This window comes from Homo sapiens, chromosome 6 (genome assembly GCF_000001405.40).
Source record: "Homo sapiens chromosome 6, GRCh38.p14 Primary Assembly".
NCBI classification, from domain to species: domain Eukaryota; kingdom Metazoa; phylum Chordata; class Mammalia; order Primates; family Hominidae; genus Homo; species Homo sapiens.
The window spans coordinates 32,959,343-33,011,981 of record NC_000006.12 but is presented as its reverse complement, the minus strand read 5'-3'; the positions used below and the strand labels follow the sequence as shown (position 1 = coordinate 33,011,981).

The 52,639-nt window shown below is 44.6% G+C and overlaps 2 protein-coding genes and 1 long non-coding RNA gene across 10 annotated transcripts, besides 24 other annotated features; 2 read left to right on the top strand and 1 right to left on the bottom strand.

Annotated features, from left to right (window-relative positions):
- Nucleotides 738-1,581: a meiotic recombination region, noted in NCBI's record as "increased recombination frequency within the HapMap CEU population". NCBI's record gives the evidence for it as "EXISTENCE:nucleotide sequencing assay evidence [ECO:0000219][PMID:20981099]".
- Nucleotides 738-1,907: a meiotic recombination region, noted in NCBI's record as "increased recombination frequency within the HapMap YRI population". NCBI's record gives the evidence for it as "EXISTENCE:nucleotide sequencing assay evidence [ECO:0000219][PMID:20981099]".
- Nucleotides 738-3,309: a biological region, named in NCBI's record as "meiotic recombination hotspot DNA1".
- Nucleotides 1,082-1,094: a nucleotide motif, noted in NCBI's record as "nucleotide motif; similarity to the predicted 16-mer PRDM9 C-type binding motif, CCNCNNTNNNCNTNNC".
- Nucleotides 1,310-3,209: a meiotic recombination region, noted in NCBI's record as "crossovers mapped in sperm cells of males of European ancestry". NCBI's record gives the evidence for it as "EXISTENCE:DNA detection assay evidence [ECO:0005519][PMID:11586303]".
- Nucleotides 1,995-2,510: an enhancer, noted in NCBI's record as "H3K4me1 hESC enhancer chr6:32977249-32977764 (GRCh37/hg19 assembly coordinates)". NCBI's record gives its function as "activates a minimal SCP1, AML or CMV promoter by ChIP-STARR-seq in naive H9 embryonic stem cells {active_cell/tissue: H9 hESC(naive)}" and the evidence as "EXISTENCE:reporter gene assay evidence [ECO:0000049][PMID:30033119]".
- Nucleotides 2,391-7,800, top strand: HLA-DOA (major histocompatibility complex, class II, DO alpha). Its single transcript, NM_002119.4, has 5 exons — nt 2,391-2,527; nt 3,721-3,969; nt 4,390-4,671; nt 4,767-4,902; nt 5,141-7,800. Exons 1-5 carry the CDS (start codon nt 2,446-2,448, stop codon nt 5,142-5,144), a joined length of 753 nt encoding a protein of 250 aa, NP_002110.1. The 5' UTR covers nt 2,391-2,445; the 3' UTR covers nt 5,145-7,800.
- Nucleotides 5,610-6,909: a meiotic recombination region, noted in NCBI's record as "crossovers mapped in sperm cells of males of European ancestry". NCBI's record gives the evidence for it as "EXISTENCE:DNA detection assay evidence [ECO:0005519][PMID:11586303]".
- Nucleotides 5,610-9,309: a biological region, named in NCBI's record as "meiotic recombination hotspot DNA2".
- Nucleotides 6,159-9,309: a meiotic recombination region, noted in NCBI's record as "this region was identified as a recombination hotspot within the HapMap YRI population". NCBI's record gives the evidence for it as "EXISTENCE:nucleotide sequencing assay evidence [ECO:0000219][PMID:20981099]".
- Nucleotides 6,477-8,051: a meiotic recombination region, noted in NCBI's record as "this region was identified as a recombination hotspot within the HapMap CEU population". NCBI's record gives the evidence for it as "EXISTENCE:nucleotide sequencing assay evidence [ECO:0000219][PMID:20981099]".
- Nucleotides 6,877-6,892: a nucleotide motif, noted in NCBI's record as "nucleotide motif; similarity to the predicted 16-mer PRDM9 C-type binding motif, CCNCNNTNNNCNTNNC".
- Nucleotides 8,306-8,318: a nucleotide motif, noted in NCBI's record as "nucleotide motif; similarity to the predicted 13-mer PRDM9 A binding motif (LD hotspot motif), CCNCCNTNNCCNC".
- Nucleotides 8,497-8,517: a nucleotide motif, noted in NCBI's record as "nucleotide motif; similarity to the predicted 16-mer PRDM9 C-type binding motif, CCNCNNTNNNCNTNNC".
- Nucleotides 13,122-15,563: a meiotic recombination region, noted in NCBI's record as "meiotic double-strand break mapped by DNA meiotic recombinase 1 chromatin immunoprecipitation followed by single-stranded DNA enrichment and sequencing in the germ cells of some male individuals with the PRDM9 A/A, PDRM9 A/B and PRDM9 A/C genotypes". NCBI's record gives the evidence for it as "EXISTENCE:chromatin immunoprecipitation-seq evidence [ECO:0000229][PMID:25395542]".
- Nucleotides 13,122-16,743: a biological region, named in NCBI's record as "meiotic recombination hotspot DNA3".
- Nucleotides 13,440-13,455: a nucleotide motif, noted in NCBI's record as "nucleotide motif; similarity to the predicted 16-mer PRDM9 C-type binding motif, CCNCNNTNNNCNTNNC".
- Nucleotides 13,660-14,859: a meiotic recombination region, noted in NCBI's record as "crossovers mapped in sperm cells of males of European ancestry". NCBI's record gives the evidence for it as "EXISTENCE:DNA detection assay evidence [ECO:0005519][PMID:11586303]".
- Nucleotides 13,816-16,480: a meiotic recombination region, noted in NCBI's record as "this region was identified as a recombination hotspot within the HapMap CEU population". NCBI's record gives the evidence for it as "EXISTENCE:nucleotide sequencing assay evidence [ECO:0000219][PMID:20981099]".
- Nucleotides 13,816-16,743: a meiotic recombination region, noted in NCBI's record as "this region was identified as a recombination hotspot within the HapMap YRI population". NCBI's record gives the evidence for it as "EXISTENCE:nucleotide sequencing assay evidence [ECO:0000219][PMID:20981099]".
- Nucleotides 14,305-14,317: a nucleotide motif, noted in NCBI's record as "nucleotide motif; similarity to the predicted 13-mer PRDM9 A binding motif (LD hotspot motif), CCNCCNTNNCCNC".
- Nucleotides 30,477-43,388, bottom strand: BRD2 (bromodomain containing 2). Of its 7 annotated transcripts, NM_001291986.2 has the most exons (14): nt 40,785-41,052; nt 39,055-40,387; nt 37,217-37,520; nt 36,870-36,961; nt 36,461-36,598; nt 35,813-35,951; nt 35,518-35,732; nt 35,046-35,420; nt 34,412-34,540; nt 33,977-34,225; nt 33,594-33,856; nt 31,850-32,154; nt 31,518-31,640; nt 30,481-31,400 (listed from the first exon to the last, which is right to left on the bottom strand). In NM_001291986.2, the coding sequence occupies exons 5-14, from the start codon at nt 36,569-36,571 to the stop codon at nt 31,264-31,266; spliced, it is 2,046 nt and encodes a 681-aa protein (NP_001278915.1). In that variant the 5' UTR covers nt 36,572-36,598; nt 36,870-36,961; nt 37,217-37,520; nt 39,055-40,387; nt 40,785-41,052; the 3' UTR covers nt 30,481-31,263. The 7 variants fall into 7 exon arrangements, with proteins under 7 accessions (NP_001186384.1, NP_001278915.1, NP_005095.1 ...); NM_001199455.1 differs by lacking the exons at nt 36,870-36,961; nt 40,785-41,052 and adding an exon at nt 32,788-32,892 and having other exon boundaries at nt 30,477-31,400; NM_005104.4 differs by lacking the exons at nt 36,870-36,961; nt 40,785-41,052 and adding an exon at nt 42,926-43,388.
- Nucleotides 39,197-39,805: an enhancer, noted in NCBI's record as "NANOG-H3K27ac-H3K4me1 hESC enhancer chr6:32939954-32940562 (GRCh37/hg19 assembly coordinates)". NCBI's record gives its function as "activates a minimal SCP1, AML or CMV promoter by ChIP-STARR-seq in primed H9 embryonic stem cells {active_cell/tissue: H9 hESC(primed)}" and the evidence as "EXISTENCE:reporter gene assay evidence [ECO:0000049][PMID:30033119]".
- Nucleotides 41,274-42,473: an enhancer, noted in NCBI's record as "MED14-independent group 3 enhancer chr6:32937286-32938485 (GRCh37/hg19 assembly coordinates)". NCBI's record gives its function as "activates an origin of replication core promoter dependent on BRD2, BRD4, P300/CBP and CDK7 cofactors, and independent of MED14, by STARR-seq in HCT116 cells {active_cell/tissue: HCT116}" and the evidence as "EXISTENCE:reporter gene assay evidence [ECO:0000049][PMID:35650434]".
- Nucleotides 41,617-42,155: an enhancer, noted in NCBI's record as "NANOG-H3K27ac-H3K4me1 hESC enhancer chr6:32937604-32938142 (GRCh37/hg19 assembly coordinates)". NCBI's record gives its function as "activates a minimal SCP1, AML or CMV promoter by ChIP-STARR-seq in primed H9 embryonic stem cells {active_cell/tissue: H9 hESC(primed)}" and the evidence as "EXISTENCE:reporter gene assay evidence [ECO:0000049][PMID:30033119]".
- Nucleotides 43,461-48,689, top strand: LOC124901302 (uncharacterized). Of its 2 annotated transcripts, NR_190904.1 has the most exons (3): nt 43,461-43,837; nt 46,271-46,342; nt 47,869-48,689. It is a non-coding gene; the product is annotated as an uncharacterized LOC124901302 (long non-coding RNA). The 2 variants fall into 2 exon arrangements; NR_190903.1 differs by lacking the exon at nt 46,271-46,342.
- Nucleotides 43,772-44,311: an enhancer, noted in NCBI's record as "H3K27ac hESC enhancer chr6:32935448-32935987 (GRCh37/hg19 assembly coordinates)". NCBI's record gives its function as "activates a minimal SCP1, AML or CMV promoter by ChIP-STARR-seq in naive H9 embryonic stem cells {active_cell/tissue: H9 hESC(naive)}" and the evidence as "EXISTENCE:reporter gene assay evidence [ECO:0000049][PMID:30033119]".
- Nucleotides 48,690-52,639: the final 3,950 nt, after the last annotated feature.

Genomic DNA, 52,639 nt, shown 5'->3' with positions numbered 1-52,639 from the left:
AGAGATGCAAAGTGGAGCTTAGCCACCTTGAGGCATGTTTTGGAAAAGAGCTACAGAGTGCCCAACCTGCCTTGAACTACACGTGGCTAAAAAATAAACCTGTGTTTTGTTAAACCACTGAGGCTTCAGTGTTTGTCTCTTGCAGAAACAAGTTTGCTCACTTTGACTACCATATGAATTGAACATAGGTTAGAAGACAGAGATCGTCAGATTGAATCAGAAGCAAAAATCTATATTTATGACATTTCAAGGGCTACATCTAAAGCATAAGTACAAAGGAAGAGTAAAAACAAAAGAGTAGAAAAAGATACAGTGAACAAATACCCAAAGACAGCTGTAGAACTTATTACTATCAGACAAGACAGAGTAGGACAGAAAGATTCTCAGGACAAATTGGGAAAAGGCTCAGTTCACCAAGACTGTAATAATTCCCAAGAGTAAACACCTTAATAACCTAAATGCAGAGAGGGCAAAAGTTGATTTAAAAATTAGAAACAAGTTGAAAAACCTACAGTCACAGTTAGAGATTTAAATATACCATTCATAGGCCAGGAATTGTGGGGCATGCCTATAGTCCCAGCTACTCTGGGAGGCTGAGGCAGGAGGATCGCTTAAGCCCAGCTGTTTGAGGCTGCAGCGAGCCATGATTACTTCACTGCCCTCCAGCCTGAGCAACAGAGCAAGGCCCTGTCTCTAAAAAATAAATAAATAAATGCACCACTCTTAGTTATGTATAGGCCAGTCCAAAGATAAAGAAAACCGTAATAAATTAGAATGACAAAATCCACATGCTTGATCCAATAAACATGTACATGTATAAAATTCTGCATCACATTTATTAGAGCCCATGTGAAATATTTACAGAAGTTCACCACACTCCAAGCCATAGAGGATTATCATGTAATTAAATTATAAGTTAATAACAAAAAACATACTTTAAAAAATCTATGTATGTTTTCAAATAAAAAAAACACCCGATACTCGACTGTTATTAACCAAAGAAGCAACATTCTTTATCATGAGTTTTTCATGGCTTTCCCGTCTTTCATCTCATGGCTCCAGCTCCCACCTCACTTGGGGGGAGGTGAAGGTGGCAAGGGTCCTAACCAGGGCAGGACCAAAGCAGTGAAGACACTGTTCATTCATGCGCAGGTGTCTCCTAGGCGCCTATGATGTGCTAGGCATTACGTAGACACTGTGGACTAGAAACGAAAAAACTAAGATTAGGGCTCCCCATAAACCGGGCCATGCAAATCAATTACTAGCTGTCATTTGATTAATTTGAAGTCAGAAGCTGTGTCTGCCCCACTTAAAATAGGCATCCCTTATTCATTGAGGAAAGAGCATTGGAGCAGGTTTTACCAGTCCACAGACTACCCGAGAACCACCTGGGGAGCATGCTGAAAACACAGGTTCCCTGGCCCTGCCTTGGAAAGGCTAATCTAACCCATTAAGTAAAGAGGAAACTCAGGAACACGTATTATAACGAACCCCCCAGGTGATTCTCATTTGGAACCAGAGACCCGCATGATTTCCTAGCTCCCTCCAAGTTGAAAATCATCGATTTCATGGTCTTTGACACATGGCCTAATTTGGTTAGATTTCTCTTTACACAGACGTTAGCTTTACGTTGTTGTTGTTTTGTTTTGTTTTGTTTTTTAAATATATATACTGGACTAAATTCTCCCAGTGCCTCTTATTAGCCGAGCCCAACCAGAAGCCAAAGGCAAGGGTGATGCCGTCCTCCAGCCTGTGTCAGCCTGGAGGAGGTGCCCGGGTCCTGGAGGGACCAACAGAGAGGACCAGCACCTCTGCCCTCCTCGGGGAGTCCACGGGAGCTCTTTACACTTTGCTTTAGACCAAACAACTCCAACAATTACACATTTTTTCTTACACAATGAAATTAAATAATAATAAAAGAAAAATAAAATAACATTTTTGAAAGTGATTTAAAGTTTTAAGAGGTTTTTATTCCATTGTGTAGCCAATGTTTTCCTTTTAAAGATTATTGGTAAAGTTTATTTTACTTTCTAACTCAAAATTTGTCCACGGAAACTTCTTGGGAAAGTAGGATTCCCTGCATCGCAGATGGACATAGAGAGAGGATTTGTTGGAGCTCAGCTGCGCGGTGCTCTGACGGCCTTTTCTCTCTCTTCAGGGGGTCCCTTCTTGGAGGACGTGGTAATAGTTGGTCCAAGCCCCTCCCATCCTCCAAAACTTCCTCTGGCCTCTCCTGGGGGCCCAGTGAATCCTTCCACCTTCTCACCCCGGCTCTTTCCCTCTTTACCCAGCAACAGATACATTCACTCAGAGAATTTCTGTGATTGGCTGAAGACAGCAGGGGTCGCCCCCATCCTCGAATCTGTTTTCTTCTTCTTTACCTCCGCCTTGTTCCTGTCCTCACCACACGGACTGAGACTGATTTGATTAAAGCACCAGAGTGTAATGGCCCTCAGAGCAGGGCTGGTCCTGGGGTTCCACACCCTGATGACCCTCCTGAGCCCGCAGGAGGCAGGGGCCACCAAGGGTGAGTGCGAGGGCGAGGAGGGTGCGGCGGGGAGCAGAGATTTACGGAGTTGGGTTACATGAGGAGGTGGCATGGAGGATGCTTGTTCCTCTCGCTCTCTGGTTTATGGGCAACTTCCTTCACCAAGAGACACCCAATCCCCCTCATCTCTGTCACATCCACTCTGGACCTAAATGAAGATGCAGCTCGGTCAGCTGCGCAGGTGCCCCAGTCAGCCTTTGCTGACGTTCAGATTTCTCCTCATTCCTTCCTCCTTCCTGAGACCCAAACCTCCACCCAACAGATGCCAGCAAGCACCCTGATTTCTCTACCACCCCTGGCCGGGAATGTGCCCGATCAAGTCCAGTTCTGTTGCAGTATTTATGCCCATGCCGGTAGTTAACTATTTACCTGTCTTTGTTCTTCGGGAGACATGAGCTGGGGTGCGGGTCTACAGATGGTTCATCTTTTTTTTCTTTTATTTCCCTGGCCCCCCATTGTGCTGGGTGCATGCTAGTTCCTCAATAACTGTTGCTCAAACAACTTCATAGAGTTCTACAAGAATTAAAACTTAATCCCTAACTTCCAGAAAACTAGACAACAGTTATGGAAGAGCCACACTCAGTCATAATGCTCTGAGATGGAGGAATTGGGACATGAACCTTGACTTCTGACTCCTCGTCCAGTGCTCTTTGTAATGCCTTGAGTTGCCTCTCCCTATCCCCTTGGTCTCTGGGTCACTAACCTTAATTCTTACCCCTGCCAGCCGTGGCCTGTTTCCCCTCACACCCACCTGCACTGCATCTCTGTGCAAAGCTCCATACTCTCCTGTCCTTAATCATTCCTCCTCATCCCACCCCCACAGTCCCACCAGCTCACAACACAGGGCCTGACAACACAGCCAGGGCAGATGACCACAGCCAAGATTTAAATTCTGGAACCCCAAGCATGATTTTAGGCAGTCCCTCCTCTTCCCATCCTGATATGCCAGACTGCACTGTCTCTGTGCCGACTGCAGTGTGCTGGGATGAGCCTCTTTCTTCCTGTTCTCTCTCCCTTTCTCTCTCCCAGGGCCAGCCCAGTGTCAGAACAGGACTCTGTCCCCACACAGAACCCAGGACGGGGCCCAGGCTCAGGGACTCAACAATCACATATTGTGGATGAGACAGACACATTTTTTTCTCTCTCCTTGACCCTGAACTCGCCAAACACAGCTGACCACATGGGCTCCTACGGACCCGCCTTCTACCAGTCTTACGGCGCCTCGGGCCAGTTCACCCATGAATTTGATGAGGAACAGCTGTTCTCTGTGGACCTGAAGAAAAGCGAGGCCGTGTGGCGTCTGCCTGAGTTTGGTGACTTTGCCCGCTTTGACCCGCAGGGCGGGCTGGCCGGCATCGCCGCAATCAAAGCCCATCTGGACATCCTGGTGGAGCGCTCCAACCGCAGCAGAGCCATCAACGGTACCGGCCCTCCCTCTGCCCACCCAGTCAGGCGGGAAGGTCCAGAGAAACTTCCTCCCAGTTCCTAGGCTCCCATCACTCTGGGGCGCGCTCTCAGCGCCCGCGCCTGTCATGCCCTGTTCCTTTCTTTCCCAGGAGGCTCCAGGTCTTCCCAGACCCCTTTGGCACCCCTCTCCTTGAGGAATGACACCTCTCACCCGGACTCCCGCCCAGGGACCAGTCAAATATAGGAGCTCCTGGCGTCCCCACTCCCTCCCCAGTCTCCTCTCCCTCTGTTTTCCTCCTCTCCTGCCCCAGTGGATACCCCAGAGCATCCCCTGCCCACAGATGGCTACAAAGGGGGAACGTCCCTTAATCCCAGTCCTAGTAAGGCCCTGGGGTGAGGGATGAGCCTGTGGACTCAGGGCCTGTTCCTCCTAGTGCCTCCACGGGTGACCGTGCTCCCCAAGTCTCGGGTGGAGCTGGGCCAGCCCAACATCCTCATCTGCATCGTGGACAACATCTTCCCCCCTGTGATCAATATCACCTGGCTGCGCAACGGCCAAACTGTCACTGAGGGAGTGGCCCAGACCAGCTTCTATTCCCAGCCTGACCATTTGTTCCGCAAGTTCCACTACCTGCCCTTCGTGCCCTCAGCCGAGGACGTCTATGACTGCCAGGTGGAGCACTGGGGCCTGGATGCGCCACTCCTCAGGCATTGGGGTACGGAGCCCCCTCCCCATGCACCCTCCTGGCCCCAGGTTTCCTTTACTCTAGAATCCTTTCATATACCACCAACTCCTTCCTTTCTCTCCTAGAGCTCCAGGTGCCTATTCCACCACCAGATGCCATGGAGACCCTGGTCTGTGCCCTGGGCCTGGCCATCGGCCTGGTGGGCTTCCTCGTGGGCACCGTCCTCATCATCATGGGCACATATGTGTCCAGTGTCCCCAGGTGCAGAGGCCCCGGGAGTCTGGGGGGTGGGGGAGGAAAGTGGATGACTCTGAACAGGACGTGGGTGGAGAATCAGAGATTCTGTTGTGGGGAAAGAAGTCAGAAAAGAAATGGGCAGGGAGAAAAGAAGCAGAGGTGGGGTGAGAGAGTGAGGTTTTGGGGGAGGTGGGCACTCAGAGATAGGATCCCAGCATATTGAAATTGAGCAACCTCGATCGTATGTTTTCTGCTATTTTAGGTAATGATCCTTCTGAGAGAAATGACTTGTGGGAGACACCCTGCAGATCCTCATGGGTTTGTGACAGCCCCTGCGTGCTCAGTGCCCTTTAAGTGCATCCCGCTGTGCTGACTTTGAGTGGGATCAACATCTGTCCTACGGGTCCCCTCTTTTTTGGCCCCAGTATTCATGGCAGGGTTTGTTGGACACCTACTAGCTTCCCTTCCCATTCAACACACACACACATTCTTGCTCTACCCAAAGCTCTGGCTGGCAGCACTAAATGCTTTGGTGGTGTTTGCACTGTGTCCTTTCCAGGCCTTGGCCAGTTCTTCCAGGGGTGAGGCATGTGGTGCTGGGGATTGGCAGCCATCCTGGGGCCCACACAGGTGTGTCTTGCTCCATTTGGCCCATTGTGTGTTACTTTGTGAATGAGCCATTTCACATGGACTTCATGAAATTTGCCTCCTGAGTTCAGGTTTACCCTGAAAGGGATGCAGATTATCCTGTTCCTCACGACCCCCTCAGCTAACAACAGTTCTGAAGGGTGCTGGGACAGGACAGGCTCATGGGGACTCCACTCCTGCCTGGGTTTACTCTGTATGAAGAGGCCACTGGTATCCTGCCATGATGTTATCTCCTTTTTCTACTTTTCCCTAGAGTCCCATGCATGATAAAGAGAGGCCCAAGGCTTGGATAAGGTGGCCACTTCCCTCAGTGGAGTCAGTCATGTTAGGTAGGAGGTGGTAGAGTCGGTCTGCGAGGTATCTCGTAAGAGGGGAGGTCCACCTAGACACACTCTAAATATGTGGCCTAGAAGATTTTGGTCTACTTTTCTGTGAACAGAATTTAAAACATACAAAGAGATAAATCACCATACCACATAGTTTATGTCAGGACCAAAATGAGCAATACAGATTACGGTTTTCAAACCAGAATGCACATAAGAACTGCTTGGGATCCTTTTAAAAGTACAGGCATTGGCCTGGTGCAGTGGCTCATTCCTGTAATCCCAGCACTTTGGGAGGCCAAGGGGACAGGACTGCTTGAGGCCAAGAGGTGGAAACCATCTTGGGCTACATAGAGAGACCCCATCTCTACAAAGAAAGATTTAAAAATTAACCAGGCATGGTGGCTCGCACCTGTATTCCCAGCCACTGGGGAGGCTGAGGCCGGAGGAGTGCTTGAGCCCAGGAGTTCAAGGCTGCAGTGAGCCAAGATTGCGCCACTGCACTCCAGCCTAGGTGACAGAGTGAGACCCTGTCTCTAAATAAATAAATAAATAAAATATAAAAATAACAGTCATCACCCAGACCTACTGAATTAGAATCTCGGGAGTGCAGGGGGCAGCAACAGGGAGGCTGTCTTTTCTGAGATGGGGTCTCACTCTGTCACCAGGCTGGAGTGCCATGGCATGATCTCAGCTCACTGCAACCTCCACCTCCTGAGTTCAAGCCATTCTCCTGCCTCAGCCTCCTGAGTAGCTGGGACTACAGGTGTGCGCCACTACACTCAGCTAATTTTTGTATTTTAAGTAGAGACGGGGTTTCATCATGTTGGCCAGGATGGCCTCCATCTCTTGACCTCGTGATCCACCCACCTTCCCTCCCAAAGTACTGGAATTACAGGCATTAGCCACTGTGCCCAGCCGAGGCTGTCATTTTTAACCGGCTCTGGATGACTCTGATGCAGCCATCCTGGACCTTGGCTGTGGTCTGGTAACTGGAACCCAGTGACGTAATCAGGTGCCATCGGGGGTCATGGGAAAGGGGGATCCCCAAGGTCTGAGGTGGACTAGGAAGGCTTTCTGAAGAACCTGGGTCTGTTAGGGCATCAGCCAATCAAGGTACAAGTAAATAGAGGCAAAATGAGGGTTTGAACTGTGAGCAGTTGGTCCTGGAAAAGAAAGAAACCAAGAGATTATGGGGACTCAATGGGCTTCTTAAGAGAGAATAAGTTGAAATCAATGACCAGAAGACCCTGATGGAAGTGGAGGAGAATCATCTCAGGCAAACTTTTTGTGTGCCAGTAACAGAAACCCTCTTTGTGTGATCACATGCAAAGTATAGGATATTTGCAATATAGCCATGGGGAGGAGTGCAGGGCCCAAGGGTAGATTTTAGCCAGGCCTCCCAGGAACAGAACTCGGATCCGAAAAGCCCAGAGAAGCTAGAGCTGCCCCTCCAACACTCTCGGATCCACATGGTCTGTGTTCTCTAGACCCCCCTGCATGTTAGCGGTGTTCTCTCTCTGTGGACTGACTGTCCTTCTCAGTGAACATGTCCACCCGACAGCTCCTGAGTTTATATCATCTCAACCCTCACAACCCACAGAGGCTGTGTCTCCTAGTCACAGCTTTAAATTACTGGAAAAATAAATGACTGGCCAAACTTGGAGCAGGTGTCCATCCCAGCCCTGTGTAGTTAGAGCAGGAATCAAGATCTCAACACAAATGTGGCTGCCAAGCACTCAGCCCCGGGGCGAGGGGTCAAGTTCTTCTCAGAGAAAGAGGAATAAGTTGGTTCTCAGAAGACATCACAAGATACGTGTGTACCCAACAATCTCTGATCTCTGCTGATCTTTTGCTTAGACGTTAACTTGATGCATCATTGGAAAGGTGTTTCTCTCATCTCTGTCCTAAGGCTTGATAAAGTCATTAAAATTGTGTTCTTTTGACTAAAGAAATATGCTTTTTTTTTACTGTTGCATATACTACCCTGAAGTCACTGGAACTTCTAGGAGTAATTCCAGAGCTTTTAGATTTATGCACCTGCGTGTATACTCACATTTGTTTCTAGTCTCAAGGTACGTAGTCTTTTATTTTAAAAAACAAGTTGTCCTCCTGCATTCTTGATCTTTCACTCTCTTTTAGAACAGACATCCAGTAGTCTCCTGTCCTTTGTATCCAAACTCTCCCTTTTTGCAGGGTCACCCTACAAATCATAAGCATGTCATCTCTCCTATATAACAAGAACATCAAATCCTCTGTCTGTCCTTGACCCAGTCTCCCTTCCACCCAAGCTCCTGGTCACGCTCTCTGAGAGTGTCTACGTGGACTGCCTCCAGATCCCCTCTTCCCATCCACTCTCTTTCGGTTTTAATTTTTAACCAAATTATGTTATAGTTTAAAGAGTCAAATATTTCTACAATATTTGCTACAGAAATACCAGTTTCCAGCCCCATCTCCCACCATATCCTCACCCTTACAGAAAATAACTTTCAATTGTTCTAATATGTTTTGTTGGTATTAACCTCCCATCTCTAAATAACATGTTTGTGTTGCTACATCTAGATTTTTCAGCTTTAGGCTTTATCTCTTTACCTCCTGCTGTGGAAGAGGGGGATTTAGATTTTTTTCATCCTCAAAGAACATCATGCCCCCTTTCCCATGCCCTTTCTTTTAATGTGACTATATTGTAATTTTTACAATATAGTAAAAGTTACTGTGTTTACTATGTTTCTATCAATATGACCATGTAATGGCAAACCATAGAGCAAGCCATGCTCACTCTTCCTTTTCTAGACGACTTCGTTTTCTCTGGAGTATATAGTTGTCCTGTTTTCCTTTGTGTGGCTGTATTTGTACTTATTATTAATGAATCACAAAATTCCTCACAGTACAATCAAACACATCAGGTATTCTGTCAATTTTATCACCAGATATAACTCTCCCAGAACCTTCTGTCTGCTCCATTCTTAACTCCTTGCCCTTGATGATACAGCGGTCACTCTGAGATCACTCTTCGCCATCCTCGTCAGGATTTACCTATCCTCCGAGTTGGATCTTCTGCTTCTTGTATCCAGTCATTGCCCTTTTGTGGTCTGCCTTATTTTAATGAGGCACCTCTTCTTTCCACTTCCTGAGAAACAGTGCATATGAGGAAAACTTTTTATGCTTCGTATGTCGGAAAATATATTTATTCTACTCTCACACTTGAATAATAGCTTCCACGGTTATAAAATTCAAGATTGGAAATCATTTCCATCAGAATTTTTAAGGCATTTCTCTATAATCCCTTAGCTTCCTGCGTTATTGTTGATAATCCAAAAGATATTGTGTCATGAAACTTTGTACGTAATCGTTGTTGTTTTTTTCTCTCAGAAGCTTATAGGATATCTGCTTTTTCCCTTCCTCCTTTAAATTCTTATAGGTGCTCCATTACCTACAAGATGAAGACCCTTCTCAAACCGTCCTCAGGGTATTTCTTTTTCTTTTTTTCTTTCCTTTTTTTTTTTTTTTTGAGGTAGAGTCTCACTCTGTTACCCAAGCTGGAGTGCAGTGGTGCAATCTCAGCTCACTGCAACCTCTGTCTCCCAGGTTCAAGCAATTCTCCTGCCTCACCCTCCTGAGTAGCTGGAATTACAGGCACCCCCCACCATGCCCGGCTAATTTTATTATTTTTAGTAGAGACCGGGTTTCACCATGTTGGCCAGGCTGGTCTCGAACTTCTGACCTCAGGTGCTCCGCCTGCCTTGGCCTCCCAAAGTGCTGGGATTACAGGCATGAGCCACCGCACCTGGCCTATTTTAACCATATAATAGCTCCTCCTGAAAATGATCAATGCTTAAGTCACAGAAAACTGTTGTCGCATGTTTACTCCTCCCTGCCTTTGCACAAACTATTCTCTGTGCTGGACCTGCCTTCCTCCACCAACCAGTCAAAATTCTACCTGTCCTTCCAGGGTCCAGATTAAATGTCACCTCTTCTGTGAAGCATTTTCAATCCCAGCCCCCAATATGCTGGCCACCCTGTCCCTGCAGTGCATACCACATTCCGCCCTGTGTCAGTTGACTGTGTATGAATTTGCCTTTGCCACTAACTGCTCCTCTAAAGCAAGAGAAGGCTGTGTCTTATAGTTCCAACACCCAGAACATAATGGGCATTGAAACACTGTAGAATTCTATTTAATTCAATTTTGTTTGCTTCAAATCCAGCCTGGTCCGACTGTCTGCAGCTGGTTTTAATAACATTGGCTACCGTTTACCCAACACATGCAATGTGCCTGGCCTTAATGCTTTTCACGTGTAGTGGATTTGAATCTTGGTCCAAAAGATTAATAAGATAGTGCACAGAGTGCAAAAAATAGTAAATGTCTTTAAATAATCGAAAATCTGATTCAAAACCTGCTCTTTAAAAAATCTTAAATCTGATTCAAAACCCCTGCCATGAGGCTGGTTTTAAGTTCAATCTGTCTTTATTGGGGCTTCTGGTCTCTTACAGTTGTTCCAAGGGTCTGCGCCCTGACACAGTGCTGAGGCCTTGGAGAAGCCCCTGTTGTCTTCTCCAGTCCAGACTGTTTACTCCAAGCATGCCTAGGGCTTAACCTGTATGCTCTTTTCCAAGTGGAAGCTCTGCTGCTTCTGCACTAGGCTTGGGGCAGGGGAATCTTTAGTGAGGAGTGATCCCCAGTGCCTGGGAGCAGGACTGCAAAGATGCACCATACGGCCAACTTCCCCGTCCCTGGGAGGCCTCCCCACCTGCCTTGGCTGCTGCAAGGAAGCAGGGCTCTTTCAGACCCACAGGCCACTGTGCCTTCCTCAGTTTGGGAGAACCTTCCCCCTTTGCCTGTCAAAGGCATTCCCCTCTCTCTCTCTGGCACAATGTCTGGGACACCTGGCATAATGTCAAGTGAGCTTCAGATTTTGGGAAATCCAAAGCCAGAAGAGGAAAGGCCTTGGCGGTGACATGTGCTATTGTCTTGTGTGACAAACCTAAATACAAACAAAGGAAAAAGAAAAGCATCATTCTGCCATACATGAATTATTTCATTTCTTCCTTATGACCAATCTGCAAGTTAAGTATAATGATTTCATTTTATAAAGAAGGAAGCTAGGATTCAAATTACCTAACTTGCCCAAGGTCAAACAGCTAGGAGGTGGTTGGAAGGTCTGTGTGATGCTAGAGCCCATGTTCTTTCCACTGCACTGTCCTACTCAGCAGCGAATGGAGACCAGCTTGTGAGACATGAGGCAGGATGAACAGGGTCAGACATCAGCATTACTAGGAAATGTGTAGGAGGAGGTATTCCCAACTTTGGGAACAAACTTCTTCTGAGGCTTCAGCAGCAACAGGCTGCAGGGAATGAGGTGAGCTTGAAGAATGACTGGGGATGGAATTACTGAAGAGATTTTCTTCTCCCTCCTGGATCAGTCGAAGCACTCCCCCAGTTCAGACTTTCTTTCTTGCTTAGTCTAAATTCCCTCCTGGTCAACAAGACTCTATATGATCTGGCGCTGCATGTGTCTTCATCTTTACTTCCCTCTACTCTTCCTTCTTTCATTAAGCAATAGCCACACTATCTTCCCCAGAATTCTCCTTAACATTAATGCCTCCAATTCATCACCCATTCACAACTCGTGTGGCACCAATTCAGAGAAGCTTCATTGACCAACTTTGCTAAATAAACCACCTATCTCCAATCTCTCCCTATCATGTTACCCTATTTATCTCTACACACAGATGCCTTTCAATGAATGATGTCCCACTTCTCAGGCTTTCCTTTCTCTCTGACTTCAGAAAAGCTTCCAGACAAGTGATCGTGCACGCAGAGGAGCGACTTCACTTCCTCTCCTCTCCTCCTTGTGGTTTAGGAGGTTGCTACCTATGACTTGTAATTTGGCTCCATCTTGTGGTTTGCATCCACCCCACCTGGAGCCTCCAAATCTGAGTAAGCCTAAGGTCTCCCAAGGTGGACTCCCCGGCACTTCCGTCCACTGGAAACGTTCTGCTGCCTCCTCCCTAGAGTCCCAACACCGCTCTTGAGACCTGGTCAGGTTCCCAGTTGCCCTTTATTCCTTTCCTCGGGCCTTCAGTATATGGATCTGCTTCAGGTACAAGTTCTTACTGTAATGCCTGAAACATGGTGGTTACTCAATAAATGTTTAAAGCCCCAGCTGACTAAAACAAAATGTAGTCACCCTGCTCTCAAATTCCCTGATGACATGTCCGCATAAAGAAAAATAAATTAAAATTTGTTTTTCTGATATTAACAAGTATTGTTTTGTTAATACTATTATCTTTCATAATAGTATTGACTATTATTATTGAGCACTTCCAATGTGCCAAACACTAGTCTAACCAACTGATATTTGTCAAATCCAGTATCTCCACATTCACTAAGAAGCACACCAGATATTTCCTAAATTGTTGCATGAAACCGAAGTGTTTAGGAGAGTGTTAATAACCTAACCAAAAACAAATCAATAGAAGTAATATTTTTCTGTTAAAACATATTTTAATACATGTAAGGAAATGCCAAACTTAAATATGTATCTTTTTGTTTTTTGTTTTTTTTGAGACAGAGTCTTGCTCTGTTGCCCAGGCTGGAGTGCAGTGGTGCCATCTCAGCTCACTGCAACCTCCGCCTGCTGGGTTCAAGTGATTCTCCTGCCTCAGCCTACCGAGCAGCTGGGACTACAGGCATTCACCACCGCACCCAGCTAATTTTTGTATTTTTAGTAGAGATAGGGTTTCACCATATTGGCCAGGCTGGTCTCGAACTCCTGACCTTGTGATCCGTCCGCCTTGGCCTCCCAAAGTGAAGTATGTATCTTTATTATATAGTAATCTGCCTTTTAAAAATGATATGTCATTATTTGTAACAATTGAAAATTATTGGAAACATGCCTAGTAAGAGTACAATAGTTGAAAAAATTATAGTACATCTGCACAATGGAGTAATGCAAAGCTGTTAAAAAGAATGAGGAGATAGAAAAAATAAGTTCCAATGTTTGATAGCAGACTGGGGTGACTGTAGCCAGCAACAATATATATATATATATATATATATATATATATATATATATATATATATATATATAGTATATTTCAAAGTAGCTAGAAGAGAGGACTTGAGATGTTGCCAACACATAGAAATGATAAATGCTCAAGGTGAAGGATACCCCAAATACCTGACTTGATCATTAGTCTCATTGTATGCATGTAACAGATACTCACATGTACCTCATAAATAAAATATGTAAAATATCATGTATCAATTAAAGGAAAAAGTCTAACGAAAAGGAATGAGAAAGATCTCTTTGAACTAATACGGAGGAATCTCTAGGTTAGAGTGGAAAATTCACAGTGCAATACAATGATTAAACTATGTACTGCCTTTGGGGTAAGAAAGAGGAAAGATACATATTTTTTCAAAAAGGTGGATTGGGTCAGATGTGGTGGCTTGTGCCTATAATCCCCACACTTTGGGAGGATGAAGTGGGAGGATCACTTGAGGTCAGGAATTTAACACCAGCCTGGCCAACATAGCAAGACTCTGTCTCTACATAAAATAAAAAAATTAGCCAGGCATGGTGGTACCCCCTGTAGTCCTAACTACTCAGGACGCTGAAGCAAGAGGATCATTTGAGCCTAGGAGTTCGAGGCTATAGTGAGTTATGATGGTGCCACTGCACTCCAGCTTGGGCAACAGAGTGAGACCATGTCTCCAAAGGGGGAAAAAAGCTGCATTGGAAGGATAAACAAGAAATTAATAAAAATGGCTACTTTTAGGAAGGAAGGGAGAATAGAAGTGAGAAGTGAATATTGACCTTTGAAACGTATAAATAATTTACAATGTTAATAAAAAATTGACAAAAACCTCTAAAATTTAAAACAAATAGAACTGAACCACACAGAAAAAATAAGTATCCCAAGTGATATTAAAAGATACTACTGTATGTTCTTGGTGGAATACACTTACTCTCTCTCTTCTCTCTCTATTTTTTGTTGTTGTTGTTGTTTGTTGTTTGTTGTTTTTTTAGACAGGGTCTTGCTCTGTTGCCAGCCAAGGCTGGAGTGCTGGAGTGCGCTGGTGTGATTATAGCTCAGTGCACCCTCAAATTCCTGGGCTCACGTGATCCTCCCACCTCGGTCTCCCAAGTACAGTAGCTGGGACTTCAGGAACATGCCACCATACCCAGTTAATTAAAATACATGTTTTAAATAGAAATGGGGTCTCATTATGTTGCCCCAGCTGACTTAATAGAATATATTCTAAGGACAAAAAGAACTATCAGAACTTTGAACATCATTCAGTTGTTTTATGGTTAAGTAATATTTGTATCCTTATTTGAAACTATACTATATATAAAATAAAGCAAATCAGTGATTATGTTAATATAATTAAGAACTAAGATTTTTAGGCCGGGGGCAGTGGCTCATCCCTGTAATCCCAACATTTTGGGAGGCCAAGGCGGGCGGATCACAAGGTCAGGCATTCAAGACCAGCCTGGCCAACACAGTGAAACCCCGTATCCACTGAAAACACACAAAAAATCAGCTGGGTGTGGTGGCGGGCGCCTGTTATCCCAGGTACTCGGGCGGCTGAGGCAGGAGAATTGTTTGAACCTGGGAGGCAGAGGTTGAGGTCAGCGGAGATTGCACCATTGCACTCCAGCCTGGGCAACAGGGAGAGACTCCATCTCAAAGAAAAAAAAAAAAAAAAAAAAGAACTAAGATTTTCATGTATAAAAAGCAAGTAAAAGTAGCTGAATTAAAATAATAATATTAGAAAAAATATTTGAACTAGAACTGTCAATTTTAACTAATGATTTACTAACATATATGTCCCTGCTCTAGCAAATGAAAGAGCCTAATAGTAGCCCTGTAGCAATGAGCATCCTCAATGCACAGATTGTAGTGTGTAAATATCATTTCCCACTCAAAGGAAATAGAGCTTCTTGGAGAAGTGACCAGTTCCAGGCCTGAGTTATGGAAAATACAAAGCAAGTGTGAGTATCTCATTGTTTTCATAAAACAAGGCACTGTTCAAAGACTAATAGAGTCATGTCAAAAAAACAGGTCAGCCAGTTTGAAGGAGCTTCCATTGGCCAAAACTGGAACAACTCAGACATCAAAAAGATGACTATAATATAATTAAACACATTGAGTATATAAAAATCCATGGGTTCCTATTAATAGTCGAATACAGATTTTAAAAAGTAAGCAACAACAACCCATTGATATTACCACTGGATGTGATCTTCCAATTCATAACACAGGAAATTGGTGCTTAAAGAAAACAAGTATATATCCTGACATTTCACAAGGAAATGTTCCACTGATGAAAAAAGGTCTACCCTTCAGAGTACCAGTGAATAAATGTTGGGAAAAATAACAGAATTAGAAAACCAGCATTTTGTAAGCCTAATGTGATCATTGATTCAGGGAAGGCATCATATATGTTAAAACCATTAGGAGAATAGACAGTGAGGAACAAGAGAGTCACATCATGCCAAAGTATCATGGTCATAGATTATTTGCTATTGTCAAATGGGAGAAATACCTTTACAGAGGTGATGGCTGTCATCACCTCGACTGAGTGATCAAGTTTAGCCTCACCAATAATAGGACAAGACATTAAGCATATGCTTCCTAATAAGATGAAATGCAAAGTACACAGCAATACCTATGAAGAATTATTGTCAAAAATCTTTCATCTAAATCTAGTCAAGCCTTTGTTTCAAAAAGTTCTAGTCTATAAAAAAAATACATTGGATAGAGGAATAAGTCAAATGAAACCACAAAGAACCAATCACACAAATTCAAAATGTGAGAGATTCTACTGGCCTTGTCTCTCTAAAAAGATGCTGTTTAAAAAATGGGTGGAATAGTGGGAATTAAGAGACATTACAATCAAATTTAGTGAATGATTCTTGGCAATATCTTTGAGGAAAAACAGATATAAAAGCACTTTTCAGACAAATGGGGAAATTTGAATATGAACTGGTAATCGATGATATTAGAGAGCTGTTTTCAGTTTTGTTTAGTATGATTACAGTACCACGGTTATGTATCAAGTCATCTTTATGCTAAAGTATTTAGGGATGAAATGCTAGATCTCTAATTTACTTCAGAATGAATTCAGAATACACACACAGTTCAAACAAACACAGCAAAATCTTGACAGTTGTTGAATCTATATGATGGGTATTTGTCTTAGTCCATTTTGTGTTGCCATAACAGAATACCACAGACTAGGTAATTTACCAAAAAAAAAAAAAAAAAAAAAAAAAAAGAAAAGAAAGAAATTTGTTTCTCACAGTTCTGGAGGCTGGGAAGCCTAATGTCAGGTGCCAACATCTGGCAAGGGCTTTCTTGCTGTGATGAAGAAAAAAGGCAGAAGAAAAAAGGAGGAGAGAAAGGATGAAGGAGAGGAAAGGAGTCAAACTCATCCTTTCATCAGGAATTCACTCCTGAGATGAGATAACTAATCCACTCTAGAGATGATGGCATTAAGCCCTTTATGAGGGCTCTGCCCATCTCTTTAAGAGATGACCTAATCGTATTTTAAAGGTCCCACTTCTCAACGTTGTTGCATTGGGGATTAAGTTTCCAATGTTTTATATATAACAACTTTTTGTTATGTATAAAATAAAGCAAATCAGTGATTATGTTCATGTAATTCAGAACTGAGATTTTTAATGTATGAAAAGCAAGTAAACGTAGTTGAATTAAAACAATAATATTAAATTTGAACTAGAAAAATATTTTGAACTAGAAATGTCAGTTTTAACTAATGATTTACTAATATATATGTCCTAGCTCTAGCAAAAGGAAGAGCCTAGTAACTTTGGGAGACACATTCAAACCATAGCAGCTTTCAAGTATTATTTTATTTTTTCCAAGTTTTCTGCAGGTTTGGAAATTTTCACAATTAAAGAGGTGTGTGTGTGTGTGTGTGTGTGTGTGTGTGTGTGTGTAATGCTTTATTATACTTGAAAATAGCAGGAAATTAAAGGAGAGAGCACTAGATTCCTGAACTCACAAGTTGATGTATGTCACCAATTGAATAACTTTTTTTTTTTTTTGAGACAGAGTCTCGCTCTGTTGCCCAGGCTGGAGTGCAATGGTGCAATCTCAGCTCACTGCACCCTCCACCTCCTGGGTTCAGGTGATTCTCCTGCCTCAGTCTCCCGAGTAGCTGGGATTACAGGCGCCCACGACCACGCCCAACTAATTTTTGTATTTTTAGTAGAGGCAGGGTTTCACCAGGTTGGCCAGGCTGGTCTCGATCTCCTGACCTCAGGTGATCCACCCACCTCAGCCTCCTAAAGTGCTGGGATTACAGGCATGAGCCACCGCTCCCAGCCTGTTCTGTAATATTTTATAATTTAAATAAATAATGTAAATGGGTTGTTCTTTTGTTTTAATTAAAATAAAATAAACATGATGTAATGCCTTTAAATTTTTGTTCCACTACATGGCTATTAAATACAGACATAAAATTTGACCATTTCCCCAGCAGATTTCTCATCCATAGGCTCAAAACCAACTCATTTTATTTTGGGAGCCCTACAATTACTTTATCAATATTATATCATTTGAAAAAAATGATCTGTAGTCAAAAGTTACTGTAACATTGTCTATAGACATCCCAGGAACACCAAGAATAAGTTCACCTAGAAAAATGTCATATAATTTTGTTTTTATAAGACATTAAAATGTTATATAAAAAATTATAAAACATTAAAATGTTATATAAAATTATAAAACATAAAAATGTTATGTAAAAAATTATTTTCCCCATATTTGAGATTTTATTGCCAATCCCAATCAGAAAACAGAAAAGAGGAATAAAAAATAGTAAAAATGGGCCGGGCGCAGTGGTTCACGCCTGTAATCCCAGCACTTTGGGAGGCCGAGGCGGGCGGATCACGAGGTCAGGAGATCGAGACCATCCTGGCTAACACGGTGAAACCCCGTCTCTATTAAAAATACAAAAAATTAGCCGGGCGTGGTGGCGGGCGCCTGTAGTCTCAGCTACTCGGGAGGCTGAGGCAGGAGAATGGCGTGAACCCGAGAGGCGGAGCTTGCAGTGAGCTGAGATCCCGCCACTGCACTCCAGCCTGGGCGACAAAGCGAGACTCCATTTCAAAAAAAAAAAAAAAAAAAAAAACCAAAAAAAAAAAAAGTAAAAATGAAGAAGGTACTAAGTTTCCAAAATCTTAAAAAGTCTTTATAGTTTTTAAATCTCCTTCTTATGTAGTCAACGCAAGCCCAGACGCACGCCTACCCTTACCCCCAGCTTTCCTCTCACCATCCATCTCCTACAATCCAGTTCCCTCAGGCCTCTCTTCCTTCACAAAGGTCCCAGTGTCTAAGCCAAGCCTGAAGGTATGGTTAGGATGAATGGTAGGTATGAATAGTTACCATTTAGAAATTACGCAGTCTAAAGCGAATATTAATAGTTCAACTTAGCCTGGTTTCTCTTCGTGCAGCAAAAGCCATCACTGGAATTTCCTTTACTTATATTTATGGAATGAAGTCGTTCGTTTCTTATTTGTGTCTTCACACTTCTTAATAGTTCTCCAGCTAAGCTAAATTAATTGGGCTTGGTGAAAAAAATAAAATTTTCTACAGTATGCAGGAATCTTGTGTAGAAGCTGCATTTAAGAACATAGAAGAAAATGGAGACATTACAACTGACACTATAGAAATACAAAAGATCATCTAAGAATACTATAAACACCTCTACGCACACAAACTATAAAATCTAGAGGAAATGAATGAATTCCTGGAAGCATTCCTCTAAGCTTGAATCAGGAAGAAATAGAAATCCTGAACAAACCTAGAGGAAATGAATGAACTCCTGGAAGCATACAACCCTCTAAGCTTGAATCAGGAACAAATAGAAATCCTGAACAAACCAGTAACAAGTACTGATATTGAATCAGTAATAAAAAATCTTTTAAAAAAAAAAAAAGGCCCAGGACCAGATTCACAGCTGAATTCTACCAGATGTTCAAAGAAGAACTGGTACCAATCCTATTGAAACTATTCCAAAAGATTAAGAAAGAGAGAATCCTCCCCAACTCATTCTGTGAAGCCAGTGTTACCTGATGCCAAAGCCAGGAAAGAACACAACAAAAAGGAAAACTACAGAACAATATTCCTGATGAACATAGATGCAAAAATCTTCAACAGAATATTAACAAACCAAATCCATCAGCACATCAAAATGATAAATCACCATGATCAAGTGGGTTTCATCATAGGGAGGCAAGGATGGTTCAACATATGCAAGTCAATAAATGTGATTCACCACATAAACAGAATTTAAAACGAAGTCATATGATCATTTCAATCAATGCATAAAAAGCATTTGGTAAAATCCAGTATCCCTTTATAATAAAAAATTTCAACAAACTAGGCATAGAAGGAACAAACCTCAAAATTATAAAAGTCAGATATGATAAACACACAGCCAATATCATACTGAATGGATGAAAGTTGAAAGCCGGCCGGGCACAGTGGCTCACGCCTATAATGCCAGCAGTTTGGGAGGCCAAGGTGGGCAATTCACCTGAGGTCAGGAGTTCGACACCAGTCTGGTCAACAATAGTGAAACCTCATCTCTACTAAAAAAAAAAAAAAAAAAAAAAAAATTAGCTAGGCATGGTGGGACTGCATGCCTGTAGTCCCAGCTACTTGGGAGGCTGAGGCAGGAGAATTGCTTGAACCTCGGAGGCAGGGGTTGCAGGGAGCTGAGGTCGCACCACTGCACTCCAGTCTGGGTGACAGAGTGAGACTCCGTCTCACACACACAAAAAAACAAAAACTGTCCAGGGGAACTTGTCCAGTCCCCCTAAGAACTGGACAAGACAAAGATGTCCACCTTCACCACTCCTATTCATCATAGTACTGGAAGTCCTAGCCAGAGAAAACAGACAAGGGAAAGCACACCCAAATTGGAAAAGAGGAAGTCAAATTATCTCTGTTTGCCAATAACATAATCTTATACCTAGAAAACGCTAAAGACTCCTCCAAAAGACTCTTAGATTTGATAAATGAATTCAGTAAAGTCTCAGGTTACAAAATCAACATACACAAATCAATAACACAGCTCTATACCAATAACGACCAACCTGACAATCAAATCAAGAACTCAATCTCACTTGCAATAGCTACAAAAAAAATTGTAAATGTCTAGGAATATACTTAACCAAGGAGGTGAAAGATCTCCCTAATGAGAACTACAAAACACTGATGAAAGAAATCATAGATGACACAAACAAATGGAAAACCATGCCATGCTCATAGATTGGAAGAATCAATATGAAAAATGACCATACTGCCCAAAGCAATCTACAGGTTTAATGCAATTCCTATCAAAATATCAGCATCATTTTTCACAGAATTAGAAAAAGCAATCCTAAAATTCATATGGAACAACAACAAAAAAAGCCTGGATAGCCAAAGCAATCCTAAACAAAAAGAATAAATCTGGAGGCATCACATTACCCAACTTCAAATTACACTACAAGGCTAGAGTAACCAAAACAGCATGGTACCGGTATAAAAGTACACAGTAGATCAATGGAACAGAATAGAGAACCCAGAAATAAAACCAAATACCTACAACCAACTAATCTTCAACGAAGCAGACAAAACAATACACTGAAGAAAGGACACCCTATTCAATAGATAGTGCTGGGAAAATTGGATTGACACAGGTACAAGAACGAAACTAGGGCCGAGCGTGGTGGCTCACGCCTGTAATCCCAGCATTTTGGGAGGCTGAGGTGGGTGGATCATGAGGTCAGGAGTTTGAGATCAGCCTGGCCAACATAGTGAAACCCTGTCTCTACTAAAAAATACAAGATTTTGCCAGGAGTGGTGGCGTGCACCTGTAGTCCTGGCTACTTGGGAGGCTGAGGCAGGAGAATCACTTGAACCCAGGAGGTGGAGGTTGCAGTGAGCCGAGACCGTACCATTGCACTCTAGCCTGGGTGACAAACAAGACTCCATCTCAAAAAAAAATAAAAATAAAAATAATAAAACGAAACCAGATCCCTGTTTCTCAACATATACGAAAATTAACTCAAGATAGATTAACGACTTAAATCTAAGACCTGTGATCATAAAAATTCTGGAAGAAACCTTGGAAAAACTCTTATGAATATTGGCCTAGGCAAAGAATTTATGAATAGGACCTCAAAAACAAATCCAACAGAAGCAAAAATAAATAAATAGGACCTACCTAATTAAACTAAAAAGCTTCTGCACAGCAGAGGAAATAATCAAGAGTTAAACAGACAACCACAGAATGAGAGAAAATATTTGCAAATATCTGACAAAGGACTAATATCCAGAATCTAGAAGGAGCTCAAACAAATGAGAGAAAAAAAAAACCAAATAAATAATCCCATTAAAAAGTGAGCAAACGACATTGACAGACATTTCTCAAAAGAAGATATACAAATGTCCAGAAACATATGTAAAAATGTTCAACATCACTATCATCAGGGAAATGCAATTTTTTTTTTTTTTTTTTGAGACAGAGTTTCGCTCTTGTTGCCCAGGCTGGAGCGCAGTGGTGCGATCTTGGCTCACTGCAGCCTCCGCCTCCTGGGTTCAAGTGGTTCTCCTGCCTCAGCCTCCCGAGTAGCTGGGATTACAGGCATGCGCCACCATGCCCAGCTAATTTTGTATTTTTAGTAGAGATGGGGTTTCTCCATGTTGGTCAGGCTGGTCTTGAACTCCCACCTCAGCCTCCCAAAGTGCTGGGATTACAGGCGTGAGCCATCGCGCCCAGCCTGGAAATGCAAATTAAAACCACAATGAGATACTACCTTATCCCAGCCAGTATCATTGATATTAAAAAGTCAAAAAGCAATAGATGTTGGCAAGGATGCAGTGAAAAGGGATAGCTTATACATTGCTGGTGGGAATGTAAATTAGTACAACCTCTGTGGAAAACACTATGGAGATTTCTCAAAGAACTAAAAGTAGTTCTACCATTTGATCTAGCAGTCCCACTCCTGGGTATCTACCCAAAAGAAAAGAAGTCATTATATCAAAAAGACATAGAATTCACAATTGCAGAGGTATGGAATCAACCTAAGTGCCCATAAACTGATGAGTGGATAAGAAAATGTGATGTGTATATACCATGAAATCGTACTCATCCATAAAAAAGAATGAAATAATATATTTTCCAGCAACTTGGATGGAACTGGACCATTTTCCTAAGTGAAGTAACTCAGGAACAGAAAACCAAGTGCTACGTGTTCTCATTGTTAAAGAAAAAAAACCTTAGACGAATGAAATTCAACAGAGTTTAATTGAGCAAAGAACAATTTGTGAATTGGGGAGCCTTCTGAGCCAGAGTAGGCTGAGAGACTCCAGAACAGCCAAGTGGTGGAATATTTATGAACAGAAAAAGTAAAGTGATGTACAGAAAACAGACATGAGGTACAGAAACAGCAGGATTGGTTGAAGCTTGGCATTTGTCTTATTTGAACACAGTTTGAACAGTTGATCACCTTTGATTGGCCAAAACTCAGTGATTGGCACTAGAGTAGGTTTCAGTCTGATTACACATCAAGTTAGGTTTCAGTTTACTATGTATGGAGAAACCTTTAGGCTGAACTTAAAACATGTAAGGAAGCAGCTTTAGGCTAAACCTAATTTAACACTCACTTGTAAGTAGGAGCTAAGCTATGGGTATGCAAAGCCATACAGAGTAGTATAACGGACATTGGAGACACAGAAGTGGGGAGTGGGGTGAAGGATGAAAAATTATTTACTGAGTACAATATACACTATTGGGTAATGGGTACACTAAAAGCCCAGACTTCACCACTATACAATTCATCCATGTAAATAAAAGCCACCTGTACTCCTAAAGCTATCGAAATAAAAATAATAAAAATAAAATTCTAGGCTCGGCCTGGTGGGTCATGCCTGTAATCCCAGCACTTTGGGAGGCTGAGATGGGCGGATCGCTTGAGGCCAGGAGTTTGAGACCAGCCTGGCCAACATGGCGAAAACCCGTCTCTACTAAAAATACAAAAATTAGTCCAGCATGGTGGCAGGTGCCTGTAATCCCAGCTACTTGGGAGGCTGAAGCAGGAGAATTGCTTGAACCCAGGAGGTGGAGGTTGCAGTGAGCCGAGATCGTGCCACTGCACTCCAGCCTAGGCGACAGAGCAAGACTGTGTCTCAAAATAAATAAATAAATAAATAAATAAATAAATAAATAAATAAAGTTCTAAAAAGATTGAGGTGTGTGTGTGACTGTGTGTATGTGTGTGCATGCATGTGTGTGTGTGTTCATCTCTAGCCTCATTCTTTAGCTCAGGTTGGTGGAGTTAACAATATCTGGAAGTTTTTGCTAAGTTTTACTTCTGAATTCCTTGTTTGCTTATATCTAGAATATAACTAGAAATGTTTGGTATGTAAAGATATAAACTTTGAAATTAGCCTTATCTTGTCTCACTAGCTCTGTGATCTTATGCACATTAACTTAGAGTTTCCTCCTCTCTAAAATAAAAATAATAACATATGTGTGGTAGGAACGTCATGTGGACCAAAAAAGATGACTATGAAAAGTGCCCATCAATATACACCTGGCAGATAGCAACGGCTCAGTGAGTGTCAGTTCCCTTTCCTTGGCTTTCTCCTTCTCTCTCAGTTTCCCCAGACTCAGAGGAAAAGAAGATTCTTTCTGTTTTGTTTTCTACCTGACTCTGAAGTTCAGGACAGATGCTTTTGATACCCCCTGCAGTAACATCAGCCACCTTCCTCCCAATCACAGAACTGCTTTCTGAGGTAGCTTTTCAACCCCAAGCTGCTCCCTCAGTTGCTCATCATTCTCTCCTTCCCTCAATTTTTGTCTCTTGCCTTACTCCCTGGCCAAATGATTGGTTAAATAGTTGTGGGGCTCTGTAGGGTCTATTTGCAAGACCAAAGGCAGTGATAGAAGGACATGAGATCACTGGGAATCAGCCTGAATAGCAGAGATGGATTTAAGAACAGTAAATCAGTGGGTTGTGTTATTGTGGTTGGAAACAGGTCCAGAACAGAATGCAGAATTTTAAGAGGAAGTCTAAGCACAGTGTCATAGCCAGTTTCAACACCAGGTCACAGACCAGACATCAGGGAATTGGGGGCCAAGTAAGGAAAGTTCCTTACAGAAGGCAGGGTGTGCAACCTGAAGCTTGACATAGCAATCAAAGGGCACAGAGATTGGGCAGTGCCAGTGCTTTCTTAAATCAAGAATACAGAATAATATGTCATGGTAACCATGGATCTGGAAGAACAAGCATCATTTTATTTTGCATCAGAGAGAATGAAGTTTCACTCTGACAGGGATGCAGGACTGCTTGGCCCTTGTAACTATCATTTTGTAACTTTTCAGCTTCCACTTACCTGGGGTTACTTAAGAGTTAAAAGAGTATAAGTAAACTTAGAAAACCTTGAGAACTGCTTTAAAACAATTATTTTTGGGTGGGGCATGGTGGCTCATGCCTGTAATCCCAGCATTTGGGGAGGCAGTTGCGGGTGGATCGGATCACTTGAGATCAGAAGTTCGAGACCAGACTGGCCAACATGGGGAAACCCCATCTCTACTAAACATACAAAAATTATCTGGGTGCGGTGGTGCACACCTGTAGTCTCCAGCTACTTGGGAGGCTGAGGCACGAGAACTGCTTGAACCTGGGAGGCAGAGGTTGCAATGAGCCAAGATTGTGCCACTGTACTCAAGCCTGGGCTACAGAGCAAGACTCTGTCTTTAAAAACATTATTTTTGAGAGAGAGGAGAAAATCGGTAGATGAAACTGCAAAATGTCTCTTTTTTTTTTTTTTTTTGCAGGAACTCTGGGTGAGAAACAAAACCATGCAGGAAGACAAGGTAATAACTGTCTTTCTTGGAAGAACTGTCATTGTCTCTACAACCTGCCTTCATAGAGAAGCCAGTTCCAACACATCTTCTGCAGGGGCAGAAGAGGGGAAAGTATTCATCAATTAACCAGTGTTACCTTCTCATAGTCTCAGCAATTAGAATAGCAACTGACTCCATGAGGTCTGACAGTGGCAGCTAATAGAAGAACTGCTCTTTTTTTGTTTGTCAAACACCAGCAAAAATGCTTATCGCTGGAGAATAAATCCCTTTTCTCCTTCAATCTCAAATCAAACATTAGCTTGTCTGACAAAATGAGCAATGTCCTCATTTGGCAAAGAGATGAAAGAAATATTTTATTATGTAGAAATATTCACTTACTGTACAAGGACACAAAAATACTTGAAGTTTGGGGTTGGTTGGAAAGCTTGGCAAGGATGATGAGTTCCTCTTACTCACATGAGAGGTTATTCTTATTTTGACCTCCTTAGTTGAGGTGAGGCCTCACTGCAAGTGACAGGTCTGATGATAACCCAGGAAGGGAGGTCTTCACTGGTGTGGTGGGGATAGGGCAGGGCATGAAGGGAGAGGTGAGTGATGGGCCCTGAAACAACACAGTATAGCTGAAAGACATGGACTAGTGACAGAGTCGTGTGAGAGTCCAGGCTGATGAGGGGCACTGAGAGAAGGGACAGAGGAAGGCTCAACAGACCTCAATGGCTGAACAGGGAGTTGGGGGAGAATAAGGGGAAGAAACTAGGCAGCTATAGAACTGTTACTAAATGTCTGTTTCCTCATGTATAAAATGGTGATGAGTACCTACCTCTTAGGATTATTATGAAGACTAAATTGCAAAAGTGCTCATAAGTGTCTGGTACATAGTAAACTCTATATAAGTGCTTGTTCCTTATAGCAGGGGTCCCCCAACCTCTGGGCCACTGAACACTACCAGTCCGTGGCCTGGTAGGAACTGGGGTGCACAGCAGGAGGTGAGCAGCGAGCAAGCTCTGCCTCTTGTCAGATCAGCAGCGGCATTAGATTCTCACAGGACTGCAAACCCTATTGTGAACTGAGCATGCGAGGGAAGGTTGCAAACTCCTTTTGAGAATCTAATGCCTGGTGATCTGAAGTAGAACAGTTTGATCTGGAAACCATTCTCCCCGCCTCCATCCATAGAAAAGTTGTCTTCCACAAAACCAGTCCTTGGTGCCAAAAAAGCTGGGGACTGCTGACTTAGAGAACTCACTGCGAGGGACATGTTTGGGGAAAAAGGTAGAATCTTTTCTAAAAATGTGTGCACAAGCTTATGGGACCTTGCCATTAGGCATTGCATTAGGCACTTGGAACTTTGACTCAAGGTTTGATATGGGGGCAGTTTCCCCCATGCTGTTCTCGTGATAGTGAGTTCTCACGAGATCTTATGGTTTTATAAGGGGCTTCCCCACTTCACTTTGGCACTCATTCTCCTGCCACCCTGTGAAGAGGTGTCTTCCGCCATGATTGTAAGTTTCCTGAGGCCTCCCCAGCCATGCAGAACTGTGAGTCAATTAAACCTCTTTCCTTTATAAATCACCTAGTCTCAGGTATTTCCTCATAGCCATGTGAGAATGGACTAATACAAGGTCTAAACAGAGACACAGATTTTATGGGTGGGAGGTGCCTCCAGAGGAATGGGTAAACTTGCTTAAAAATACTGTGCAAATAAAAAGAGGACAAAGAAAGGTGTCATAACGGACAATATATTATGGGAGGCAGAGGCAGAGACTTTAAAGAAGCAGACTAAGAAATGGCTGTCTGAAAAGTATGAGAGCTAGGAACAAGTGGTGTCAAGTCAAAGAAGTCAGGAGATGCAGGGTGCGGTGGCTCATGCCTGTAATCCCAGCTACTCAGGAGGCTGAGGCAAGAGCATTACTTGAGCCCAGAAGGTCGAAGCTACAGTGAGCTATGATCACACCACTGCACTCCAGCCTGGGTGACAGAAATCCTCTTTCTTAAAAATAAATAAATAAATCAATATAAAATAAAATGCTAGGGAAGCCCCATGGGATGCTTCAGAGGTAAAGGGAGATAAGGACTAAAAAGGCCTAATCTCCTTCTTTTGTGACCCTCTGGGTCATAAAAATGAAGGCTCACATTTTAAGAGTTGAAGTTTAGGAAAGTAAGAAGGGAAGAACCACCTAACCTCGGGGGCAGGACACAAAAATGACAATAGATTCAGGAGGCAATCGTGGGTAACACGCCCAACAGGTGGCGCCAAATACCTTCAGTGGCAGTCTACAAGAGCCTCAGAACCCCTGCCCCTTCGGCAAGCCATGCTGGAGGGAGCTCCATTCAAATCTGCCAGTCAGCCAGGTGGCACTCCTTTAGTCAACAAAATATCAAGCTTCCACTATTGGAAAGCTCTGTGCTAGGGACTCTGAGAGCTGTATGTCTGCAAGTGCACGTGTGCTCTGCTGTTCCTTTAACGTGTGGAGACAAGAACCTTTTGAGAATAAGTCCCATCTATTTTAACTCCTACATAGCTCTCAAATCTATCTACATTTCTTCATCTACATTGCTGCCTTTCTCTTCTACACCACTATTCTCACTGGCTGGGATTAACTGCTGCAATTGCTTTCTAAACTATCCACTCTCAACACCCCACCAACCCTAACATGATTGTCCCTAGTGCAATTTCCTTAAAGCATGTCTATCTCCTAGCTCCCTACTGGCCCACAGCACTGGAAGTCTAGTGCAGTAGTTATAAATGTGGACCCTGAAGCCAGATCGCCTGGTTTCAAAACCCACCTCCAGTGCTCACTGACAATGTGGTGATGTTGGGCAAATTGACTAATCTCTCTGTGCCTCATTTCTTTATCTGTTAAATGCAGACAAGATGTACCTCACAGGATTATAGTGAGGACCAAATGAGTTTACAGGGTAAGTTTTTATTTAGCACAGTGCATGGGACACAGTAAGTGCTCAATAAATGTTAGCTATTAGTCTTTGAGATGTAAATTCAAAGCATCTCAAAGCACTCACCTTCATCCTTGCTGCTTCAGCATCACCTAGTTACCTTCTCAGTTGCTGTTTCTTCTGCTGGCAATGTTCACTACTCCCTGCTCCCACCCATCCACCCCTTACAAACAGGAAGGAACTCATCGTTCTGAGATATCTGAATAGCTCTCAGCTTAGACCAGAGAACCCTCTTTTCTAAATTCTTGCTAGACCTCTGCACATTGTCCTGTTAGAATTACTTATTTTTGTTAAAAATCGTGTGACTAGTTGTCTAATGCTGCCCCTTTCCCCGATCCTAGAATATAAATTGAGAGCAAGAAGCTGTCGTCTCATTCAGTGCTGGAGACCAGCTAGTGGGATTTTGTGAGTATCTTTAGGGTGATGACCCAGGAAAAAATGAAATCATGGTGACAACACATTAGTTCCATGCTACCATTCCCACATCTCCTTCCCAGCTCTCCATTACAGCCACTCTCTAATTGCTCAGGAAAATCTTCCTCCAGTCTTGCACTAAGCCCCAGAGTAACACCAGTCACCTCTGGTCCTTGTCCTGGGAGTCCTTCATGCTGGTCACTCATGGAAGCAGGGCCTTCCAATCAAGGTAGTCCCGAGTGAACCTAAGAGCAGGACTTTGGGGAAGGTTACAGGCAGGCTGGAACTGGGGTCCACATATGGGTGCACAATAAGGATGGTCTGTGAAGACCAAGTCATGCCTATATCTTGGATTCAATCAGTATAATTACCACACCATGATGGTTAATAATTGCACCCTATTCGTGCTAAGCAAACTCCATGATAAGACCTTGTCTTATCTTCACCTTATACCCTCTGGCTTGGCAACGTCCAGGTCTACAGGCCTAACAGTTTGCTGAAAAGGCAATCAAGGGAACTCAATAAATGTGTGACTGAGTAAATAAGACCGACTCTCACCTTCCCCCACAACCCAACAAAAGGCTTCCTATGGACGCAATAAAAGGCAGTAAATGGCAGCATGAGGGGAGAGGGAAAAAGCAGCAGCAATAGAACCCATGATTCCAAGAGCTGAGAGGAGCATAGGGGGAAATAATGCCCACAGGACTCCACTAGTCCTTTGAGTTGTGCTGGAGACTGCTATTTTGGAATAAAGTCCTTTGGCAACCAAGATGGAACTCAACCAAACTCCTGAAACAATTACAATCCCTAAGTGAGACAGGCTTGAAATAAGTTCAAACTAAAGTCAATTAAGAGACTAGTCCAATTGGTTTAAGGCAGGTCTGAAGCCCCTGTGTCAGCCAGCCCTTCTCTCTCTTAAAGCATTTAGGGCGGTCTGGGTTCCATTTACAGGGAATTAAGTACTCAGGGGCCTCCAATGTCAGGTTGAAACTTTTATTTTTCCGAACTACAGAAAACAAACCTTAAAAGTACATGAGCAGAAGGGGCTGCAGTCAGACAAAATATTCTATATTTTGTCCCAAAACTAATCCAACTAAATCCTTCAATTCCCTCTGAAATGAGATGTAATCCTTGACATAGACATGCACTTAGCTTAAATCTATTTACTCCGATTTTCAGAACTTTAATTTGTATCTCATCACCTATTGCCCAACGCGTGTCTATTAAGTACTTACGAATCCTCAACATCTGTTATTCTCAAAAGGGAACCAGAGCTCAAAGGGAGCTCAAGAGCTTTCACTGGTGCACACAAGTTAGCAAGAAAGCCCAAACAAGGGTTTGTTTCCCTCTAAGTGCTTGGCAAACAGTAGCAGGTGGTTCACAAACCTAATTTTTTATTACCATCTCCCGAGCTTTTGAAAATTGTTGCTCAAGCCCCAGTTTAGCCGGAATTCCTAAAGAGGGCTGAGCATCACTAGTAAAATTTATTGCTTCCTACATTTAGTTTGTGGTGTTGCCCTACACTTAGTTTGTGGTGTCATTTACAGCAAAATAAACCATTTGCTTTACTACATTCCTGATTCTAATTTCCACGTCTCTATCCAGGTTTCCTACTATGGTACACTATACTAAGCAAATGTCTCACTTTTCCAGTATTAAAGCCCCAAATTCCAGAATGCACACATCCCAACCCCCTAAACTTTTTATACAACCCTTCTCTCCCCTTAGCAAGACAAGGGGGTATGCAGAAAGCACAGTTTTGTGATTTAATCGTTGGAATACTCTTTAGTATTCTACTAATAAACTATCTGTAAATTTGTGTGTGACCATGGCAGCAAAATTTAACAATGTTTAACAATGTAGTAGGCCCAATTACTTTTTTTTTTGAGACGGAGTGTCTACCACCCAGGCTGGAGTGCAGTGGCGCGATCTCGGCTCACTGAACCCCGCCTCCCGAGTTCACGCCATTCTGCTGCCTCAGCCTCCCGAGTAGCTGGGACTACAGGTACCCGCCACCTCGCCCAGCTAATTTTTTTTTAGTAGACAGGGTTTCACCATGGTCTCGATCTCCTGACCTCGTGATCTGCCCGCCTCGGCCTCCCAAAGTGCTGGGATTACAGGCCAATTTCCTTTTAAAAGGCAATAAACTCAATGCATAAAGTACTTATGTTCGGCTACCTCCCACCCTTTTCTCATATTTTAAGTCTGCTCAGGAGAAAATTCACACATCCAGTGCCACAGGGAAAAACCTAAAGCCTACCTCAAAATTTTGAGTTCTTGGTTAAAGCATGAATGAGCCACAGTACTATTTTTCATTTAAACAAGAGCAAATTGTAGACCTAAAGATTACTTCTAAGGACTCAATTTACAAAAGTCATATTTACTTTATTAAAAACACAGCAAAAGCCTACTGGTTTAAAAATTAAGACAATCCAATTATAGGTTAGCTATTGCCTTTTCTCACTGCAGTAATATTTCCCTCAAAATTATCAAGACAATTCTTATGATGTTCCTTTTGAAACACTACAAAAGCAAATATTAAGGTAACTCAAAACTTGAATAATATTTTCTTTATTTACAAGTTAGAATCAACAAAGACAGTCCAGGGGACCAAATGGGGAGATGACTGAAACCCCCAGGGCCCCAAATGGAGCGGAAGGAAAAAGGGAAAACAGAGTAGAAAAAAAAAAATCAACGTAAAAAAAGAGCTCCCCCTTCTTCCCTCCCCATGGAGGCTGAGGGGACCACGGCCCCACCCTCCCCCCAGCCTTACCTAGCTTAAAATAAATTAGAACAAACAATCTCAAAACAGGGCCCTTAGAAGTGAATAGGGCAGCTGTGGCCTCAGGTAACTCCAGATCAGGGCTTTGCACACTCCCACCCTTGCCCTGCCCCATTTTGAATGGGGGCTCTGTGTCCAAGAGATCACTCCCCAATGGGGCTGGGAATTCAATGTTGTTTTGTCCATGTCCCTCCTTCAGTAAATGTCCCTGCATCCCTCCCCCACTGCAGAGCCAGCTCTCCTAGAGGGGGGCGGGGGGGGGTGAGATGAAGAAGTGTCACAGCAAAGGGGGAAGGGGCAGGTGGGGCAGGGTGGTCTAGGGGTCCGGTCCTGCGGAGCCTTCCTGCCCCATCTGGCCTGACCCCTTAGCCTGAGTCTGAATCACTGGTGTCTGAAGACGACGACGAGGAAGAGGAGGAGCTGGAATCTGAGCTGGAGCTGGAAGCGCTAAGGCGTGACACTGCTACTTGCTGTGCAGAGGATGACTCTGTTTTCTCATTCGCTGCAGAACAAATTCGAAAGTTAAAGACGTTCAAGTCTGAATCTTCATTTGTCAATAAAAGACAGTCAAGAAGGCAGGATGGAGTCAATCTGTAGTGGCATGAAAGTATATACTCACCTTTCTTGGGGGGCTTTTTAGTAGAATTGAGCTGTCCGCTGACATCTTGTAACCGCTTTTCTAATTCCCGCTTTTTCTCCAAAGCCAGTTCCTCCTTTGTCTTTCCCACAGGCTTCTTAATGGCTAATGAAAGAAATTTATCAGGATACATTAAGATTGCCCCAAGCATCTTATTATGGGCCCCTAAGGTTCCCAAGTTCCCTTCTTGAACGTCAGCTGCCAACCAACACATCCCATTATCCTGGGAGCTGACAATCCTGAATGCAAACAGACCCCACCATCTTTCCTCAACTGTCCTCAGAACCATGAGATGAACCTCATTTCATACGTACTGTAGGGCTTCCGGGGTTTCTTACGTAGGCAGGAAAGGACATAGCGCTCAAGCTCTCTAAGTGTGGATGGCTTGAGTGTTTCAAAATCAATCTCAATCTCTTCTGGGTTTGAATCACGTAAAGAGGGCTCCCTGGCTTGGATTATATGCACAACTCGGCCCAGCTTCTCCCCAGGTAATTTGTTGATGTCCAGGCTCAGCTGCCGCTTCTCATCGTAACTCATGGGCCTGCTCTCTTCCTCCTCCTCTGAATCATAACCTGTAGGCAGGGCAGGTGGGGCTGTCTTTGTGGCCTTTTTGGGGAGCCTAAGGGCAAAAAGAGTTGTCAGCAAAAGAAGCTTCATTAACCTCTTCCAGTATGTTCCCACTGTTATAATTCAGTGATCCTATTTCCTGCCCAGAGTGGAGCTTCTGTTTTTCCATTCAATGGCCAAGTAAGAGGTGGGCTACTGGGACACTGTATAGTGAAACAGAGCATTTTGCTCGACTGTAAGTAGGCAATAACATGTCTTTAAAAAGACAATGTACGTACATACCTTAATGAAAAAATATTACTAAAAATGTGACACACAAACATGTTGGAAAAACTGTTGAAAGACTTGCTCCACACAGGGTTGTCACAAATCTTCAACTAAAAAAAAAAGTAGTATCTAAAAAAAACTCCGTAAAGTGAAGCACAATAAAACAAGGTATACCTGTTTAGGTATACTGACATGGGTCTTTCTGCTCCCTTAAACACTACCAAACTACACCATGGGCCAGCTGCAGTGGCTCAGATTTGTAATCCCAGCACTTTGGGAGGCCAAGGCGGGCAGATCACTTGAGGTCAGGAGTTCAAGACCAGCCTGCCCAACATGGCGAAACCCCGTCTCCACTAAAACTACATAAACTAGCTGCGCACTAAAAATACAAAAATTAGCTGGGCGTGGTGGCGCATGCCTGTAATCCTGGCTACTTGGGAGGCTGAGGCAGGAGAATCGCTTGAACCCGAGAAGTGGAGGTTGCAGTAAGCCGAGATCACGCCACTGCACTCCAGCCTGGAGTCTTTAAAAAAAACAAAACAAAAAACAAACTAACAAAAAAAAACAAAACACAAAACCACACCAAAAAACCAAAAACTACTACGCCATGAAAAACAAGTCTAGACTCATTGATTTAGAGCAACAGGCAAACTATATGGCCCAGAGAACAAATCTGATCGCCACGTGTCTTTGCAAATAAAGTCTTTTTGGAACACAGCCATCTTCATGTTTCTAGTTTATGGCTACTTTGAGTTCACTGTCAGAGTAGCTGTGAAACACCCTGACTCCCAAAGCCAGGGGTCCCAACCCCCAGACCAGTACCAGTCCGTGGCCTGTTACTGGGCTACGCAGGAGGTGAACAGCCGGCATGTGGGCATCACTGCCTGTCACATCAGCAGAAGCATTAGATTCTCATAGAAGCATGAACCCTACTGTGAAGTGCGCATGGTACATATCCAGGCTGCATGCTCCTTATGGGAATCCAATGGCCCAATGATCTGAGGTGGAACAGTTTCATCCCAAAAACCATCCCCTCAAACCCTGTCTGTGGTAAAATCTGTCTTCCACGAAACTGGTCCCTGGTGCCAAAAAGGTTGGGGACCACTGCTCAAAGCCTATTGTATCTGTTAACTGGCCATTTAGAATTATCTTTGCAAAGAGAGATGGCATCCCCCAGAGAGACAGAAATAGCCAAACTAGTCTCTGCTTCCTACTCTAACTCACTTGGTGCCACTTCCTCCAGAAGGTCCAAAGCCAGAAGGGCCTAAAGCAGCACTGCCACCCCCACTGCCACTTGCTTTCTTGGACTTCTTAGGTTGAGGTGGGCGGGGTGCCCTAGGCCCCTTGTCATCTTCATCGGCCCCAGCTCGGCCTCGATGCTTCTCTGCCTTCCGTTTCTTCTTTTTCTCTTTTTTCTCTCTTTTCCTCTTGGGCTTGGATATTGGACCCTGGGACAGAGCAGCCAGTTGTTCATGTACTGCCCGAAGCTAAAGGAAAAAAAACATGAAGTGGAAAAAGTAAATAAAGATAAAATAACAAGAAGAAAAAATGAGGACAAAGGGCATGAACCTCTTACCCAATAAAAACTTTCAAGAGTGACAAAATACCTGTTCCTGTAGTTCTGCTAAGCGATGAGCCCTTTCTTCCTCTGAGTCTGAGCTTTCACTCTCTTCTTCCTCCTCGTCCTCCTCATCTTCCTCCTCCTCTTCCTCAGAGGAGCTCTCACTGCTACTTTCCTCACTGGAGGACTCTGAAGACGATTTGGCCAAGCCAGGGGGCATGGCAGTAGAGACTGGTAAAGGCCCTGGTTCTAGTGGTTCATCTGGCATCTTGGCATAACGGAACTCAAATACATCCTACAAAGAGGCACAAACTCAAAACTATGCTGATAAACAGTGCCCTACATACCCAGCCACCAAGTGATATAGCTCCAATTTACAACTGTACAGAACAGTGAGACCCTCACGTTGAGGCTATGCAGCACACATGACAAAATAACTCCCCATACCATTTATTTTTCAAACTCCAACCTTTCCACTCACCTGTAGCTTTCGTGCCATTGCCACAACATCGTGATCTGGGGGATTGTACTTATAGCAGTTGGAGAACATAAGCCGTACATCAGCAGCAAACTCCTGTGCATCCCGGTAATCACGGTTCTCCATCTTCCGCTGCAGAAGGAGGCAGCATCAGAAGCTGCACAGGCAGGAAGACTCACCTTTCCCTGCCAACCCCAGACACCACAAGAAGAGCCCTCTCTTGAGAGCACAGTGGGGATGACCTTAAGGATCTGTGCCCTGGGGTTCAAGTTTGAAGTCAAAGGAATTTGGGTGGGTTGAAGAAATATTTATGTCTAGAAAAAGAAATCATTTCTAAGTGACAGAGAGGTGGCCTATGCCTGTTTTTCCACCCTATAACTTCCTTAACCCAACACTGCCACATTAGTACTTAATTATAGACAGTATTTTTCTCAAGACAAAGAAACCCCACCCTACTGTTTCAAACTCCAAGAAATACAAATTCTCAAAACACCAGACCTTCTGTTCCACTATTATTTTATAAAAGTAAAATGCCAAGAACCAAAGACTGCTGTGTGCCCACATAAGGAGACTTATTGTTTTGCACCTAGGCTCCCATCACTGCCTGAGCATCCCATCTGCCCCATGCAGTGGGTACCTTGACAGTGCTGAGGTCCATGGGGTGCTTAATGATGTCATGGTAGTCATGCAGGCCAAGTGCAGAAGCATCCACTGGTTTATAGAAAGGCCAAGCATAGGCAGCATGCTTCTTAGAGAGTAACTCCTTCAAAATGCCATTGCAATGTTTTAACTGTTCTGAAAGCTTTCCTTTCTTAGAGCTCTGGTGTTGTTGCTGAGAGTCAGGCAAGTCTTTGCGTGGGGGCTTGATGGGGCGACCACTCTCTCTACGCATAGGGGGAAGCCGTGCTGCCTTAGGCTCAAGACTCCCAGGAGGGCTAGCTGGAGAACCAGGAGCCAAGATGGCTGTAGGTGTAGGGGTGGTAGTATCTGCTTTCCGCTTTACGCCTTTTTTCTGCAGAAAGAAACAAGATAGGGAACCTGTCACTCCAAGCCCACTTTACTTAAGACCCTTGCCTCCCTGCTGCCCAGAGGAAATCCACAGATCATACCTTGGCAAGGGGCTGGGCTGGAGGAGCTGCAGTAACAGCAAGGAGCGGGGGTCCAGCAGAGTGCAAGGACTTGAGAAGTGGAGAGGAAATGACTGATGGGTGGGGAATGTTGAGGACAGTGGTAGGTATCTCAGGTGGAGGAGTATACAGGGCTGTGTGTGACACAGAAGAGACGGCAGGCACCTGATGGGCACTGGTAACACTGCCCTGGAGCGCTAGAAAAAAGGAAAAAAGTGTAGTTTGATTCTCTTCCCCATCTTTAGTTGTCCATTTGCAAAACTCCCACTCTTCCTACCTGCCAACTTGGCCCCCTTCTTGTGGCTGTTCTTAGGGATGGTCACTACCAGCTCTTGTTCTTCTTGTGGCATTGATGCAACCTTCTGTAGGAATATCTTTTCCAGCGTTTGTGCCATTAGGACAATATCATCAGTGGGCTATGAGAACACAGACAGCAATAAAGAAAGTTAAAAAATGCCAACAGAAGATAGATACACACCATCTTTCTCAGAGGCATTCAGGCCCTAGGCCATTACCATACCCCCACCAGTCATCTTGTCATCAAATCTTAAAGAAAATTTCCTACTCCAGGCCACTACTAATTTCCACTTTCTCCTAACTGTCTCCCAAAATTCGAAAGAAGAAAAAACTTGAGAGCTGACAAGAAAACAGATCCCTGGTCTACTCAGGTCTCTGGTGATTTCTAAGAAACAGGACCACCACCCCCAAGTATGAAGTGTTCTAAATAACCTTCAACTAGAGCTCTGAAGTCACATCACTGTGTTCAATAGTACCATCTAGAGTCAGGTTTTTAAGACTCCGACTACCCTACCTGGATAACACCTTCAGTAGCAAAGGATTTAAACTTTATGTAGACAACATATCCAGCAATAATAGAAGTTACTGTTTCTCCCCACCTACTAAATGAACACACAGAAAAACTCACCTTGTTGTAAATGTAACAGTTGGTGAACATGGTATTAAAATCTTGCATACACTCTGAAGCAGCCCAATAATAATTGTTTTCAAGTCTCCTCTTAATAGTACCCATGTCCATAGGCTGTTTTATAATTTTGTGATAATCCTAAATAAAAAAATGTTAGGTCAGAACCACAGAAAAATAAATGCTTATAGGGAGACTACCGATCCCCGACTCTCACACACACACACACACACACACACCCCCCCTATGCATCAAAGGAACAGTTACTTAAACTGCGGCCCCAATTAAACTGTGGGACAAAATAAATAAATAAATAAAAAAGATTCTTGACATCCACAGGGAGGCCCCTGCTGCCTTTCTCTAACCACCCACCTCCCACCCACTCTGGAAACTTCCCATCCTGTGACATTACCTCTGGGGCTGGCTATCCATGGGCTGCATGAGGGAAAGGAAGAAGCTAAGAATTTTGGCCACCGTGGTCCTCTCCCAACCCGAGGTGGGAATCTGTAAAATGGAGCCAGGGCACAAAAGTTAAGGAAGGACACATGGAGGGCACAAGGAAAGATGCCAAGATAGTTACAGCAAGCGGTCGGATCAATCACAAAGGACCAAGATACCCAGAAATCTGGTAGCTAACTGCCCTACAGGGGAGAAATGGGAACTCCCTAGGGGCCGCAGCATCTACACTAGGCAGACCACCCCCATTCACACGCATTCTTGCTCATCCCACACCTCCCCGGCTCCAATGTCTCTACTCACCGGTAGACCCAGTTTGACAGCATCCACAGGCTGCCGGAATGGCCATGCGAACTGATGTTTCCACAGAGCCTTCATCACTACCTTGTGTAGGTATTGCAGCTGGTTGGTAACTCGTCCTGGCTTTTTGGGATTGGACACCTCCGGGGGTGGTGGGTTGGCAGGGGTAAGTTGCAAAGCAGGCACCGAAGCCATTGTGGGGCTCTCAAAGCCCTCATACAAGAGAGAGGGTTTTCGAATCCTCTTCCCTGGTGCTGCTGCTTCTGGGCCCAGCCCCAGCAACCCTGCATTCCCTTCCCCAGGGAGCCTGTAAAGATGGGAACAAAATTAGGGCAATATCGTCCAAATGAGGAAAAAGTGCATCTGCACAATAGTCTGATGAATCCAGGTGCTGGCCCTAGTGAGGTGGTTAAGCTTATGCCAAGTGCTTCTTAAGCAGAAACAATATCCAAACAATCTGTGGAGCTTTTATTGCTGGCCCCGCCTTCCTTTTATTAATATTTTTAGTATACTATCTAGATCCCACCTTCTTAAGTCTGATAGGCTCTATCTGTTCTTTTTCATATTTTAAAAAACTCCCAAATTGTTTCTGACAAGGCACGACATCTCAGAACTACAGCCCTATGGGGATGGGGCTTAAGCAAAATGGGTGGAGTTAAGAAACTCAAACCCCAAGCTTCCTCCTCACTAGGGGTTTGGTGGTTGCCATGGTGGTTGAGCGCCGGTAAGGAGGAAAAGAACAAATTATGGCTATAAAAAATTCCATAAAATGCTGATAAGACACAGAATAATCCACCTAGATAGAAGAGAGAGCACCATCTTCCACAAGGTCTGGGTAGTTCACGCCACAACAGAACATAGACTAGAAACCCAGAGGAAGAACCATATCAACTTAAAAACAAATTCAGACAAGGAAGAATTTGTCAGACTTCACAGCCCGTAACTTCCAGGCCCTCAAAATTATTCGCACCAAATCAGAGTCTCCTCACTCCAAGGAAGTCAAAAAGCCGTACAAAACAGTCAAGGTCACCAAGTGATAGCCCCCTTCCACCCACCCACTACACAACACGATTCCACTACCAGTTCCCCCTGTAGCACCAACTCCGGACACCAAACGCTAACAGTGGTTCATTTACAGTCCCTCTGGTGCTCCTCCGATCAGTCTTTCCTACCACCTAAGAATTAAAACATCATATGGGAATCTCATTGTTTACATCGCAGAGCTGAACTAGGAACCTTAGCTCTACCCTCCTGCCCTGAATCAAACTTTTAATGTTAGGAAAAAACAATCCCTGCACCAACAAACACCACACACAACCCACCCACCCAAAGAAAGCAAAAGATTTAATGACATACCCTGGGCATTAGGAACCTGCACACACGGGAGAGTGATCCCTTTACCCTTCTCTGGGAATCCCCGTTGCCAGTCCCTTAAGCGCTCCGTCACCATGGCAACCCTACAGGGCGCTAGAGGTGTCCGTGAATCCCCCCTAAAAGGCTAACAGACCGCCGCTAGATACCAGACCCACCAAACGCCAAACCTGCTGTTCAACCTCACTCCACTCCACCGTCAAACTAGCTCTGCCTGACTCGGTTAAGACTGGGCCACGGCGGCATTAATAGCGTATAAATTGACAACCTGTATTCCCCTCCACGAGCAGTAGCCGAGCCGCCACCACCGTTCCAAAACCGTCGCTCAATTCCCTCCGCGCGACCGAGTCGACAGCTGCGCCGCAACAGCAGCGCGCCGGGGCCGCTCAGTACTCCCAACACGGCGCCCCACACCCCTGTGCCGCCGCCCTGCAACATCCCCTTCCCACACGCGGCTCGCGGAAACGTACTTATTGTGGGGAGTCACGTTTTGCAGCATCTTGACCGCAAGGAACCGGCGCTGCCCTCAGCCGCGGAAAGTCCGGGTGGCCTCGGTTCCCCTCACCGCCCGGTCCAGCATAACCCGCTAAGTTGGGGGGAGGCCGTTCCTCTTGGGCCTCCAGGCGACAAACCCCCTGCCTGGCCGGCACGAAAGCAGTCTCTTTGGGGCCTCTCGGAGAGCTCCGGGCAGCTTGGCGCGCTCTGCAGACGGCGGACAGCAAGAAAATGGCGGCGGCCTCAGCTGAGGCGGGCAACTAAGGAGGGACTGACTCTTCAAAAGACGGTCCCCGATCTCAGACACCGTCGTCAATATAGCCCGCTGTTGGTCTGCAGGGATTCCCTCTTCTTGTCGGGCCCCTACGGGGCCGACGAGGTCCCGTTTCGATCTCGGATGGAGGCGGATGAACACGAAAAGTGGTTTAGGGAGCCGCCGCCTCCATCTTTGAAATCCTCTTGAGGGCGGAGTAGAGGGGGTGGACAGACTCCGAGGATTGGGCGGGGCCCGAAAAAGGGGAGCTCCAGGGGCTTCTAGGGGGTCTGTACTGCCCGCTGGGACCAGTCATAGGCCGGGACGAAGGCCATTTCCAAGCGGATGGAGGTGGATTGTAATGGCGGCCCCGGACGACTCGAAGGCTCTGTATCGGTAGGCAGAATCCTCCAGCTCGTTCTAGAGGCTGCTCCACTCCAGCACGAAATGGCGCCGCCGAGCCCCGCGCCAGCCCTTTATATATAGGCGGGGAGGAGGAGCTTCGCCGCTCATGCGCGCCACCCTGCTTGAGCTTTTCCCCACCCCCTCCGCGCGCGCGCGCTCGCTCACGCGGGTGAAGAAGCTGAGTCGAAGGGGAAGGAACACCTCTCCGCGGGAGCTTTTTCTATTGGCCAGCCGCAACGATGACGTCATAAACTTCATTTCCAAGGTGTCAGTCACCAGGCAGAAGAGTGCCGCAGAGACCCACAGGGAAGTGGCAACCCGCCACATCTCCAAGCCAATTGGCTGAGCTGTGGTCCGCCGACTCCAGGGAAAGAGGGTGGTTGGAAGAGGTGCGGAAGCCATCGCCCCAGAGCCTCCAGCACTCTCTCCCCGCCTCCCCTTCCAACAAAGTCTTCCCAAGCTTCCATGCACAGCCCAACTGGAGACTGCCAAGCTCGAGCAGGTCGTGCCATTCGTAGCTCCTCCATTGGCCAAAGCAGGGAAACGGGAGGGGTCGCGTGGGCGTAGCCTGCCTGAACCCGCCAGGGGTGTGGCCGCAAGACGCCTGGCGGGTGGTGGTTCTCGGCGGTAAGGCAGCAGCAGCGAAGAATCTGAAACGAGGAAAAAGACGCCATCTTAGAAGCCGCGGCCTGCTCCTCTATGGCGAACAGCTACGGGCTTCAGAACGGCGATGAGGGGATCTAACGTTCCCATGCCCCACAGTCTAAAACAGTGTTGCCAGAGTCTTATAATACTCCACTCCCTCCCTCAAGCCAAACGATGGAAAGACGAGCAAAACATTATTTACTACTGTTTAGTCCCAAAGACCACAAAAGCTAAAATACGTCTCCCAAATTTGCACGTCCAAGCACCTTTCTAATCCCTCCCCACTCACACCTACAGTTACCAATACATTTCTGCTCGTTCGAAAAATCCTCGGCAACCCTAAAAGTGGGATTAAAATCTCCAAACGCATCCATCTACCCTATACAATGCAACACACCTCACCTCTTCCTCAAACTCCATTCCGGCGTCCGGCTCAGAGCAGAAAAAGCAAGTCCTGGGAGGGATGACTTAAGGGAAAAACCCTCCCCCTCCAGGCGAGCTCGGACCTTTCCCCCCACACGCCACATCACCCCCAAAGGCACACCCGTATCCGCCTCTCAGGGGCCCTCCGCCACGGGGGCGAAAGAACCCCCCCGCCCCCCCACCAGGGTCCGGAGTCCTCCCCACGGAGCGGCTGGTCCATCGGTCAGCGCCAGGGAGGAGGGCGAGCGGAGGAGGCGGCGGCTGCGGCTCAGACTAGCCCTCCCCCTCCTCCCCTCCTCCCCTCCCCCCGGCCGTCCGCCTCCGAGGAGGGGCAGGAGCCATTTTGGGAGCTCAGTTTCGCCCCCTCCCCCCAACTTACTCTTAAGTCTTCCTCCTAACTTGGTTATCTAAATAAGGGTGCAGACTCTGTGAATCAACCAGAGCCCAGAGTCAGGATCTCCAGAGCATCTCTGGGGCCGTCCCCGCCCCCTTACAAGAGAGTGAAAGGATCTCCCCCACCCGAGAAAACCTGGGCTTTGGTGGGGCGTCCCCTCCCCCGTTTCCCCTTTCTTCGCTACCAGGGAGAAAACAAACTTGTGTACGTATCTGGGAAAAATAATCAACGTAGGTGAACAAATATACGGTAAGATTCCCCCTCGCCCCGGAAGGGCTCGTAAGGGCCTAGGTCCTTGAGCTGCAACCACGCCACCCTCCCTCCTCTGCAGTAGCCCTTCAACTCCAACCTCGGTTACTGCGTCTAAAATGGCCGCCAATCTCCTGTCTTCTGACCCCCCGAGTAGGGCAAACCCCGGGAGGGCGGGGGAAAATGAGCGTCAGGAGAGCAGAGTCCCCTTCCCCCAGCCAGGGATCAGGCCCTGGCCCCCAAAAGTACAAGCGGCCCCGTTTGGGTGGCTGCAGCATGGAGGGCAATGACACAGCAACTTTGCAGAGGCCTTTTCCCCTCCCCCTAGCGGCCCAACCTCCCAAATCTGCTTTTCTCCACCGGGGCTCTGCAGGCCAGGACAGAGGCCCATCAGGGGGCCGGCCATGGAATAAAAACTTAGGAGGCTGAGAAAATACTAGGCCTTAGGAAAAGGGCAGCCAGACATTGCTCTCGTTTATTCCCTGCATTCCGGAAAATCACTGCCTCCCGATCCTCTATCCTCCCTTCCCCCACATGAGTCACCAGGGAGGCTACTGCTACTCAGTAATTTGGGAAAGTAACTCTTTCCTCCTTTCCGTTCCCTCCCCCGCAGTACACAAGGAGAGAACTGTTCAGGACTGGGGGAGGGGATGAGGGAGGCGATGGAAGAGGCCACCCTGGAGAAACCCGAAACCTTGGGAGCTGTGAAATCATTCCAGGTCCCGAGCCTCCCTCGCATCTCAGACCATGCTGTCTAGACCCCCTACTGCCAGCACCCACCTTGGGCCTGGTTTCTGTTCCTAAGCAGACCTCAAGCTTTCAGCTTGTAAGCACCCCAGCCTGGAGTAGACACGTGCTCAGTAAAGACCCTACAGGGGCAAAAGGCCCCACAGGCCGTGTCCACGTGAATGCACACAAATTCGGTAAGCGACTCGAAGCGTAACCTCCAGCCTGCGGTGTGACGACTGGAGCTCCCCTACCGCGGACACAAAGGGCGCACAGCAATGCTCCCTCCAGAGGCTCTGGGGAGAAAGGAAGTTGGCGCCTGGGAACAACCTCAGTTCACAACATGGGTGGCCAACTCCTAAAGCATTCACATCCACGGGTAGGGGCCACAGCCACCACTCCTCAGCCCACCGCCAGGTCACCCCTCCCTCGGCCGCCGATGGATCCCTTCTCACCTGGCTCCCGGCTGCTGTACCCCCAGGGGACGAATGGAATAGGGGGGGCCACACCGCCCCCTAACCCCTTTGCCCTCCAATGGGTACGGAGGCATGAGGCTGGCCATTCCCCTCCCCCCCCATGGCCCTCTCCCGCTCGCCCCCCCTCCACGCTCCCATTGGCTGTAAAAGGTTTGAAGGACAAATCTTCCCACTCTCAGGATTCTTTCCTGAACCCCAAGAATCCCCCTCCCGGACTCCCCACCATTGGTTAAGCACTTGACTGACATCTCCGCCCCACAAGGGCCCCTTCTCACCTGGATCCTAAAGCCTTCCAGGGGGCCTCCAAAGTTGCCCTCGGCTTGGTACGGGGTATGTAATCCGGGGTGTCAACCCCCCCCCAGAAAACGAAGCCGTGCTGGGGGAGGGGGCGTAGCCCCCAGCCCCTCCCTTCCCGAACGGGCTGGGGGGGTGGGGAGAGCATCGGGGCCGCGCGGCCACGTCAGCAGCACCCAGATTGGCTGACCGGGGTCACGTGCCCGCTTCCCCCCCACCCCCCGCCTTTCCCCCAGCCACGAGGACCAGCTTTCCGAACGTTCCTGGGGGTCGCGCCAAGGGGCCAAGGGGGCCGCATGGCCCAGGCCTATGTCCCGAAACCCAGAGCGCTATAACGCTGCTGCTTGTCCATATCCCCAGCTTCCTATCCCGCAGTCCTGGACTCTGTCCCCCCCACTCGCCTCTCCATACGAGTTCAGCATGGCTGCCGCAGACCAGGAACACACACAGCGCAGGCGCAAGGGTGCGCCCTGACTGGGGGAGGGGGAAGGAGGGCCAGAGGCTGCGGGGAGAGCCGTAGTGCGCAGGCGTCCGGACCGGAACCGCATCTCCGGCGGCGGGGCTTGGAGCGCGCGCTTTTCGTGGGGCGGGAGCCCGCGCCCGGGTGCTGACCTCCTGCCTCAGCGCCCCCTCCCCCACTACCCGCGGCCTAGCGGGGTAGCCTCGGGTGGCCAGGCTTGTTTCCTCCTCGGTGGGTGTAAGGTGCGGCTTCGCTGGTCCTGGCCTGAATCCAGCGGAAGCGCACGCTGCTGAGCTGTCAGCGGAGGAAAATGGGGCCTGGACCTGGAGATATGAGGGTCTGGAGAGAGGGGCCCCTTCCCTGGTGTCGTGTGGTGCGACCACTGGAGAGGGAGTTTCTCGCCCTCGTCGCGCCTGCCGCGCGGAGAGATAAGGTGCGGACCGCAGATGTGGACTTCGTATTTGGCTTTAGTCTTAGGCAGCCTTAAAATCTCTCCGTGCCGTGAACCTACGCTAGACTTTTCTTTAGTGAGACCTGTGAGTCCCTGGACCGCTCTACCTTCTACGATATTTACCAGCTGATAACTTTTCCTTCTCTATTTATTTCGTAGTGGACCGTTTAAACCTCTTATACTCTTAAAGTTATGATCTCTCCTCTCCCAAGCTTGAGTGAATTCCCCCCAAAATTTTGGAACTGGTAACATAAAATGTTATGGTGATTCAGTTGCCAGCTAAAAAGTAAGCCTTTAATTTGTCATTAGCCGATAACCTCTCCCTTGATTACCCAGAGTATGGTCCAGATTTTCACGCTGCAGACCCTAATCTCTCCTCACCGACAGATGGCACTTCACAGAACAGAAAGGCCAATTTGCAGAACTGGCTTCCCATTTCCCACCTGCAAACTGGGTCAATTGTGTATTCCTTTCTCATTTCACTAGAGGTCCTCCCTTCGGTTTGAGGAAATCCTTTACTATTGACCTGGTCAACCTTCTCTGTTACCCGGAAGCTGTCTTCCCTTCTCCCCCTTTTGACCTTTTTAAACTTTTCTCTTGGTTTCCCCGCTGACAGAAAGATAACAACCCTCTCAATATCGTGCCCTCTTAGAGACTCATGTCTCTCGGCTTCCTTGCACAGCCAAGACCTGAAATTGAAATTATCCTTACTATCTCAATTCTTTGTCACATTCTCTTTCCCCATCCCCACTCTTCAAGCTACCTCTGTCAGGCTGCTACCACCAAAACTTTTCTGGCAGATGTCACCAAGAACCTCCTAACTGGCAAAGTCAGGAAGCACTTTACAGTTCTCACTTTATTTGACCTCTGAGGCATTCGACATTTGATCATGTTTCCTTCCTGACATTCTCTCTACCCTTGACTTCTATACCACTCTCACTTGTTTCTTTTCCTATTTGTGTAACTGTTCCTCTCCAGTCTCAGTAGATTTTTCTTCCTTAGCCCCTTTTTATGTGTTGATATTTGCTGTGATTCTTGTTTGCTTCTAATTTTGTTCAACTTCTCTAGGTAATCTGACTCCATGGCTCAAAGCCTCTGAAGTCTGAATCTTTAGTTCAGACAGCTCTCTAAGCTAAACTTTCTACTAAATATTCCCACTGGGATAACTCTCAGACACCAGTATGTTCAAAATTGATGAAATCACTATACACTCTAGACCTGCTCTTTCTCTTCTGTTGTCCTGAGTAATGGTGGCTGTTTAACCACAAAGTCTGTAATCTGGGAGCCTGTTCTTGATTTCCTTTTCTCACACCCTTACAGACTCATAATTTTGCCTCTTAACTATCCATCAACTCACCCTTCTGTCCTAATTCTATCACCTGAGCTATACCAACAGTCTCCTAAATTATTTGCTAGACACATGGCTATTTGGATTTAAATTAATACAATTTTAAATTTAGTGTCTCAATACACTAGCCACATTTTAAGTTCTCAATAGCCACATGTGACTAGTGGCTGTCATATGGGAAAGCACAGATTATTGAACATTTGTGTCATTGCAAGAAGTTGTTTTTTTCTTTCCCTGATACGGAGTCTTGCTCTGTGGCCTAGGATGGAGTGCAGTGGCGCAGTCTTGGCTTACTGCAACCTCTGCCTCCCGGGTTCAAGCAATTCTGCCTCAGCCTCCCGAGTAGCTGGGATTACAGGCGCCTGCCACCACACCCGGCTAGTGTCTGTATTTTTAGTAGACACGGGGTTTCACCATGTTGGCCAAATTAGTCTCGAATTCCTGACCTCGTGATCCGCCCGCCTCAGCCTCCCAAAGTGCTGGGATTACAGGCGTGAGCCACTGCGCGCGGCCTCATTACAAGAAGTTCTGTTGGACAGTGCTGCTTTAGACTTTCCTCTCTGCCTCTGCCACAATACTGCCAGGAGAGAGCTTTCCAAAATATAGCCCTGGCCATAGCTCTTTTTAAAACTCTGTGTTATTCCTTATTGGCTATGTGATAAAGTCCAAATTCCTATGTTTGCCAAAACAGTCTGCCTAGCTTTCCAGCCTCATGTCTAACCACTTCCTCTTGGGCCCTATATTCCAGCTGTATTGAACTGTTTCCCAGACACATCATTTTGTTTCATGCCTCTGTGTTTTACACATGTGCACTTTCTATATGGAGTAGACTTTTCCCCAATCTATGTACGCCCAAATAACATCTCTGAAAAGCTTAATGTTACTGTTCAAGTTGAGCTAACTGCTCATTCTTTGGTGTCCCTTCCCCTTATGATTTTACTTTCCACAGTGAATGGCATTTATGTGATTACATGTTTCTCTCTAGTACTAGACCTTGATTTTGAGAGCAGGGCCATTATGCATTCTTTTTCTTGCTTTGCTTTTTTTTTTTTTTTTAATATCCCTAGGTCCTAGCACAGTATCTGGCCAATATTAGGTTCTCACAAATTGAGCAAATATGGAGGTGAATTGATGTGTAAGTAAGTATGTGACTTAGGTAAGATTGAAATGTGTATGTTTTATGGGGTGCCATGTATAGGGGAATAATCATAGACAAAATTATTGCCTTCAAACCTGAGACATTAGAATTATGTGAGGAAAGACAGACATAGAACAGCACAGGTTATTGTCACAGAGAGTAGTCTAGTCCAGTCTGGCCAGAACATAAGCTACAAGAAGTAGAGCAGGAGAAGAGAAAATGGGAGGTAAATTTATATTAGAGAACACATTATAGAAGGTTTCCAGTGCTGTTAAGTTTGGAATCAGTGGGGAACCACTGAAATTTTTTGACTAATGACTTGATCAGAATTATGTTGTTAGATAGAAACTCTGTCTTCCAGTGGCTGGCACCGTCCATGTTAATAAACATCAAATTAAAATGTCGGGGTTGGAAGGAGATGTGATTGGTGATACAAAACATTTATTGAGTAGTTAAAATGTGTCAGGTACTGCAATGAGTACATGTAGTAACTCTTTTAATCCTTATAACCCTATAAAGTCAATACTAATATTATCACCCTCAGTTTTCAAATGAAACAACAGAAGCAAAGGACGTCTTAGTCTGTTTTCTGATGCTATCACAGAATACCACAGACTGGGTAATTTATAAACAGTAGTTTATTTGGCTCAGTTCCAGTTGCTTGGAAGTCCAAGAGCATGGCATTGGCATCTGGTGAGAGCCTTGTGCTGCATCATCCCACGGCAGAAAGGCAAACAAGCACATGAGATGGAGAGAGAATAGAGGCCAGAATGTACCCTTTGTTTGTTTGTTTGTTTTGAGGCGGAGTCTCGCTCTGTCGCCCAGACTGGAGTGCAGTAGTGCAATCTTGGCTCACTGCAAGCTCCTCCTCCCGGGTTCACACCATTCTCCTGCCTCAGCCTCCCAAGTAGCTAGGACTACAGGTGCCCGCCACCAAGCCTGGCTAATTTTTTGTATTTTTAGTAGGGACGGGGTTTCACCGTGTTAGCCAGGATGGTCTCCATCTCCTGACCTCATGATCCACCTGCCTCGGCCTCCCAAAGTGCTGGGATTACAGGTGTGAGCCACTGTGCCCGGCCTCAGAATGTCCCCTTTTAAATGGGAACCCATACCTACATTAGTAGCATTAATCCATTCATGAGAGCAGAGCCCTCATGACCTAATTAACTCTTAAAGGTCCCACTTCTTAAAACTGTCAAAATGGCAATTATTTTCAACAAGAGTTTTGGAGGAGAGATTCAAACCATAGCAGGTAATATTTACCTAAGGTCACACCTTTAGTAAGTAGCAGAACTGGGATTTGAACCCAGCTGACTCTGGGTGGCATATTATTCTGTTTACTAGGCACAGCAGGGAGTTTAAGATCCAAGATTGAAGTTAGAGAAAAAAGATTAGGAAAAGCAGATTTGAGAGTCACCTTTGAGGTGATGTTTGAATCAGCCACGAAGGTAGCTGAGGTTTGTAAAAGAGGGGGTATAAAAACAATTTAGGGTGAAGGATTGAGCTTTGGGTTACATCTTCATACAGGAAGCAAGAATAGGAAGTGGAACCAATGGAAGATCTCAAGGAGAAGCAGAGCAACATAATGTGAGGAAGCTAGAACAGGAGATGGTTCCAGGAAGGATGTCATGTTCATTGAATGACTGATTAAATCAGGACTCCTTAAGCTTTTTATGTGCCATTAGCTTTTTTGGCAGTTTGGTGAAGCCTTTGGATCTTGTCTGATAATATTTGTAAATGCATAAAATAAAATATAAACTATAGTTATCAAAATACAGTGGTCCCCCCTTAACTGCAGTTTCAATTTCTGTGATTTCAGTTACCCAAGGTCAACCTGGTCTGAAAATAAGTACAATAAGATACTTTGTGTATGAGACAGAAAGACCATATTCACATAACTTTTATTACAATATAATTGTCCTATTTTGTTGTTAATCTCTTCCTGTGCAAATTTATAAATTAAACTTTATCATAGGTATATCTATGGATAGGAATAAACTGTATAATCACATTTGGTGCTGTGTGGGGGACACTACTATATTCAAAGAAACGTGTGATGATCTAGTAGTATGTGTTTCTGTATTAATACAATACAGTGTTTCTTTACTAATACATTAAAAAGCATGATTTTTTGGCAAGTTTAACAGCTCCCATAATTGTAAGTGATATTTTAAGATGTCTGTAACAACTATAATGTGATATGAAAATATTAATTGATGGTGTTTTCTATTGATGACAGTGTTACAGCTGCTGGCTGGTACTACAAAGATTTATTTTCTACATTCATAAAATTAGATTTCAGTGAGAGTTTTTTGAAAATAAAGTTGACTTTTTTTTATTCCATCCAAGTTTATGGACTTCTGAATTGTTTTTTTTTATTTTTTATTGATACATAATAATTGTACATATTTATGGGGTACATATGATATTTTGATACATGCATACGATGTGTAATGATCAAATCAGGATAATTAGGATATCCATCACCTCAAACATTTATTATTTCCTTCTGTTGGGAGCACTTCAAATCTACTAGCTATTTTGGAATATACAGTAAATTAATGTTAACTGTAGTCACCCAGCTGTGCTATCAAACACTATAGAATTTATTCCTTCAATTTAACTATATTTTTGTAACCATTAATGAATCTCTCTTCATCCCCCCTCCACCCCCTCCCTTTCCCAGTCTCTGGTAACCATCATTCTACCCTCTACCTCCATAAGATCAACTTTTTTAGCTCCCACTTATGAGAACGTGATATTTTTTTTTCTGTGTCTGACTTATTTCATTAACATAATGACTTCCAGTTCCATCCATGTTGCTGGAAATGACAGGATTTCATTCTTTTTTATGGCTGACTAGTATCCATTGTATATATATACACCACATTTTCTTTATCCAGTCACTTGATAGACACTTAGATTGATTCCATGTCTTGGCTACTGTGGGTAGTGCTGAAATAAACATGGGCATGTACACATCTCTTTGATACACTGATTTCCTTTCTTTTGGATATATACCCAGCAGTGGGATTGCTGAATCATCTAGTAGATCTATTTTTAGTTGTTTGAGGAACCTTTATGCTGTTTTCCATAGTGGCTATGTTAATTTACATTTCTACCATCAGTATATGAGCATTCCCCTTTCTTTGCATCCTCACCAGTATCTCTTATCTGTGTCTTTTTGATAATAGCCATTTTAATTAGATTCAGATGATATCTCATTGTGGTTTTGATTTGCATATCCCTGATGGTTAGTAACGTTGAGAATTTTTTCATATGCCTGTTGGCCATTTGTATGTCTTTTGAGAAATGTCTATTCAGATCATTTGCCCATTTTCAAATGGGATTATTTGGAGGATTTTTGCTGTTGAGTTTGAGTTCCTTATATATTCTGGTTATTAAACCCTTATCAGATGGATAGTTTGCACATATTTTTTCCCATTCTGAAGGTTGTCTCTTCACTCTGTTGATTGTTTCCTTTGCTGTGGCAGAAGCCTTTTAGCTTGATGTAATCCCATTTGTGTATTTTTGCTTTCATTGCCTCTCCTTTTGAAGTCTTAAACCAAAAAATGTTTGCTCAAAGTCTTGAGCATTTCCCCAGTATTTTCTTACAGTAACTTTTATAGTTTCAGGTCTTACATTTAAGTTTTTAATCCATTTTGATTTAATTTTTGTATTTGATGAGAGATGGGGGTGTAGTTGTATTTTTCTGCATATTGTTATTCAGTGTTCCCAGCACCATTTAATGAAGAGTGTGTCCTTTTCCCATTGAATATCTTGGTACCTTTGTTGAAAATCAGTTGGCTGTTAAGATGTGGATCTATTATTTCTGGGTCCTTTATTCGGTTCTATTGGTCTGTGTATCTGTTTTTATGCCAGTACCGTGCTCTTTTAGTTACTGTAGCTTTGTAGTATATTTTGAAGTTGGGTGGTATGATGTCTACAGCTTTGTTCTTTTTGTTCAGAATTACCTTGACTATTTGTGTTTTCTGTGGTTCCATATTAATTTTAGGTTTGTTTTTTCTGTTTCTGCAAGGAATATCTTTGTATTTTGATAGGAATTGCAACAAATCTGTAGATTGCTTTTGGTAGTACAGTCATTTTCACGATACGAATTCTTCCGAAGACATAGGATGTCTTTCTATTTTTTTGTGACCTCTTCAGTTTTTTTCCTCAGTGTCTCATAGTTTTCCTTGTAGAGATCTTTCACCTCCTTGGTTTATTCTAGGTATTCTATTTTGTTTTTTTGGTGGGGGGAGGGGTTGTAGCTATTGTAAATGGGATTACTTTCTTTGATTTCTTTTCCCACTAGTTTACTGTTTGTATCCAGAAGCACCATTAATTTTTATATGATAATTTTGTATCCTGCAACTGTACTGAATTTATCAATTCTAAGAGATTTTGTGTGTGTGTGTGTGTGGACCTTTTAGTTTATAAATTTGTATGTTTTCTTGTTTAATGTCTCTTTATTTTCATTAGACTTTAAGTGTGATGATGGCAGGTATCTGATACAGAGCATACTGCTAGACACAGAAGGTGGCCAATAAATATTTGCTAAATAAATGAACCTTTCTGAGTCCCAGTTTTCTTGTTTATATAATGGGGATAATAAATTATAACCTTGTAGAGTAGTTGTAAGGATTGCTGCATCATAGTAATGTCACTAAAAGGGAGGATGAATATGGGTATGGAGAAATGTACTGAGGTAGAAATAAGAGTAAATGTGGGAGCTGGATGGCTAGGTTTGCTCTCTGAAACAGGAGGTGGCAGGGAGTAGGAAGAAAATGGTAGTTGGCAAGGAGCTTGGGAAGGGCCTAGAATGGAATTGGAAGGGTAGTAGAGTATATAGGGAAGGCTGTGGAGGTGTAAAATGGCTCATAGAGACTGGGTGTGGTTGCTCATGCCTGTAATCAAAGCACTTAGGGAGGCCGAGCCAGGTGGATCACGAGGTCAGGAGATCAAGATTATCCTGGCTAACACAGTGAAACCCCATCTCTACTAAAAATACAAAAAAAAAAAAAAAATTAGCCGGGTATGGTGGCACGTGCCCGTAGTCCCAGATACTCCAGAGGCTGAGGCAGGAGAATCACTTGAACCTGGGAGGCGGAGGTTGCAGTGAGCGGACACCGTACCACTGCACTCCAGCCTTGGCAACAGAGTGAAACTCCATCTCAAAAAAAAAAAAAAAAGAATGGCTTATAGATAAACCTGATAAGATTTACCTTTGAAACATCTGTTAGAAGGGACAATCCATCATCATCTAATACCTGAAGGCTCTTCCATTCTCAGTTCAGCACCTTCAGAGACTGGTAGCCCATTTGTTCATCGAGTGAAAGGTCACTTAGTGGGCCTCTTGGTGGAGATATATATATATATAGTACACCCTCCCCTAAGGACCTTGCAGTAGAGATGAGGTGACTATGAAACAGACATATAAATGGAAGATAATAATACAATTAAAACAGTGATAATGGCCAACACAGGGTGCTTTGGAAACGTACTGAAGAGGCTATTAATCTCAACTCTGGGTTCAAGGAAGGCTTCCTGAGAGGAGTGAGATTTCACCTGAAAAGACATATAGAAGTAGGTAAGTAGACTTCAGGTCATTATGGGTCATGACAAGGAAAGTAGATCATTAACAATCATGGAAGGTTTTCATGCAGAAGTATAATATGATCAACTAAGCATAATAAAAATATCCTTCTGGCAGCACTGTGGAAAATAATAAGATTGGAGAGAGAGAGACCAATTATAAAGAAAGTTGCAATAATCAGTGAAAACCAACCATTGAAGGCCTGGACCAGTAGGAATGGAAGGAAAAGAAAGGAAGATTCAAGAGCTATTAGAAAGGTAGAATTGTTAGGACAATTGAATGGGAAGGTTTGAGGAAGATGGGGTCATCAACGATGACCCACATTTGTAGCTCGGGTGGACATCTTGTTATTCACTGAAGTCTTAAATATAAGAGAGGAGTTGGAATATATTGGGAAGGGAAAGTGATGAGTGTACTCTTGTAATCTTGAGATGGAGATACATTCAGAGTAACAATTGCTAACTTTATTTGCCTATGGAATACCTAATTAGAATTCATTATTGAACCATCAATAGCTTATGAAACATAAAATAGAAAACTCACCAATTTTTTTAAACTAATGGCACGGTTTGAAAATTATAAGACACTGCTTTTCATTTAAAACTTCATTCTCTTACACATTTTTGAGATAACTAGGAGAAATGAACAGATTGGGTCAAATGAAGTTAAGTAATTTTTAATTTTGTTGGTTGTGGTGATGGC

Excerpts from the sequence above, each read along its gene's own strand:
- BRD2 (NM_001199455.1), bottom strand. The coding sequence starts at position 39,083 with ATGCTGCAAAACGTGACTCCCCACAATAA. Across the intron at positions 32,893-33,593 it reads TCTGGAGGAAGTGGCACCAA|ACTCCAGGCTGGAGTGCAGT; the intron begins GTGAGTTAGAGT and ends TTTTTTTTAAAG. Across the intron at positions 32,155-32,787 it reads CCAAGTAGCCAGGATTACAG|GCTCCCCAAAAAGGCCACAA; the intron begins GCATGCGCCACC and ends TTTTGCCCTTAG.
- HLA-DOA (NM_002119.4), top strand. The coding sequence starts at position 2,446 with ATGGCCCTCAGAGCAGGGCTGGTCCTGGGGTTCCACACCCTGATGACC. Across the intron at positions 2,528-3,720 it reads GGAGGCAGGGGCCACCAAGG|CTGACCACATGGGCTCCTAC; the intron begins GTGAGTGCGAGG and ends CGCCAAACACAG. Across the intron at positions 3,970-4,389 it reads CCGCAGCAGAGCCATCAACG|TGCCTCCACGGGTGACCGTG; the intron begins GTACCGGCCCTC and ends TGTTCCTCCTAG.